Genomic DNA, 72,089 nt, shown 5'->3' on the forward strand with positions numbered 1-72,089 from the left:
AAAACCATCAGCGCCAAAACCCTCAGCGCCAATCTCCTCAGCTCCAAAATCCTCAGCACCACCACCAAAGCCTCAAGAGACACGTGTACAGAAGCAAGTCATGAAGCCTATGAACGCCAGCTCCAGTTCCTCACTCCCACCTGCAACCAGCTCGGAGACAAAGTCTTCACCACCTCCTACGAAGACTCGGGTGTCAGCTGAACGGGCAACTCTACCGAGCCCCAGCAAAATCATCACCGTCCCGTCTGCTTCAGAGGATAGTGATGAATATGATGATCAAACCCTGCAAGCCATCATCAGAAACAAGCAGGAAAGAGTAGCTCAAGCATCAGGCAGTGCCATTCCTCTGGCCATGGACCCCAAGGTTCTCCTTGACTACATCAACATCTGGTATGAGGACCCAAACACTCATCTTGATGATTTGAAACTTCCCCCTGGCATTAGCCACATGGTGGCCACTTTCATCAATGAAGCCAAGTGGAAAGAACAGCCGGCCAAGCAGGCCAAGGTAGCAAAGCTTAAAAAGGAGAAATTCCTCAAGCAGAATCTCCTCAGCTTGACGCCTGATGCACTGGTATCAACACAGGCAGAGCTGAAGAATTTGACTGACAAGTACTCCAAGTTGTCAGATCGTAAGAGCCTCAAGAGCAATTTCATCAAGCTGGCCACTAAAGCTATTGATGACTATAACAAGAAGGCTGCACCCCTAGCACCAACTTCTCAGCCCTTGATTGAGGAGCCAGCAGACGAATCTCCTCATGATGAGGAAACTCCTCAGGCTGAGGAAATCCACCAAGAAAGCCGTGCAGATGTACCGGCTATTGAATAAATCATCATGGAAGCCCCAGGTGATGAATCTGCTGCAGCTGATGAGACTGCCCCTGACCCAGCTGCTTCATCAAAGCAAGCTGATGACTCTGTTCCAGCTGGTTCCTCAATACCAGCTGAAGAATCTGTCGAGAGAACCCCTTCACCAAAAGCTTCAAAGGTGAAGAAGATGACTCCGTCCGCATCAGACGTGAAGAAAACCAGGGCTGCTGAGAAGGAAGCCAAAAAGAGAAAGGCCTCCTCAGCAGAAGAAGAAACAAAGGCCAAGCGCCTCAAAGCACTTGAAGAAACTGCTCCTCTGGACCCTGTGCCCCTAAATTTCGCTCCTTCTTATGAAATGGTCATCCTTGATGATCAAGCAAAAGGGGAAGATGAGGAAATGAAGGATGCTGCCGCTGAGGAACACACCGACGAAGAAATTTATATTGACGATAGTCCTCAGCCCTTCATTCCTCAGAAAGACACTGCTCAAGAATCAGCTGCACCATCTGAAGAAACTACCTCTACCACCAAACCAGCTGAGGAAGAAAAACCTGGAAATCCTCAAGCTGATGAAACTCAAGGCTCTGAGCAAAATCTTCACGATGAGGAACAGGCTGACCGAACTCCTCCAACTGAGCAAGATGAAACTATTCCTCAGCCTGATGCACAGCCAGAGCAAGCTCCTCAGCCTGACGCCCAGCCAGAACCATCTCCTCAGCATGAAGTACCAGCTGCTGAAATTCCTCACCCTGAGGAAAATGCTGAAGAAAATGCACCTGACCAAGACAATGCATTCGTCGTGCTCAACCCCGAGACTGCCATTGTTATCTCCCCTCCTGTTCCTCAGCAAAATCTTCAGCCAGTTCAGCGTCAGCCATTCTCCAAGTGTCCAAAGTTTCAGAAGGAGAATTTCTTTGAAGAACGCATGTACTTCATTGGAGAGAACCCCTATGAAAAGCATCAAATGAGGCATCTGAAGTTTTGTACTAGGACACAGATGAACTACTATGGCTCTGTGCTATGTGGATGAAACAAGATATTCCAGCACAGGCACATTCCTCACGTTGAACTTGAAGCTATACCGTGCCTAGAGCCAGTCGTCAATGTCCCCCATGATGCTGGTTTACTACCAATGTGCTCCGACATCTCTGACTCGAACAGCGAGCTAATTCTTCAGTTCTATGCCACTCTTCACATATCTGGCAACCCTGAAGACATTAACACTTGGGTGTTTGATTGGATGACACAAAACACTCACTACAAGGCTCCTGCTACTGAACTCCTCCGTGAACTGCCTGTACCAATTCCCTCAGATGAGGCTGTGAAGCTTTATGGTGAGCGTGAGCTGCCCAATGGGATGATGGAAGTCCTCATGAAGCCTTTGGTTGAAGGAAAACCTACGAGAACAACCTTCCTCATCCACGAGCTCAAGTATACACCTAGATCTGTCTACAGAATCCTCTGCAGTGTGCTCGCGCCGATCAAAGGCCATGATGATGAAGAAGATGTCGTAGGCCTCATGAAGAATATCCTCTTAAACATCATTCATGGTATTCCTATCAACATCCATGATTTCTTCTGGAGGACTTTGGCCAACAATGCTATGTGTCCTTTTGATCACAAGATATATGCCCCATGGATCATGAGGTTCATCAGGACAAGGACAGGTATCAACTTCCACGCTGATTTCCAAAACCATGTTGGCTACATGCCTCCTATCCGGGTCAACAAGAAGACTTTCGAGCCCATTGAAGGAAAAGGCAAATCAGTGATTGAAGAAGGCAGTAGGCCCCTTGATGGCCAGTTCAGAGAGCCAGAAGCTTATTCTTCATGGGATGATACTGAGACTCATTCGGCAAGCCCCGTTCCTCCTCGTGTGATGAATACAAGAGAGCTCCTCCTCAGTCTTCACCAGAAGGTGGATCGCAATCACAAGTGGGTCAAATGCCAGTTTGGCACCATTGTGAAAACCCTCACTGAAACACAGAACTCTGTGAAGCTTAACCATCACTATCTGCATGAGGTCTTTGATCGCACCTGGGCTACACTTGCACATCTGAAGACTCGGACTGAGCTTGAAGAAATGGACTTTGAGCGAGACTTTGACTGGTCGTGGCCTCCCAAGAAGAAGTTCAGGCCCATTCTAGTTCTAGACCGTGAAGACAGCTCCTTTTCTTCATTCCACATAGCTGAAACTGATGAAGAACAGCTCGACACAGCTACCGGTCCAAGGAAGAAGACTACTCCCAAGAAGCATCACGGCTCTTCCTCAACTGCCAAGAAGTGAAGTCTTCACAGGCGTTAGTCCTCAGTTTGTCCCTTTTTGTCACTTGATGACAAAGGGGGAGAAACTTGAGAGTTAGTCTTCAAACGGGATATTTTTGGGGCTTATGAACTATATTTAAGTTACAAACTCTTGGCTCTTCTGAAGTTTTTATGTAATGAGTTGTAACTTAAGCCCGATGGTACTCTGACGCTTTTGAACGTTTTTCTTCGCATGCTTATTCCTCACGTTTTAATGCACGCATGCTGGAATTCGTCCGATACCATTTGTCATCATGCATTTTCATTTTCTTCATATGATATGTTACATGTATGCATGATTTACAAGACTCAGGGGGAGATCTCCATGATATAAATCATCAATGTGCATTTGCTGTGAAAAGCAAAATCCTCACGATATGCACATCTTCAGGGGGAGTCTCTCTGAATCTTGATTTCAAATTCCTCAAATAAGTATTTACACTTCATATTTTTGATCCCTATTGAAGACTTAACATAATTGTCATCAACCACCAAAAAGGGGGAGATTGTAAGTGCATCTAGTGCCCCTTAGTGATTTTGGTGGTTTGAAGACATATAGGTTAAGTATCTAATGTGTTTATAAGTCTACACAGGATCTATAAGTCATTGAGGAGTTTTAGATATTTGAAGAATATCGACCCCTAAAAATATATATATCTTCGGTTGAAGAAATTGGCCTGAAGATGAAGAAATGAATCGCGAGGAATCTGCGATGAAATTGATATTCCTCATGACGATAGTGAAATTGAGGAATCCGGTGTGTCCTGAAGAAAATCACTCCGAAGAATTTGAAGCATGAAGATTTACTCTTTCTGTTTTATTTTCTTTGCATTTGAGTAGTAGGAACACCGTACTGTTAAAGGGGGTCGAAGTTACACTTTGGAATGAATTTCCTCATGATGCTCAACCCAAGCCTAATCCTATCAAAAGCCTCAAGTGAGGAATACGAGTGACATGAGGATTCTCACAGTTGAGGGTTCCGACCGTTTCGATAGCCACGCCAAGTCATTGGTATTATCCACTCCAACGGTCATATTATTTAAGGGCATTAGTGTCAAATCATGTCAGGATGCTCCGAGGCTATAAATAGCCACCCCCCACAACCATTAGCTGGTTGGCTGCTCCATTAGAAACTGACACTTGTCATAAGAGCAACCCAATTCCTCAGAGTCTTCGAGAGTAATTCATCAGTGAGGAAATACACCACACACTGAAACCACAAACCAAACCTAGTGATTGAGCATCACCGAAGAAGTTGTTCCTGTGTGGGACTGAAGCCTTTTACCTTTGAGGACTGTGCATCCTCTAGACGGTTAGGCGTCATGGTCTAGAGCTTTCCAGCAGTCAATTGTGGATCGTCGGGTGACCAAGTTTGTGAGGGTTTGGAAGTCTGTCCTGAAGACTTACCACGAGTGTTGGGCGAGGACTGTGTGTTCTTAGCCCAAGGAGAACACGGTAGGGACTGTGTGTCCCGGGACTGTGTGTCCTTTGGTTTCAATACCAAGCCGCTCCAAACCAGATGTACGACTATCACAGCAGTTGGAACTGGGTCATCAACGACTGTATTCACTGAGAAACGGGTTCTAATTCCTCAACTCATTACTTTCCTTGTATTATGTGTTGATGACTTTCACTGCTACTGTTTGAAGAATTTGCTGAAGACTTTCTCTGAATTTCCTCAACCCCAAATTCTTCACGTCAGTTAATCCTCATCTGTATTCTGCGTGCCTGCTCACAGTGCAATCTGTTTTCACATTCTTCACTCCGAAAAACTGCTGTTGTGAAACTTTGCACTTCTCATCCTTTACTGTTTCCGCTGTAAGTTAGTCATCAGTGAGGAATTTCCTCAAAAGGAATTTCCTCAGTGATGAAATTCTAAAAATCTCCTATTCACCCCCCCCCCTCTAGTCTATATAACGCACTTTCAGAGGGCACCAACCCGAAGGTCGATACTCGTGTGGTGGATCCGCCTCTTCTTCCCTTTCTTCTTGACCCTTCCTCTATGGTGGTGGATGGAGCAGCAATGGAGATGGAGCCTCCCTATCCCCCTCCCTTGATGGACTGCATCAAATGGCTCTAAACGAGGTTTATCCTATCCAGTCTCTTCTTTATGAGCCAAGGATCTCATGGGAACAATTGGGGATGAAATTGGTCAAGAATTCCGTTTGAAAGGGCAAAATTCGTAGTTGTCTCGAGGTCACACGACTAACCATACGACTAGTCACGCTCGTATGGTACGCCATCTTTCGATTTGTCCCTATGTGGTAAACCGTCCGCCATTTCTTCATACGGACTCGAAATTTGATGTTCTTGGGCTCGTTGGATTCGTATGACTGAAGTCGATCCATTCCTGGTTTTAGGTCTTGATTTCGAGCACTTTGGAAAAATCATTTTTTCTGACCTCAAGAATGGCTAAGTCTCACCCGTAGGTGAGTCCGTATTGAAACCATCTTTGATCCTTTCCTCATACTTAGTGCTAGGTTGCCCCAAAACATATGTAGACACAAGAAGACAAAGAAATGTAACAAAAACCAAATAAAACACTAAATGTTCAATGCTCACAAGGTAAAGTGTAAATACACATGCATAATGGACAAGTATTTGGTTCAATGCAACAAATGAGCTCTAAAAATGTTTAATATGTAGATCCATAAAAAACTTGTCCACAAGGAACCTAGTTGTAAGAGTGAATTGATCATTCTCCTTGTCAACAAAAGCATTGGGGCTCCTAGTTGGGTTCTAACACAGAGAAATAGATCTCGATTTTAGCCATTTCATATCTTGAAAGTTGAAGCTTGGTCATACCAACGCTGGCCATAGGTAACCTATCCCACAACACCTTGGAAGAGGTCATATAAAGGTAGGTACCCCTTTACCTTCATCGGAGAGACCCTTTCCAATAATGGTGCATGCAAAGGGGTTGAGTTGATCATACATGGGATCTTCTGGATTGAAGTTTTTGGGTCGACGTGCTTGAAACCATCGAGCATAATGTTCCAAAAATCCATAGCCTCTTCTAAGATGGTGTTGCATGTCATACTTCCAAAGTGAGGAGTGCTTCCCATTGAAAATGTGAGGGGCGCCTTGATAATGTTGTTTGGGTTCTATAAAAAGTGATTGAGAGTAGTTATATGCTTATGCTAGAAGGGTAAAATTCAGTTGTAAGGTAGGTGCATAAAGAACATTCGGGACTGTCCTTGATAGTGTATCATATGCCACAGAACTGTTCTAAACACTACTAGGAACATGTTTTGTCTTTCCTTATGCTATCTTAAGATCGATCAATTACCGAATATTTTCCATGTGCTTTTCCATAATTGCATTAACATCCATACTGTATAGGTAATCCTGTTTTGAGGTTAAATCTTTTGATTCAGGAAGTTATGTGGGATTGATGAGACGTTGTTCACCCTCTCGTGCTATCTCACTCTATGGCAGTTAAGCAACAAGGTAGAACATGAGGCTATGATACCAATTGAAAGGATCAAGGTGGACCCAAAGGGAGGTGAATAGGGTTAACTACAAATTTTACTATGATTATTTCCAAGTTTAAGCTATGTGGAATATAAAGTGTTAGCCTAAACTATGGTACAGTGAGATATACAATCTACGTGATGCTTGCAAGGTCAAGTGACCAAACTAAACCATTCGGAAATAAGCTAGGGTTAGAATAACTGGACACCATGGTGACGAAGATGTATCCCAATGCTCACTTCCCTTTAGGGAAGATAGTAATTGTTGGAGGGTGGGTGTTACCATGGAGGCAATTCACAACTACTATTGGTAGACATTGAGGCGGCCTCTAAACCTTCACAATCTTTTGGGGAAATCACAAACTTCATTCCTCACCGAGAACTCCTATCACACATGTCTCCAACCTACAAGAGTAAAAGGAACAATGGGTAAAACTTGAAACTTTCTTGAATCACAAATTTCCTTAGTCAAGAGGGAGTGAGGAGTGGATCTATGTTTGTATAAAATCTTTCTCAAGACTTTCAAGAACCCCTAAAGAAATTATCGATTTTGCGGGGGAGGGGGAGTCAATGCATTCGAAGTGGTTAACCCACTCACAAAGGAGGGAGTGGGTATTTTTAGTAGTGGAAGAACTAGTTCTTTCCTTGTAGAAATTACACGTCGAACAGTCTGACCTGTATTGTCCCACATAGCCCGGTTGTTGATTTTGAGAAACAATAAATGAGCCAAAGATAAGAATAGGGGGCAGACAGTCCGACCACTTGATGATCCCATGCCAAGGATGCCCGGACAATTTAACAACTTCCTAACTTCCCTGAAAGACGTTTTATAAGTTGGAGCGCTCAAGTCAGATAGTCAAACTCAATTTGCTTGGATAATTCTTTCTCCCGGACAAATCCAGACAATCCTGTGACTATCTGACTTTGCCCAAAAGCCTTCTATTGTCCTAAGAGCGTAAGACGAACAGTCCAACTGGAAATAGGCGACACAGTCCGACTAACTAACAAGGTGTATATTTTGGCCTATTTGGAATTGGGATTTGTTTAGAAGTTTTGGCATTCAACTTTAGAGAGGGTAGGCATGGTATGATCATCGTCACTTTGAGAAAATCCTATGCAACCATTTTGGTCCCCTCTTAGTAATGCAGATCCCTATAACTCAAGTCAGGAACAAATAAGAGAAAACTATGCTTCTATGTCTTGAGTCATTAGAATTGGGGTCGGGGGGCTCTATGATCCACAACACAACATATCCAGATGTACTAAAACCTATACATGTACTTAACAAACATAATAGTCCTGTATAAGTATGTGACATTAATACGAAAACATGATTAAAGTCATAGTTGCACTTCGAAAAAGATCATTGTCCATGGGGTTTTGACTAAGCTAGTTGTGCCCTAATGCATTTTGTGGTCCAAGTTGGCGATCTGCTTGAACCACTCTGATCACCCGTGTCACACCACACACCGAGGTAGATTCTCTTTGGTTGTGGGTCGACTCGTCGCGACATTCGTCTCACCAAGGTGCTCTGGGATGGATGGAGTGGGTTGGGCATCATATACATAGAAACAATTTTACAATGAAGATTCCCCACTCCAAGGCAAACCGTCTGGTGCACACTTCCATGGTACCAACCCGGGTTGGCACCCGAGGCCTCTTGGGCAGATTACCTCCTATTTCACTTTCGGCACCTCGTATAACTTCCAATCATCATTGGCCGATAAGGGAATCCACTTGGGCAGAGTACCCAGTCTGTTATTTTTGACATCCAAGATAACTTCTATACTCGGACTCTACTCTTCAAGGTGATTAGTGTGACAGCCCGAGACCGACACTCCAGAAGATTCCCCTTTTATTTTGTTGTCGCCGGGTTAATTATTGGTTGTAGCATTTATCATCGCATCATGCGCATCATCTGCATTGCATCGGCACTCCGTTGCCACCAGTTTTCAAAACCTGCATCCGTTATTAGTTGTCGGTTCTCTCCTTTTCATCGTTAACCGTTTTGAGCCCGATCACACTCGCACGCGCCCGCGGCATCATTAAAAATCTTGTTTTTAAAAGTGTGTATAGAACTTTCTTGTATTTGGTCGAAACTTGGCGTGCAGTCTTAATATAATGTAGATAGGCCGCTTGCCAAATTTCGTCGCAATCGGAGTCCGTTTGATGCCCGAACGGTCGATCGCAGCGTCACCGTTTTCGGTTTATCGTCGGACGTCTCGGTGTTTTAAAACTCTCTCGGCTGGTGCCCGTTTTCCCTCTCATCTCTGCCTAGCCCCTCTACACAACCCACCATATCCATCCTAGCCAAACCCACGACCGGAGCCATCCCATCGAGATCGAACGCTTCGAAAACGGGCAAAAAAAACCTAAACCTATCCCCCCAAATCAATCCCTCCCTATCTGGCCAGCTCCTCCCGAGCCTCAAAATCCACGCCGCACCACCTCCTCCCAACTCCAGCCACCGGGCCCGCCCGAGACGGGGTCAGGCCCGTGAAGCCCATCTGGCCAGCTCCTCTCGAGCCAGCAAGAGCCCCAGCTCGCCCCGCTCCTCCCGAGCCTTCCGAGCTCCTGTGCCGCCGAGAGGCCCTCGTGTCGCCACCTCCCATCGGTCGCTGGTTGCCACCTTTGGCGAGCTGCAGGAGCCCCCTAACGCCAGCGCCGTCCTGCCCCACCGCAATGCACCGCCAGAGCCGTTGGAGTGTGTCGCGCCCGAGGTCCGCCTAGAGGTGCCCCACTCTGGCCGCCATACCTCCCAGTCGGACCCTCGTCGGAGGAGCCGACCCGCTCCTTGCTGAATCCCGGCGCAAACCACTAATTGGCTATGTTACCGCTTGCTTAACCATTGGATAATGTCGCTAGCTGTTGGTGCAGTTGCTTCCATGTAAAAACATGGGTTCCTTATTATATCACCATATTATTGTTAATTAATTTAATGCACCTATATACTTGGTAAAAGGTGGAAGGCTCGGCTTTCTAGCCTGGTGTTTTGTTCCACCTTTGTCGCCTTAGTTTCGGCTACCGGTATTATGTTCCATAAATGAGCACTCCTAAAATGCTTGGGGTTGTTATGGGGACCCCCTACATTCTCGTTTTGGGATAAAGCTCGTCTGGCAAGGCCCAACATTGGTACTATATTTGCCCAACATAATAATTTTGTTAATACTAAAAACATACGGCGCCATGAACCCGAGGAGTAATTCAACATAATACAGGGAGGGCCAGTGTTGATGGTGCTGATCCTAAATAGAGTCGTGTGCGGGGCCAACCCGAGGCAACTCGGGTGATTTCTATCAGGCCACTATACGCTACGCTCATCCGATTGTGCCCTCAGAACGAGATACGCGGCTCCTATTGGGATTGTCGGCACGTCGGGCGGCCTTGATGGAGTTGTTTTACCTTTCTCGAGCGTCTCATGCGAGGGATTCCGAGGATGCTATGGGTTATCTCGAGGTTGAGGTTTTCCAATAGGAACCCGAGGAGATCACGGGTTTCCCTGATCAAGGTCATTCCGTCGCAGCTTGTGGTAGTTTGTGATGGACTAGTTGGCGCACCCCTACAGGGTTAAATCTTTCAGAAAGTCGTGCACGTGGTTATGTGGCAACCTGGAAACTTTGTTAACATCCGGTTCTAGATAACTTAAAGTAAACTTAATAAAAACTTGCCAAATGAGTGTGTAACCGTGACTCTCTCTTTTGTGAGATCCTTCTCCGATCGAGGACACGGTGGGGTTACGACTGACGTAAGTAGGTGTTCAGGATCATTCATTTGATCATCAGTAGTTCACTTCCGCTATGAGTAGATCTTCCCCCAATTTTATTCTTGTACTCATAAGTTAGCCACCTCAAATAAATGCTTTGTCGCTTGCTGTAGCCTCACCACTTAACCATACCTTACCCATTAAGCTTTGCTAGTCTTGATACCTTTGGAAATGAGATTGTTGAGTTCCTGTGGCTCACAGATTACTACAACATCAGTTGCAGGTACAGGTAAAGAGTTACTTTGACGTGAGCGCGCTGATTGTGCTATTTGGAGTTTCTTCTTCTTCTTTATCGATCTAGGATGGGTTCTAGACCGGCAGCCTGGGATAGCAAGGATGGATGTCGTTCTTTTGTCGTTTGTTTTCGCCCATAGTCGAACCCTCTATTCTTCAAGATGGTTGATTATTTTGTTGTATTAATGTGACTCTGATGTAGCTTGTGTCGAGTGTAAGACAATTCCTTAGACTCATCTTTTCAGTACATGTACTTGTAGTGATATCCATTCTTGCGAAACGACGAGATGCGTTTCTATCCCTGTCGAGGCCCTCACGCCAAAATAAGGATAGGACCCCATCTTGGGCGTTACAAGTTGGTATCAGAGCAGTACCGACCTAGGAGCCCCCATGATTGATCGAACTTGGCCGAGTCGAGTCTAGTAAAAACTGCTTTGAGTCTAGTTATATATCAGAGAGTATGATTCTTTTTTCTCCTCTTCTATGCTCTGGTGAGGAATCTTACGTGAGAATTTTAATTCTACTCCTCTTCTCACTCAATTTTTTTAGGATCATGCGGATATTTTTGGAATCTATATGATGTCGATGTGATGGAGTTCTGACTTGGTGCCTCATGTTGTGTTGATTTTATTCCGGGGAGTTGAGCTCCAGGGGATTCTTGAGCACATCGTTATCATTCATATTTCTTACTATCTCATGACGAAGGATGTTCGAAATTGCTTCAATACTAGTAGTAGCGAGACAACCCCGGCATCCCGAGTACTGGTGCAAAGAGTTCGGGGGTACTGCCATACTTAGTATCGTTGTGTTTTCAAGGATCTGAGATAGAGATTTTCTGAGATCTCTGGTTATGTGTTGACGGATGTGATACACTGGACGAGTAGTGTTTTTGCTAGGAGTTGAGTGATGGATTTACTCCTTGTATCCGTGGACCCGATTCCATGACCGGAAATTTCAGGAGTTCTTAGGTGGGAATTCAAGTAGTTACTTATAGGACAATCTTCCAACAGATGCATGATGTGAGGTTGGGGTTCAACATGTAGTGGATTCATTTGTTCACGGTCGTCTTACACTGGTTCGCGTTGTCTCTTAAAGAGTCCTTGTAGCTTGCTATGACTCGGGGACGCTTCGTATGTCGTGTGCACTGCCTTGCACATGATGGCTACTGTAGGATAGAGCCCGTGCGATCCTATCCACAAAAATACCGGATGGTATCTCTGTCATGAATTTGTTCCGGCTTGTGTTTAAGCCTCATCCTTGTTTTGTTGGAGTATGGTAATTCGAGTTGCTTCGGTGTCAAATGGTGATTTCATATCCTTTCCAAGAGGTGCTCTCATATTTTTATGGGAATGCTAATTCTTTTGCTCAATCAAGTTGTCTTATCAATTATTTTCAACCGGAGTCGTCATGTCACTTCTTTTTCATCCGGTGTGCTTCTCTCCAAGTCAATCTTATCCTTTTCAAGATTTACAAGATCTATCTCTCATTTCTTTCCGGAGTTCATCTCATCTGTGCCAAGTTGTCTTTGTTTTCCCCCACCCTCTCACCCTTTTCTTTAGTGATTCAATTATCATCCAAGTGCATTTCATTTCATTGTTGCTTTTGCTATCTTTTCCTTTTCTCTCTTATCCAGTGACGCTCTGTGAAAATTATCAGGATTTTTGAGCTCATCATTCTTAATTTTTTGCGTTCTTCTCCGGTGGATTCAATTCAAGCTTTCGTTGTTCATCATATCCATTCATTCGTTAAATGATTCATGTGTTGGAAATTCTTATCCAAGCCTCTCTTGTTATTCATTCATCTTTGTTCTATTCGGAGTGCTGACGATATCTCAGAAGTTTCTTGTTTTCAATCCTGTCAATTAATTCGACGTTCTCACCTCATCAAGAGTTTTTTGTACCTATGCAATCTCTATTTTCTAATCAATTGTTTCAATGGAGTTTTCTTTTGAGTGGGCCTATAACCCACAGGTTTTCCCAGGATCTTACCTGGCTCTTCTAATCTTTACCTCGAGATCTTTAATTCTTTTCAATTATGACGTACGTATGAATTTCATCAGTCATATTCCTTGACCGCTTCTAATTTATTTTCATCATTGGATCAACTTTTCATATTCTTATTCTATAGTGTCTTAGTTATTCTTGGTGGTGTTCTCCTCATCTTTTTCAGCTTGGAAGATCGAAGGAGTGTTTTTCTCAAATCTTGGTCCATTCTCTTGAAGATTCATCATTCAGCTTTGTGTTATCATCTTGAATTGTTTCCAATCATGAGTAATCCCTTTCTTGCTATCCGGTGCATTTCAGATTTGTTTTCATTATTGATCCTTCGAAGGCCATCATTTCAGAAGATTTCTTCGTTCTCAGCTTTCAGCTTGCATTCTCAAATTCTTCTCAAGTGTTGTCTCTTCGTTCATCTCTCATTTATTCGGGTGCCACATTCAAGTTTTCTGTTAGGTGGCTCATGATCTCTTCATTCTCAAGTATATTCATTCATTCATGGTTGTCTCGTTCATTTCAAATTCTTACCGGTGGTTCGTTTAAGAATTCTTTAATTGGTGCCTTGTCTATCTCTTTCTTCAATCCTTTTTTCAAGAAGAATAAGTGCTATGCTAAATCCGTTGCTTGTATTTAACTTGGCAAAGGATAAGCATAACATAATTCTTATTCTTGTTTCATAGTGATTTCAATTCTTCTTCCGGAGTGGCTCACGATATCAATTCTCTTCCAACTGCTCCATCTTTTCTTTTCCTTTATCATGACGTGGTGTTATAGCATTCTTGTTAGTGGAGGAGTCTCGAAGAGAAGTTGTTTCAAGAAAAAATATTTAAACCCACCAATTCCATTAATCATGAGATATTTTCAACCCATGATTTCTTCTTTGACCTATCTTGGTTTAGACTTCACCTAAAGCTTTTTCTAAGAATTGTTACTATTATGGTGATTATTGCTGACTAAGTACTCAATATATCCTCTTGGTGTAAGAAGTTTTCATATCTTGTTGCTCCCAATCAATCCTTGTACTGTTAGTGGTTGGTTGTCACCTCATTATCTTGGGATGGTTTTCATAAGTCCACTACAAGCTTGTTCTTTTCATTGTTGGTTTTCCAACAACTCCGTTCAATTCTTCTTGCAAGGATCTTGCCAAATTCAATTGTGGTATAAGTTTTCATTTTCTTCTCCATTCTCTTCTTCCTAATGATCTACTTTCTATTCTCTTGTTCCGGAGTTGTGGTGATGTTGCTCTCTTCAATCTATCATCTTGTTCTCTCAAGATCATGTTCTTTCCTTGTTTTTCAATTTAGTTAGTTTGTTGTGAATCTTCTCAAGATCTTTCCATTGTATCGAATTTTTGTCCTCACTTTCCTACCGAAGTGCTGCCGAAATTTTGTTTGTTTCTCATATCATTTTCCTCATCTCTTCCAACCTTCAAGATTCATTGGTTTCACTCGTTTGTCAAAAAAGCAACTAAGATTAACCGTTTGCTCTTTCTCTTACTATTCCCCTTTCATTCTTAGATCTCGGGGCGAGATCTCTTGTTAGTGTAGGAGAGTTGTGACAGCCCGAGACCGATGCTCCAGAAGATTCCCCTTTTATTCCGTTGTCACCGGGTTAATTATTGGTTGTCGCGTTCATCATCGCATCATCTGCATTGCATCGGCACTCCGTTGCCGCCAGTTTTGAAAACATGGATCCATTATTAGTTGTCGGTTCTCTCCATTTTTGTCGTTGACCGTTTTGAGCCCGACCACACTCGCACGCACCCACGACATCGTTAAAAATCTTGTTTTTAAAAGTGTCTATAAAACTTTCTCGGATTGGGTCGAAACTTGGCGTGCGGTCTTAATATAATGTAGGTAGGCCGCCTGCCAATTTTGTCGCAATCAGAGTCTGTTTTATTCCCGAATGGCCGACTGCAGCGGCACCGTTTTTGGTTTATCGTCGAACGTTTTGGTGTTTTCAAACTCTGTCGTCGGGTGCCAGTTTTCCCTCTCATCTCCGCCTAGACCCTCTACATAGCCCACCATATCCATCCTAGCCAACCCCGCGACCGGAGCCGTCCGATCGAGATCGAACGCTCCGTAGTCGGGCAAAAAAAAACCTAAACCTATCCCCCAAATCAATCCCTCCCTATTTAAGCCATCACCCCTTGCCAAAAACGAAACCCTAACCCCCAACCTCGAAATGCATGCCGCAGCTTTCCTCCCATCTCTAGCCGTCGGGCCCGCCCGAGCGCAAGTCAGGCCCGCGAAGCCCATCTGGCCAGCTCCTCTCGAGCCAGCTAGAGCCCCAGCTCACGCCGCTCCTCCCAAGCCTTCCGAGCTCCCGCGCCGCCGAGGGTCCCTCGCGACGCCGCCTCCCAAAGGCCCTGGTCGCCGCCGTCGGCGAGCTGCCGGAGCCCCCTTCCGCCAGTGTCGTGGGAATAAGCCTGGCAGTAGATGAGAAGGGTACGAAAGTAGAGGGCAGAGTCCTAGCTATGGCAAGGTTGTATGAGTTCAGGCCCCTCTGTGGTGGAGGTAATAGCCCTATGTCTCAGTGCTCTGGAGCTTTAGTGTCGAGTGGAATATAGGTGTTACAGAATGCGAACCTTGTGCGAGAGGGGAGGGGTGGCTTATATAGAGTGCGCTGCCCCTCATAAGTGTCCAGCCTTCAAGGGTGCAATAAGTGAGAATAAATGCATACATTACAAGTAACATATGCCATAAATGACAGTAACTACAGTAGTCTAACGTATACCTGTTGGCCTCCCTCGGGTGGCTTCTGGCCTTCGATGTTGACTGGCTTCTGGTCTTCACCGAGTGGAATCCAGTCGTCGAGTATAAGATAATCCTCCGAGTGGTTTCCTACCGAGTGGACAAGAGGTTGTCTTAATCCATTCGGTAGGTATCTTGTGATCTTCAAGCTAATAATGAGGTGCCCTTGGGTAGGACTTATAGGTCAGGCCTATGACCCTACCCTAGGGCTATAACCCCGTCATTAGCCCCCGAATGGATCGAGGTTCGAGTGGTGAAGGTGTAACTGTAAATCTTGATATAGCAGACTGAATTTGAATACCCTTCAAAGTTTGCTGAATTGGATGTCGATTGAAATCTTCATCATTCGCCTTGATCAATTCTGCTTGGAACAAAATGTCTGACTGAATTTGAGGATCCGAGTGAACCAGTGAATCGGCGCGTCTGACGGGATCTTCTGATGTGACCAGTCACCCTGTCAGCCCCGAATTTTCCAGGATTTGAAAACTTCGGTTGTCGTGCGCTACGCGGTGATGATGTCATCACCATCAAGTGGATCGCATCGCCTCAATTCCCGCGCCTCTATCTCCGCCACCTATCTCGCGGTGGCCAGCGAGGGGATAAGCTGAGGGGCCACTTGCCAGAGACCCAGTCGGTTGGTTATAAAAGCCTCCAGCGCTAGGGTTCAGAACGACATCGTCTCCTTCCTCTCCCATGATCTTCCTTCTCCTTAGCCACCAGCGCAACCCAGAGCCGCCAATCTTGCCGCCGCAGCTATGAAGAAAGGGCAAACTAGCAGGCGCAAGAAGGCGAAGAAGAAGGGCGGCACCTAGTCCAGGAAGCAGGCTGCGCCGCCGGGTTGGATCCAGGGGGATTTCCTCCGATCCACTATGCGGAAGGAGGACCTCCTCGATCTCGTCGAGCATGGTATGTTGGAGGACAAGTCGTAGAGGCTTCCTGGTGATGAGATCGAGCCCAAGCCGCGCGAGGGAGAGCGAGTCCTCCTCCTGACCCACGTCGAACGAGGTTTCTCCCTGCTGCATCATCCTTTCATTCGGGGGTTCTTAAACTTCTTTGGGGCGCAGTTGCATCACTTCCCTCCGAATACCATTGCCCACCTTTCTGCCTTTGTCACCTTATGCGAGTGTTTCTTGGGGTGTCCTCCCCATTGGGGACTTTTTAAATATATCTTCACTGTACGTTCTTAGTCGGTGAAGAAGGTCAATCCGACTGATGACAAGACCCATGTCATCCAGTTGTGTGGGGGCTTAGGACTTCAAAAGAGAGCCAAAAGTAGTTATCCTGCCATGACTTTTCCTGAGTCGGTTCGCAACTGGCAAGCCACTTCGTTTTATTGTAATGATGTCGCTTCCCCAAATATGTCGAGTGGACTCCCGCCCTTTACTTTAGAGCGACTGAGTGCTCCAAGGGCGTTGGTGTCGACGAAGGAGGAGAAATCTCAGGTACATCCTTTAGTCAAGGCACTGATTGGTCTGGTCCACAACGAAGTGACAGGGATGGATCTGTTAGAGACCTTCCTTGGAAGACGTATCCAGCCTCTCCAAGCTCGGGACCACACTATGTGGCATTATACTATCCCAGAGGACTCCACTCAGTATCATCCCGAGGAAGTGGATGAAGACACGGTAGCGAAGTGGATCCGCGGAATAGCCGGTCCTTGCGACAATCCGATGGGGGCGAAGAGAGTCCTGCCCTTCTTTGCTCAGAACCCGCCGACAAATAAGGTTAGCTCTACTCTATTGAATATCTTTGCATTACGACCTAGTGCTTGCGATTTCCTTGTCGACTGAACTTGTGAGTTGCATCTTGCAGGCATGGACGAATTTGCATTCTCCGATCCCCAACAGCAACACACTCGACATCAAGGAGGGGAGCATGGAGCATAGCACAGAGATCGAGGAATATGTCGAAGATAGTGAAGAGACCGAGGAGGAGGAATCGGAGGAAAGCAAGGAGGAAGACTCGTCCCCTTCTCGCCATGAGCCCCTGTCGAAGCTGGGTCACGATCCCACGGGCACTCCGAGCAAGCCTTTGGCGTCAAGTGGCAGGAGTGCCAAACGCGTCACGGGATCGTCTGACGAACCGGTGGAGCAGCCCGCAAAGGTGTCAAAGCCGAGCGGACCCAAACCTCGGAAGGCTCTGCCTAGAATGAGGATCGTCGTGCTAGTCGCCTGTGCGTAAGTACTGAATCTTTCCATCTCATCCAAGTGAACTTTTCTGGTTGGTGATGGCCGAGTGCAATTGCATTGACAGAGCCTCTACATATGTATCGCCATCGCGGGGGGGGGGGCGAAGACCCCATGGAGGTTGATACCGCAAACGCAGCCACTTCACAGCTAGGTATTACTGATTTTCCACTCTGTGTTACTCTTCCATGTGTTTGATTTTTTGGCTCTAACTTTTGGTGTTTCCGTCTGCCAGTCGTGCCGCCGATAGAGGTCATCCAACTGGATGACGATGATCAAAGGCAGCCTGCTGCTGAGGTGGAACCTATTGTATCTGAGGTGCATGTGTCGGAGATGCCTGTGGTGAGTGCTTTGTCTGTTAGCTCAGTTGTTGTCACCAAAACGCCTATTGGGTTATAGTCGGGCACTCCAATTGTTTCTACTGCAACCTCAGAGTTGTTGTCACCCACGACTATCTACACCACACGTCGTACCCTCGAAGACCAGACTCGTGCCGCCAAGGAGGCTATGATTCATGCGGAGCTGATGACACAACAAGCGAAAGGAGCCTATGACGCCATCGTCTTGGTGTATAACAACAACGTGGTGCTCCGAGAAAACGTTCGAGTAAGTGCGACAGTAAGTTTGTATTCCGACTCACACCTAGTGGGTGTTTTGTAGAAATGTCTTTGTGTTATCTTTGTTACACCGGGGTCACTCCAAGTGAACCCACTGGGTATAGTCCCCGAGACCACTGTCGAGTGCTTGCATTGGCAGGGGTCTGAATCAGTAGACATTCTTTTTAGTTGATTGCGGTCAGCCAGATCAGATCTGGTTGAGTGTTGAATCCAGTGGGGGCACGCTAAGTGCACCCACTGGGTGTAGTCCCCGAGACTATTATTAATCACTAGTGAATGATAATAGTCTTAAGCACTTGAATGTATAATCTTGTTGGCTCGTCAGGGTAGACCTGGTCGAGTGATAAACCAGTGGGGTCACGCCGAGTGAACCCACTAGGTGTAGTCCCCGAGACCGCTGTCGAGTGCTTGCATCGGCAGGGGTCTGATCAGAAACATACCTTGTTCTTCAATCAAATTAAGCCTTTATCACTCGGAAGTGATTTAATTTTGTCCGTATATCACTCAGAAGTGAGATATACGTCGACTGATTTTTGCCTTCTGATCATTTTAGAAAGCTTCTGAAGTAGGTTCTGCGTATGCTACCTTGACTGTAGAGAAGACTCAACTGGCCAAAAACCTGGAGGTGGCTACAAATGATGTAGCTGCTTTGAAGAAAACTTTGGAGGAGAAGGACAAGGCATTGGTGGAGGCCCACGCAACCAGTAAGAGCTTGCAGGTGGAGGTGGAGAAGATGCAGAAAGAGCGATACAAGTGGATGAACCAGTTGAAGGACATGAACAAGAGGGTGAATGCTCAAGAAAAATACGTGGGAGATTTTGCCGACAAGATGTTGGGGTTACTCACTGGTAAGTGTCTTGTCGAGTGAATGTTGTGATTGATTGTTTGCTATTGCGATGATGACCTTGAAATTTCTCCTTCACAGAGTTCTGTCAGGACTTGGGGAAGGAAACTGAGGAAGTCGAGCCCTCGCTTGACCCTATCAATACTCTACCCGGTGACGGTCCGGCTCTGGATCTGTTCCGTGTGAACTCCTGACTGCCGAAGGTGGAGAAGTATGTCACGCGACTGAGGGCGGCTGTGAGCAAGATCGACAAGGAGCTTTGGCCAGAGGATGATCTCCAGCATGACCTGGAGGCAATGATGACCCGTATGGAGCAGATTCCTTAGCGGGTTCAAGCGTGGAAGAAGTCTATCGCTTGGTGTGGGGCTGACGTGGCTCTGTCACTCGTCAGGGTCCATTATAAGGAGGCTCGGGAGGAGAAGCTGAAGGCGCTGCAGGTTGCGAACACAAAGAAGCTTCGTTTTGAAGACTTCATGGAGACCTTCATCGATAATGCAACGCACATCACCGACGTCATCGACCTCGACACCTTCATGGAACCGGCCAGTCCAGGTGAGCCGTGAGGAAGACGAACATTCGTGAGAAAAACTTTGATTTGCCTCGGTATGCCGAGTGGTCGTGTAAACACTTTAAACTTCGTTCACGTAGTTACTCGAGTGCTTTTGTCCTGCGTGGATAACCTTGATCTGCGTCGGGTACCATAAATTTGCTCGTTTCACTGAATTTGAGTTTATCTTTGTTCACTAAATTTCTTTTTGGGAATGCTCTGGGCATACGCAAAGTCTCCCACCCAAGCGAAGCTTGATTTGCAGTGGGGTTGGGGCTAGCTAAGCGAAGTCTGATTCACAGTTGGGCTGGGTTTCGTCACTTAGGCAAATCTGCTTCGCGGCTAAGCCTTCGAGTGAGATGATTATTCTTCACTCGGAGAAATTTTTAACTTAGGCGACTCTTGTTCGTAGCTAAGTCCCCGAATGAGAGGGTAGTGTTGGAAATATGCCCTAGAGGCAATGATAAAATAGTTATTACTATATTTCCTGTTTCAAAATAATCGTTTATTATCCATGCTATAATTGTATTGAATGAAATCATAGATACATGTGTGGATACATAGACAAAATAATGTCCCTAGCAAGCATCTAGTTGGCTAGCCAGTTGATCAAGGATGGTTAAGGTTTTCTGACCATACGCAAGTGTTGTCACTTGATAACTAGATAACATCATTAGGAGAATCATGTGATGGACTAGACCCAAACTATGAACGTAGCATGTGATCGTGTCATTTTATTGCTATTGTTTTCTGCGTGTCAAGTATTCATTCCTATGACCATGAGATCATATAACTCACTGACACCGGAGGAATACCTTGTGTGTATCAAACGTCACAACGTAACTGGGTGACTATAAAGGTGCTCTACAGGTATCTCCGAAGGTGTCCGTTGAGTTAGTATGGATCAAGACTCGGATTTGTCACTCCGTGTGACGAACAGGTATCTCAGGGCCCACTCGGTAATACAACATCACAAACAAGCCTTGCAAGCAATGTGACTCAAGTGTAGGTCACGGGATCTTGTGTTACGGAATGAGTAAAGAGACTTGCCTGTAACGAGATTGAAATAGGTATACGGATACCGACGATCGAATCTCGGGCAAGTAACATACCGAAGGACAAAGGGAATGACATACGGGATTATATGAATCATTGACATAGAGGTTCAACCGACAAGATCTTCGTAGAGTATGTAGGATCCAATATGGACATCCAGGTCCCGCTATTGGATATTGACCGAGGAGTGTCTCGGGTCATGTCTACATAGTTCTCGAACCCGCAGGGTTTGCACACTTAAGGTTCGATGATGTTTTAGTATAGTTGAGTTATATGTGTGGTTACCGAAGGTTGTTCGGAGTCCCGGATGAGATCACGGACCTCACGAGGGTTTCCGGAATGGTCCGGAAACAAAGATTGATATATATAGGATGGTTTCATTTCGTCACCGTAAAGTTTCGGGCATTACGGGTAGTGTACCGGGAGTGACGAATGGGTTCCGGGTGTTCACCAGGAGGGGCCCAGCCACCCGGAAGTGAGCCCAGTGACCCTAGGGTGGTGCTCCAGCCCTTAGTGGGCTGGTGAAGTCATCCCAATAGGGCCATGGTACCACAAGTGGAAAATACCAAAATAAAAGAAAAAAAACAAGGAAAGAGGGAGGTGGGAAGAAAGGAGGGGACTCCTTTCCCCAAACCGAATTGGGGTGGGAGTCCACCTCCTCCCACTTGGCCGGCGCCCTTGGAGCTCCCTTGATCCCCAAGGCTAGCCCCTCCCCTCCTCCTATTTATATTGGTGGTTTAGGGATTTTTGAGACACAACTTTTCCACGTGCACCTCAACCCTATACCACGTAGTTCTTCCTCTAGATCGGATTTCTACGGAGCTCGGGCGGAGCCCTGCAGGAGTAGATCATCACCACCACCGGAGCGTCGTCACGCTGCCGGAGAACTCATCTACTTCTCTGTCTCTCTTGCTGGATCAAGAAGGCCGATATCATCATCGAGTTGTACGAGTGCTGAACGCGGAGGTGATGTCCGATCGGTGCTACATCGGAACGGATTGTGGGACGGATCCTCGGACGACGGTGATTTGAATCACAAATTTGTACCACTACATCAACCGTGTTTCTTAACGCTTCATGCTTAGCAATCTACAAGGGTATGTAGATCTAATCTCCTCTCGTAGATGGACATCACCATGATAGGTCTTCGTGTGCGTAGGAATTTTTTTGTTTCCCATGCGACGTTCCCCAACAGTGGCATCATGAGCTAGGTTCATGCGTAAATGTTATCTCGTGTAGAACACACAAGGTTTTGTGGGTGTTGATGTTCGATTTGCTGACCTCCTTAGTCTTTTCTCGATTCGGCGGTATTGTTGGATTGAAGCGGCCCGGACCGACATTACTTGTACGCTTACGAGAGACTGGTTTCATCGACCAACATGCAACTCGTTGCATAAAGATGACTGGCGGGTGTCGGTTTCTTCAACTTTAGTTGAATTGGTTTTGACCGAGGCGGTCCTTGGAGAGAGCTTAAATAGCAATTTGCACATCTCCGTTGTGGTTTTTGCGTAAGTAAGATGCGATCATACTAGATACCCATAGCAACCACGTAAAACAAGCAACAATAAATTAGAGGATGTCTAACTTGTTTTTGCAGGGTATGCTTGTGATGTGATATGGCCAAAGACATGATGTGATATATTGGATGTATGAGATGATCATGTTGTAATAGTTAATATCGACTTGCACGTCGATGCTACGGCAATCGGCAGGAGCCATAGGGTTGTCCTTAAACTAACGTTTGTGTTTGTAGATGCGTTTACTATATTGCTAGGTCGTAGCTTTAGTAGTAATAGCATAGATATCACGACAACCTCGATGGCGGCACGATGACGGAGATCATGATGATGGAGATCATGGTGTGGCGTCGGTGACAAGAAGACAATGACAGTGCTTTGGTGATGGAGATCAAGAAGCACAAGATCATGGCCATATCATGTCACTTATGAATTGCATGTGATGTTAATCCTTTTATGCACATTATTTTGCTTAGAACAACGGTAGCATTATAAGGTGATCTATCACAAAAAATTTAAGATGAAATTGTGTTCTCCCCGACTATGCACCGTTGCGACAGTTCGTCGTTTCGAGACACCACGTGATGATCGGGTGTGATAGACTCAACGTTCACATACAACGGGTGCAAAACAGTTGCACACGTGGAACACTCGGGTTAAACTTGACGAGCCTAGCATGTGCAGACATGGCCTCGAAACACAAGATATCGAAAGGTCGACCATGAATCGTATAGTTGATATGATTAGCATAGAGATGCTTACCACTGAAGCTATACTCAACTCACCTGATGATCGGACTTGAGTTAGTGGATTTGGATCATGTACCACTCAAATGACTAGAGGGATGTACTTTTTGAGTGGGAGTTTATTAAGTAATTTTATTAGTTAAACTCTAAATATCTTGAACATAGTCTAAGTCCACTTTGCAATATTTTATGTTGTAGATCAATGGCTCACGCAGTAGCAACCCCGAATTTCAATACGTTCCTAGAGAAAGCTAAGTTGAAAGATGATGGAAGCAACTTTGTAGACTGGGCACGTGATCTTAGGCTCATCCTACAAGCTGGGAAAAAGAATTATGTCCTTGATGCTGCGCTAGGAGATGAACCACCCGCTACGTCTGACCAAGATGTTTTGAACGCTTGACAATCGCGTAAGGAGGACTACTCAGTAGTTCAATGTGCAGTCTTGTATGGCTTAGAACCGGGACTTCAACGTCGATTTGAGCGTCATGGAGCATATGAGATGTTCCAGGAGTTGAAGTTCATCTTTCAAAAGAACGCCCGGATCGAGAGGTATGATACCTCCGATAAATTCTATGCTTGCAAGATGGAGGAGAATTCGTTTGTCAGTGAACATGTGCTCAAAATGTCTGGGTACTCAAACCGTCTAGCTCAGCTGGGGATTGAACTCCCGCAAGAGGCTATCCCTGATAGAATTCTTCACACTGCCACCTAGCTATAAGAGCTTTGTGTTGAACAATAACATGCAAGGGATGAACAAGTCACCCGGCGAGTTATTTGCGATGCTGAAAGTCGCAGAGTAAGAACTCCGGAAAGAGCATCAAGTGTTGATGGTCAATAAGATCACTGGTTTCAAGAGAAACGGCAAAGGCAAGAAGGGTAACTCCAAGAAGAGCGGCAAGCCTGTTGCCAATCCGACGAAGAAACTCAAGGCTGGACCTAAGACGAAAACAGAGTGCTATTATTGCAAGAGCATGGGTCACTGGAAGCGCAACTGCCCCAAGTATTTGGCTGATAAGAAGGCGGCCAAAGAAAAATCAGCTATATTTTATATACATGTTATTGATGTGTACTTAACCAACTCTCGTAGTAGTGCCTGGGTATTTGATACCGGTTCTGTTGCTCATATTTGCAACTCGAAGCAGGAACTACGGAATAAACGAAGGCTGGCGAAGGATGAAGTGACGATGCACGTAGAAAATGGTTCCAAGGTCGATGCAATCGCCGTCGGCACAGTCTCACTTCAGTTACCATCAGGATTAGTTATGAACTTAAATAATTGTTATTTAGTGCCTGCGTTAATCATGAACGTTATATCTGGATCTTGTTTATTGCGAGACAGTTACTCATTTAAGTCAGAGAATAATGTTGTTCTATTTATATGAGTAATATATTTTATGGTCATGCACCCAATGTGAGAGGATTGTTCATATTAAATCTTGATTGTGATGATACACATATACATAACACTGAGATCAAAAGATGTAGAGTTGACAATGATAGCGCCATGTTTTTGTGGCACTGCCGCTTAGGTCATATTGGTGTAAAGCGCATGAAGAAACTCCATTCTGATGGGCTTTTGAGGTCACTTCATTTTGAGTCACTTGACACGTGCGAACCATGCCTCATGGGCAAGATGACTAAGACTCCGTTCTTTGGGACAATGGAGTGTGCAAGTGACTTATTGGAGATCATACATACCGATGAATGCAGTACGATAAGTGTGGAGGCGCGTGGTGGATATCGTTATTTTCTCACCTTCACTCACGATTTGAGTAGGTATGGATATATCTACTTGATGAAGCACAAGTCTAAAACGTTTGAGAAGTTCAAGCAATTTCAGAGTGAAGTTGAAAATCATCGTAACAAGAAGATCAAGTTCCTACATTCTGATCGTGGAGGTGAGTATCTGAGTTTCCAGTTTGGTGCTCACTTAAGACAATGTGGAATTGTTTCACAGTTGACACCGCCTGGAACACCACAGCGTAATGGTGTGTCCAAACATCGTAATCGTACTTTGTTAGAAATGGTGCGATCTATGATGTCTCTTACCGATTTGCCTTTATCGTTTTGGGGTTATGCATTAGAGACAGCTGCATTCACTTTAAATAGGGCACCATCAAAATCCGTTGAGACGACACCAGAGTAACTATAGTATGGCAAGAAGCTGAAGTTGTCGTTTCTTAAAGTTTGGGGATGTGATGCTTATGTCAAAAAGCTTCAGCCTGAAAAGCTAGAACCCAAAGCGGAAAAGTGTGTCTTCATAGGTTACCCAAAGGAGACAGTTGGGTACACCTTCTATCTCAAATCGGAGGGCAAAGTGATTGTTGCTAAGAACAGAGCTTTTCTTGAGAAGGAGTTTCTCTCGAAAGAATTGAGTGGGAGGAAGATAGAACTTGACGAGGTTGTCGAACCTCTAATCCCTCTAGATGGTGGCGCATGGCAAGGGCAAACCTCTGTCGAAGCGACACCGGTTGAGGAGGAAGTTAATGATGAAGATCATGAAACTTCGGATCAAGTTCCTATCGGACCTCGCAGGTCAACAAGAACATGTACTGCTCTGGAGTGGTATGGTAATCTTGTCTTATCAATTATGTTGTTACACAATAATGAACCTGCAAATTATGAAGAAGCAATGGTGGGCCCGGATTCCAACAAATGGCTAGAGGCCATGAAGTCCGAGATAGGATCTATGTATGAAAACAAAGTGTGGACTTTGGAAGTATTACCTGAAGGCCGTAAGGCTATTCAGAACAAATGGATCTTTAAGAAGAAGACAGACGCGGACGGTAATGTGACCGTTTATAAAGCTCAAGTTGTGTCAAAGGGTTTTTCACAAGTTCAAGGAGTTGACTACGATGAGACATTCTCACCGGTAGCGATGCTTAAGTCCGTCTGAATCATGTTAGCAATAGCTGCATTTTTCGATTATGAAATCTGGCAGATGGATGTCAAAACGGCGTTCCTTAACGGTTTTCTTAACGAAGAGTTGTATATGATGCAACCCGAAGGTTTTGTCAATTCAAAGAATGCTAACAAAGTGTGCAAGCTCTAGCGGTCCATTTATGGACTGGTGCAAGCATCTCGGAGTTGGAATTAGCTCTTTGATGAAGTGATCAAAGCTTTTGGGTTTATACAAGTTGTTGGAGAATCTTGTATTTACAAGAAAGTGAGTGGGAGCTCTGTGGCGTTTCTAATATTATATGTGGATGACATATTGCTGATTGGAAACAATGTAAAGTTTTGAGAGAGCATAAAAGATTACTTAAACAAGTGTTTCTCTATGAAGGACCTAGGAGAAGTTGCTTACATTCTAGGCATTAAGATCTATAGGGATAGATCGAGACACCTGATAGGACTTTCACAAAGCACATACCTTGATAAAGTTTTGAAGAAGTTCAAAATGGAACAGTCCAAGAAGGGGTTCTTGCCAGTATTACAAGGTATAAAATTGAGTAAGACTCATGTCTAGTAACTGCGGAAGATAGAGAAAAGATAAGTATCGACCCCTATGCTTAAGCCATAGGGTCTATCATGTATGCAATGCTATGCACTAGACTGGACGCCAGCCTGGCCATAAGTATGGCCGACATGTTTCAAAGTAATCCAGGAATGGATCACTGGACGGCGGTCAAGAATATTCTTAAGTACCTGAAAAGGACTAAGGAAATGTTTCTCGTTTATGGAGGTGACGAAGAGCTCGTCGTAAAGGGTTACGTTGACGCAAGCTTTGACACTGATCCGGATGACTCTAAGTCTCAAACCGGATACGTATTTATTCTTAATGGGGGTACGGTAAGCTGGTGCAGTTCCAAGCAAAGCGTCGTAGCAGATTCTACATGTGAAGCGGAGTACATGGCTGCCTGATACGTCTCCATCATATCTACTTTTCCAAACTCTTTTGCCCTTGTTTTGGACTCTAATTTGCATGATTTGAATGGAACTAACCTGGACTGACGTTGTTTTCAGCAGAATTGTCATGGTGTTGTTTTTGTGCAGAAATGAAAGTTCTCGGAACGTCCTGAAAATTTATGGAGAATATTTCTGGAAAAAATGAAAAATACCTGCGCAAAGATCCACCACAGGGGATGGGCCAGTGGGCCACAAGCCTTGTAGCCCCACCCCCCTGGTGGCGGCTACCAAGCTTGTGGGGCCCACGTGACTCTGCCGCCCCCAAACTCAGCTCTATAAATTCACTTTCGTCCCAGAAAAAATCAAGAGAGAAGATTTCGTTGCATTTGCGATACGGAGGCGCCGCCACATCATGTTCTTCATCTGGAGGGCACATCTGGAGTCCGTTTTGGGCTCCGGAGAGGGGAAATCGTCGCCATCGTCATCATCAACCTTCTTCCCTCTCCAATTCCATGAAGCTCTTCATTGTTCGTGAGTAATCTATTCGTAGGCTCGCTGGGCAGTGATGAGTAGGATGAGATCTATCATGTAATTGAGTTAGTTTTGACGGGGATTGATCCCTAGTATCCACTATGTTCTGAGATTGATGTTGCTACTACTTTGCCATGCTTAATGCTTGTCACTATGGCCCGAGTGCCATGATTTCAGATCTGAAATTATTATGTTCTGACCAATATATGTGTGTTTTAGATCCGATCTTGCAAGTTGTAGTTACCTACTATCTGTTATGATCCGGCAACCCCGGAGTGACAATAACCGGAACCACTCCCTGTGATGACCATAGTTTAAGGAGTTCATGTGTTCACCAAGTGCTAATGCGTTGTTTCGGTTCTTTATTAAAAGGAGAACCTTAATATCCCGTAGTTTCCTTTTGGACCCTGCTGCCACGGGAGGGATGTACAATAGATGTCATGCAAGTTCTTTTCCCTAAGCACGTATGACGACACGCGGAATGCATGCCTACATCACATTGACGAACGGGAGCTAGCCACATATCTCTCCGTGTTATAACTGTTGTATGATGAATATCATCCAAAAAAATCACCGACCCATTGCCTACGAGTTTGTCCCACTGCTGCTGTTACTTGTTTTGCTCTGCTGTTGTTACTACTGTTGATGCTGATGTTACTTGTTTTGCTCTGCTGCTGTTACTACTGTTGCTGTTGTTGTTACTTGCTTTGCTCTGCTGCTGTTACTACTGTTGCTACTTGCTACTGCTGTCACTACTGTTGTTTCTTGCCACTGTTGTTACTCGTTACACTGCTGCTACCTGCTACAATACTTTTTCTCGCGTTGTTGACGGGAAAGAATATTTCCCGTCCACGGTAAATTTCTGGCGCCATTGATACGACGGTTAGGAGTAGTCTACCTTGTCAACAGATCGTTTCTGGCACCGTTGTTATCATACTACTTTGCTGCTGATACTTTGCTTGTAGATACTAATCTTTCAGGTGTGGTTGAATCTGACACATTCAGCTGCTAATACTTGAGAGTATACTCTCACTTCCTGTCGGGCGAACCAACAAATTTGGGTTGAATACTCTACCCTCGAAAACTGTCGCGAACCCACACGCTCGTGGGCCATTGCCAGACAATTGCTAATTGTTGAGCAACTGGGAGTAGTTCTGGCTCTGTTGCCGCGGAGGCATCAAGTCAGGAACACGTCAACAACATTTCTCTAGTGTCGTTGTCGGGGACTACTAGCAGCATTTTTTCCGGCGCCGTTGCCGGGGAGGAGATTGCTATATTCTCTAAGTCACTTGGGATTTATATCTGCTGATCACTACGAAGAATCTGAAGGATCCAAAAACCAAAGTCTTGCCCTCAACTACGAGGGGAGGTAAGGAACTGCCATCTAGCTCTGCACTTGATTCACCTTCAGTTATGAGTAAGTTTGCGACATCACCTCCTGCTAGAAATCTTGATATGTCGCCTATGCTTGATGATGCTTATGATGCTACTGCTAGAGATGCTATCCCTGATACTGCTAGAAATGCTATGCATGATACTGCTACAGATGCTATGCCTGATACTGCTAGAGATGCTATGCTTGATACTGCTTTGCCTGATGATGCTATGCTTGATACTGCTAGAGATACTACTTTGCCTGATGTGCCACTAGGGGTATTCCTTGATGCTCATATTGCTAGAGTTAGTGCCAATGCTCATGATGCTTCTGAAACTGCCGATACTATTGAGATAGAACCTGCTTTTGCTCCTGCTAGATCTAGCTCTCCTAGATATGAATTGCCTGATATACCTGAGGGTTATGTTATGGAGGGAGAGATAGCTGAGGATTTTCCTGCGTGTAAGGATGCCTATGACGCTGAGAAATTACTTCTCAAGTGGAAGGAAAAATCTCTGAAAGCTAGGATGAAATACGACCCGAAGTTTGCCACTTCACCTATCTTTATCACCGATAAGGATTATGAATTCTCTGTAGACCCTGAGATAATCTCTCTAGTCGAATCTGATCCTTTCCACGGTTATGAGTCTGAGACGGTCGTAGCCCATCTTACCAAACTACACGATATAGCCACCCTTTTCACTAGTGAGGAGAAGATCCGCCACTACTATATCCTTAAGATGTTTCCTTTCTCTCTAAAGGATGACGCTAAAGCCTGGTTCACCTCTCTTGCTCCTGGATGTGTGAGTAGTCCCCAGGATATGGCCTATTACTTCTGTGAGAAATATTTCCCTGCCCATAAGAAGCAAGCTGCCTTCCAGGAAATGTACAACTTTGCTCAACTCAAAGAAGAGAGTCTCTCACAAGCTTGGGGGAGGCTCATCCAGCTACAGAATGCTTTGCCTGATCACCCTCTTAAGAAGAACGAGATACTTGATATCTTCTATAACGGACTTACCGATGCTTCAAGAGACCACCTAGATAGTTGTGCCGGTTGTGTTTTTAGGGAACGAACTATAGAACAAGCTGAGATTCTACTGAACAACATCTTGCTCAATGATAATGCTTGGACTATTCCCGAACCACCTCCTAAGCCGACTCCTAAGAAAAGAGGTATTCTATTCCTCAATCCCAAAGATATGCAAGAAGCCAAGAAATCTATGCAAGAGAAAGGCATTAGATCTGAAGATGTCAAAAATCTACCACCTATCGAAGAGACCCATGGTCTCGATAACCCGATACAGGTAGTAGAAGTAAATTCTATGCGTAGGTTTGATGAGAGAGATATTCCTTTTGATAAACCTGCTAGCCTATGCTTTGATGAATTTGACAACTTTGTTGCCAAACAACACAGTTTCAATGATTATGTTAGCAGACATTTCGAACAAAGTACTCGTATGCTTAGTCATTTAAGTGCTTGTGTAGACAAAAAATGTCAATGATCTGAAGCTTCTGAGTAAACATGCCTCTATGATTACTACTCAGGTAGAACGAGTACTTAAAGCTCAGAATGACTTGCTCAATGAATTAAATGAAAACTCTGTCAAAGTCATTACTAGAGGAGGCAAAATGACTCAGGAACCTTTGTATCCTAAAGGCCATCCTAAGAGAATTGATCAAGATTCTCAAGGAATTAATGTTGATACACCCAGTCACCCTAAGAAGAAGAAGGATGATATAAACCTACATGTCAGTTCACCAAACACTGTCACACCTGAAGAACCAAATGATATTTCTGCATCTGATGCAGAAACACAATCTGGTGATGAACGTGAACCTGGTGACAATATGGACAGTGATGTTCATAATGATGCTCAACCTAGCAATGATAAGGATGTGGAGATTGAACCTACGGTTAATCCTGATAACCCACAGCCTAAGAGATACGATAAGAATGACTTCGCTGCTAGGAAGCATGGTAAAGAAAGGGAGCCATGGGTTCAGAGACCTATGCCCTTTCCTCCTAAGCCATAAAAGAAAAAGCATGATGAGGATTTTGAGCACTTTGTTGAGATGATAAGACCCGTCTTTCTGCAGATGCGGTTAATTGATATGCTCAAAATGTCTCAGTATGCCAAGTACATGAAAGATATCGTGACTAATAAATGAAAGATACCAGATCTTGAGATCTCCACCATGCTTGCCAATTACACTTTCAAAGGTGGAACTCCTAAAAAACTTGGTGATCCCGGAGTGCCCACTATACCGTGCTCCATTAAAGGAAACTACGTAAGAACTGCCTTATGTGACCTTGGAGCTGGTGTTAGTGTTATGCCGCTCTCTCTTTATCGTAGACTTGAACTGGATAAGTTGACACCCACTGAAATCTCTCTGCAAATGGCCGAAAAATCAACTGCTTTCCCTATCGGCATTTTGCGAGGATGTGCTTGTTGTGGTTGCTAACACCACTATCTTAAGAGACTTTGTTATCTTGGATATTCCCGAGGATGATGCCATGGCCGTCATCCTCGAAAGATCCTTTTTAAACACTGCAGGGGCTGTTATAGATTGCAACAAAGGCTATGTCACTTTCCATGTCAACGGTAATGAGCATACAGTGCACTTTCTGAAGAAACGATATCAAGTACATTGCATCAATGCTATCGAAAAAACTTCATCGATTCTTATTGGGAGCTTTGAATGGCCTATTCCTCGTGTCAAGATGAAGTATGAGTTTCTTGTTGGGGAGATACATATTCCCATTGAGGTGACTTAGCGGCTATTAGACAATTCTCCGTTTCCTCTTGTGATTCGAAAAGGTTTTGTCATGAGGATTCGATCAACAACATTGACGGATTTCTTTCGATGGCCATGAAATGGATGAATCAAAGAGTCACATACCTCTGCTTTAAGCTTTCACTTTCTGTTGCTTAGAAGAAAAATGATAGATTTAGTCTAGTTTTTCTTGTTTTCTGTTTTAGCGTCCCGGAGAAAAATACCCCGAAAATAAAAGTTCTCCGATGGTCCTGAAAATCTAGTATGATTTTTTCTGGAATATTTGAAAAATACTGGGACTGAGAGCTGGCCTGGGGGCCACACCAGTGGGCCACAAGCCCTGTAGCCGCCGCCCCCCTGGTGGCGGCTACCAAGCTTGTGGGGCCCACAGGGACCCCCTCCACTCATTCCATCTCCCATCCTCTTCTTCTTCCTCCAGAAAAAATCGTTTCGTAGTTCGAACCCGTGTTCTTGCTCATTTGGCTATGATTTTCGATCTCCTTGCTCAAAGCACCATTCTCCGAACTATTTTGGGGAAATTACTCCTTGGTAAGTGACTCCTCCATTGCTACAATTAGTTTTTGCTCTAGTGCTTTATCCTTCGCGTATTCTTGCTACCTTGGTGACCCTGTTCTTGAGCTTGAAATGTTGATTTTAGCTGGTCCCAAGTAGTTTTAGCGTGTGATACGGTCTCTAGGCACTAGTAGGAGTAGTTGCTACGAGTTGGGTTAATCCTTACTCACTTTTCTTTCGATGTCTCTAAAAAATTCAGATTTTTTCAGAGCTAGAAAAGGAAAAATATGAGGAGGTTCTTGAGAGGCTCTTCAAGCCGTAACCCTAAGGAGGATGAGAAGAACCACCCCAAGTACGTGGTTCCTCGAGTCATAGAGGTTCGAGCGTGCGAGTGGCCAAGTGATGCATTTTTGCGCGCCGCCGGGCTTTATGAAGACTTCTATTACTTGGTGGAGAACACAGGTCTTACCGCGTTCGTTGAAGATAAGTGCTCGCAATACCTCCTCCTCACCAATATTTTCGTTCAAAGCTTCAACTTTTATCCGAGGAAGAATCCTCCCATGGTTGAGTTCATGTTATACGACATCCCCCAGTGCATGACACTACAGGATTTTTGCAATGTATGCAAATTACCTTATGTTGGGGATATTCATGGCCCTCGTCCACAGGACTTGGAGGATTTCATAGGTACTATTGCTGTTGGAGAGGAGAGAGGAGTGTCTCGTGCTAGAATTGCTAGCATATATTTTCCTGTGCTTCGGTACTTCTCATTATTTGTGGGAAAATGTTTGATTGGTCGTGGGGAGGCTGGATCACTTAGTTCTCCAGTCCTTGCGGTTTTGCGCGAAGGCCTTTATAACGATAAGACTTATAACCTTGGTGCTATAGTAGCTCAGCGGTTGAACACAAATCGTTCCAAGGGTGTTGTCTATGGAGGTATCTATGCTACCCGTCTTGCCAGACACTTTGAGATACCCGTTAGACTGGGAGAGGAAGGAGAGATGCTTCTTCCTGAGAAATATCTGGATTATGACAGCATGGTTCGCCATGATTTTCTGGATAGAGATGCTAGTAGACGGATGATTTATAACCTGGTATTTAGTCAGGGTACTCGAGAGACTATTACTTTGCCTGCTCCTTCTTTGTTCGATCTTCATGTAGGCAGGTACACTATTATGCCCTCGGACATCTACGCATATTGGGGCTTGGCCCAACCACAGGTACCCGTGCCCGAGCCGCCATTCGAGTACCAGATGCCAGTTTATCAGTGGGAGCCAGAGGAGCTCACATAGCAGTGGCATCCACAGTCCGCTCAGGAGTATCCCGGAGCTGGTTATTTCCCGCCATGGGAGTAGACCAAGCTAGGCCAAAAGCCTAAGCTTGGGGGAGTATGTGTTCTCACCGACTTTACATTCATGCTTATGCTTTCACTTTGTTAGCCGGTGTTTACACTTTGCCACTATATTATCCATGCTAGTTTATTTTTGTTTTCTTGTTTTCTTGTTTTGTGTCCTTTTGAGAAAACCCAAAAAGATTGTCCTTCTTTTGCTTGTTGGGAGTTCTCCCGTGTAAATAGTTTTCTTTTTCTTTGGGTCAAGGTAGAAGATATTGGTTACAATGTTTAGTGGCTCTTGCATGCATACCTGTTTAGCTTTCAAGGAGCCATATTACTTTGTCTTCTCCTTTGTGTTTGCCTGCAGATTCAGCTTAGTCCAATGCGCGAGCACTCTTATTATTGTTCACATCATTCGATCGTGCAAGTGAAAGGCAATAATGATGATATATGATGAAGTGACTGAGACTGGAAAGGCTGGTATGAACTCTATCTATTTTGTTTTTGTAAATATGACTAGCTTGTCGTCCCAGATTCAGCTTTGTTGTGAGAACCATGTTTGCAATGACAACTTAGAGATTATAGTTTCTGATGCCATGCTTATTTAGGTGAGAGCTTATAATGGTTTGTCATTGAATGCCAACATAGATTTTGAGATGACTATGATGTAGTATGATAGGATGGTATTCTCCTTTGAATGATTCAAGTGGATTGACTTGGCGCATGTTCATGCATGTAGTTGAAACAAAATCAACATAGCCTCTATGATGTTCGTATTCGTGGCGATTTATATAATGTTCATGCTTGCATTCAATGTTAGTCAAACTCATTGCATCTTGATGACTGTTGTCGATCTCTAGTTGGTCGATTCCTAGTCTTTTGCTAGCCTTCACTTGTACTAAGCGGAATACTGCTTGTGCATCCACTTTCATAAACCCAAAAGTTTTTGCATGAGAGTCCACCATATCTACCTATTTGCGGTATCTACATTCCATTCCAAGTAAATTTGCATGTGCCATTCTCTAAACCTTCAAGAAATAATCTGTTTTGCATGCCCGAACCGCTCATGTGTTGACAGAGGGCTATTGATATCTTCCATGTTACATGTGTTTATTCACTGTCATTCACGAGAAAGGGGCCAGTAATTGGAATGCCCAGTTCCACGCCTAAATCGAAAACATAACTGTAAAACAAGACTCCCCCCGGATTGATGTTAGTATGGACGGTACCCGAGGATTCGACTCGCCGTGGAGTGTGATTGATTGGTGGTGGGGGAGTTAAAACTTTACTTTTCTGTTTGGGAACCGCCTATAGCATGAGTAGCGTGGAAGATATTGAGAACTCTTGGTCATTGCGTTGACAATGAAAGCATGCCATCCAAAATTATTATCTCTGTTTTCAAAGCTTGAGCTCTGGCACCTCTGCAAATCAATGCTTCCCTCTGCGAAGGGCCTGTCTATTTATTTTCCTATTGAGTCATCCTCCTCTTGTATAAGCACCAATTAGAGAGCACCTCTGTCATTTTTATGCTTTGCTTTTGATTGATATTGAGTATGACTATGACTGGATCTTCGTTGCTATGAATTATAATGTTTAGTCAGCCCTTGATCTTTGAAAGTGCTCTGCATTTATGTTTTGCGGTCTCAGAAAGAGCTAGCGAGATACCACCTATTCATATTGCTTCATGCTTGTTTTGATTGAATTGTTGGTATCTGAAACTCAATATTATTTGCTCGCTAGCTGATTATGCCATTGATATTAGTTTACCGTGAGACCTTTGTGTCACTTGCTTATGTGGTTAACTTGTGATCTTGCTGAAATTCTGGTTATGAGTTAGACATAGTTGCAACAACAAGATCAAACAGAGTTTGTCAAAGTTTTTCTTTCTCTTTCAGTTTGTCAACTAAGTTGCTTGAGGACAAGCAAGGTTTTAAGTTTGGGGGATTTGATACGTCTCCATCGTATCTACTTTTCCAAACTCTTTTGCCCTTGTTTTGGACTCTAATTTGCATGATTTGAATGGAACTAACCTGGACTGACACTGTTTTCACCAGAATTGCCATGGTGTTGCTTTTGTGCAGAAATGAAAGTTCTCGGAACGTCCTGAAAATTTACGGAGAATATTTCTGGAAAATATGAAACATACTTGCGCAAAGATCCACCGGAGGGGATGGGCCAGTGGGCCACAAGCCCGGTAGCCCCCCCCCCTGGTGGCGGCTACCAAGCTTGTGGGGCCCACATGGATCTGCCGCCCCCAAACTCAGCTCTATAAATTCACTTTCGTCCCAGAAAAAATCAAGAGAGAATATTTCGTCACGTTTGCGATACGGAGGCGCCGCCACATCCCGTTCTTCATCTCGAAGGCAAATCTGGAGTCCGTTTTGGGCTCCGCAGAGGGGAAATTGTCGCCATCGTCATCACCAACCTTCTTCCCTCTCCAATTCCATAAAGTTCTTCATCGTTCGTGAGTAATCTATTCGTAGGCTCGCTGGGTGGTGATGAGTAGGATGAGATCTATCATGTAATCGAGTTAGTTTTGATGGGGATTGATCCCTAGTATTGATACGTCTCAACGTATCTATAATTTTTGATGGTTTCACGTTGTTATCTTGTTTTCTTTGGTTTTTTTATGTACCTTTTATATCTTTTTTGGGACTAACTTATTAATTCAGTGCCAGTTCCTGTTTTTTCCGTGTTTTTGACTCTTTTCAGATCTGATTTTGGAACGGAGTCCAAACGGAAGAAAAACCCCGAAATGATTTTTTCCCAATCGGAAGAAGATCAGAGGGCCTTTGGGCCAAGCCAGGTGGGCACCAGGGAGCCCACAAGCCCCCATTCCACCACCAGGGGGAGTCGGCGGTGGGTAGGCTTGTGGCCTCCCTGGCCGCCCCCTGACCTAGCTCTTTGGCCTATAAATTCCCAAATATTCTGCAAGAAATCAGGGGAGCCTTGAAAATACTTTTCCGTCGCCGCAAGCTTCCGTTTCCGCGAGATCTCATCTGGAGACCCTTCCCGGCGCCCAGCCGGAGGGGACTTTGGAGTTGGAGGGCTTCTTCTTCATCATCATCATCGTCCCTCCAATGACTCGTGAGTAGTTCACTTCAGACCTACGGGTCTGTAGTTAGTAGCTAGATGGCTTCTTCTCTCTCTTGGATCTTCAATACAAAGTTTTGCATGATCTTCATGGAGATCTATCCGATGTAATCTTCTTTGGCGGTGTGTTTGTCGAGATCCGATGAATTGTGGATTTGTGATCGGATTATCTATGATATATATATGAGTCTTTGCTGGTTTCTTATATGCATGATTTGATATCCTTGTAAGTCTCTCCGAGTCTTGGGTTTTGTTTGGCCAACTAGATCTATGATTCTTGCAATGGGAGAAGTGCTTGGTTTTGGGTTCTACCATGTGGAGACCTTTCCCAGTGACAGTAGGGGCAGCAAGGCACACATCAAGTAGTTTCCATCAAGGGTAAAAAGATGGGGTTTTTATCATTGGTTTGAGATTATCCCTCTACATCATGTCATCTTGCTTAAGGCGTTACTCTGTTCTTATGGACTTAATACACTAGATGCATGCTGGATAGCGGTTGACGTGTGGAGTAATAGTAGTAGATGCAGAAGGTATCGGTCTACTTGTTTTGGGCGTGATGCCTATAGATATAATCATTGCATAGATATCGTCACGACTTTGCGCGGTTCTATCAATTGCTCGACAGCAATTTGTTCACCCACCGTCTACTTGCTTTCATGAGAGAAGCCACTAGTAAACACTACGACCCCCGGGTCTATTCACATCCATCGTTTACACCTCTGCTTTTACTTTGCTTTGTTACTTTGTTGCTTTCATTTCTCACTTGACAAACAATCTATAAGGGATTGACAACCCCTTCATAGCGTTGGGAGCAAGCTTTTGTGTTTGTGCAGGATCTTGTGATACTCCTCCACCGGATTGATACCTTGGTTCTCAAACTGAGGGAAATACTTACCACCGCTGTGCTACATCACCCTTTCCGCTTCAAGGGAACACCAACGCAAGGCTCCAAGGCCACGGGTGAAATCCTTTGCATACTTGCCTAGGAAGTCCCTTAAGGCGTAGCCACGGCTGAAGGATTCCTTGTGTCGTCGACACACCTGTTCCTCGCGCCATTGGAAGGACTTTTGTGCATTAGCTCAGCTGACATCAGAAACATTTCTGGCGTCGTTGTCGGGGATCTTTTTGAGGTAGCAGAAGTATTTCTGGCACCGTTGCCAGGGAGAAGAAATCAAGATCTATCCAAGTAGGTCTCACAAACTCATCTCTTGCATTTACTTTTGTTGCCAGTTGCCTCTCGTTTTCCTCTCCCCCACTTCACATTTGTCGTTTTCATTTGCCTTTCTTCTTTTGCCTTTTTCGTTCGCCCTTTTCTCTCGCTTGCTTTCTGTTCTCTTGTGTGCCATGTGCCTTCAGTATGCTTGCATCTTCGCTTGCTGAAAATCTAGTGATATGGATCCTCATCCACTAGCTAGTCTCTTTAAGAGACCCACTATTGTTGAACGAATTGCTAGTGAGTTGAGGACACTTAATTATATTTATGGAGTTTTGCTTGAGAGGTGGGAATCTGAAAATTTTGTGGAAGAAAATTATGAAGTGATTCACGAGGGTTCCTTGGATGAAAAGCATGATTGCAATGGTTTCACTATAAATTCTATTAGTGATAATCACGCTAAAAATATGCAAAACCCTAAGCTTGGGGATGCTAGTTTTTCTTTGTCCACTACTTGTTGAAATAATCATGATTGGGGTGATGATCTTTCTTATGATCTTGAAAATTTGTTCAAACCTCATGATGAATATGATATTTGCAACAATACTGAAAGTGGGATTGGAGAAGTCATGACTCTAGTTGATGATAATCCCACTATTTTTGAAGAGCGTCAACTTTGCGTGCATGTGGATCATGAAAAGAATATCCTATGTGATAGTTACATTGTTGAATTCATTCATGATGCTACTGAAAATTACTATGAGAGAGGATCATATGCTTCTACTTATTGCAATAGTATCAAGCTTCCTCTCCATGTGTTGAAATTTTTGAAGCTATGCTTGTTTTGCCTTCCTATGCTAGTTGATTCTTGCTCCAACAAGTTGTTTGTTCACAAAATCCCTATGCATAGGAAGTGGGTTAAACTTAAATGTTCTAGCCATATGCTCCATGATGCTCTCGTTGTGTTTCAATCCTTACCTTTTATGTGAGCATCATTGAAATCAATGCCTAGCTAAGGGCGTTAAACAAAAGCGCTTGTTGGGAGACAACCCAACGAATCTATCTTTTTTCTTTATGTTTTGTGTTTTCCACACTTTCATAATTCTTTTATGATTGTGTTTTTTGTGTTTCTTTTTACGTTTGTGCCAAGCAAAACCGTTATGATTAGTCTTGGGGATGATCGTTTGGTCATGCTGGAAAAGACAGAAACTTTCTGCTCACGAAAAGAATTTTCATTTTTTTCTGTAAGAGCTTTTGAGTTGATTCGTTTTCCTGCAGATTTCTACGCAAATTCTTCAGATTATCGTAATTTTTCAGAATTTTTGAAGTACTAGAGGTATACGAAATATACAGATTGCTACAGACTGGTGTGTTGTTAACATATTCTGTTTTTTGTTGTGTTGGTTGCTTATTTTGATGAAACTATGGATAGTATCGGGGGGTATTAGACATGGAAGATTGAAAGTACAGTAACCCAACATCAGCACAAGTAGAATTTAAGTTTGCTACAGTACCTAAGGAAGTGGTGGTTTGCTTTCTTGTACTAATGATATCACGAGTTTCTGTTTAAGTTCCGTGTTGTGAAGTTTTCAAGTTTTGGGTGAAGTTCTTATGGACAAAGAGATAAAGAGTGGCAAGAGCTCAAGATTGGGGATGCCCAAGGCACCCCAAGAGATTCAAGGATTCCATAAAAGCCTAAGCTTGGGGATGCCCCGGGAAGGCATCCCCTCTCTCGTCTTCAATCCATCGGTAACGTTACTTGGGGCTATATTTTTATTCACCACATGATATGTGTTTTTGCTTGGAGCGTCTTGTATCGTAGGAGTCTTTTATTTTTTGTTGTGTCACAATCATCCTTGCTGCACACCTAGAGAGAGAGACATGCACACACCATGATTTTGTCGAGCTTCACTTATATCTTTTGGTAGACAATTCAGCTCACATGTGCTTCACTTGTATCTTTTGAGCTAGATACTTTTGCTCTATGTGCTTCACTTAGATCTTTTAGAGCACAGTGGTGCGTGGCTTGGTAGTTTATCTATGCTTTTAAAGTAGTCTCAAAAGGGGTATTTATCCAAAGGGATACGAAAACTTCCACCTTCATGTGCATTGAATAGTTAGAGAAGTTTGATTCATCTCAATTAGTTTTGAGTTGTGGTTATGGTAATATTGAAGTCATGCTAGTAAGGTGTTGTGGATCTAGAATTACTTGTGTTGAAGTTAGTGATTCCCGTAGCATGCATGTATGGTGAACCGCTATGTGATGAAATATGAGCATGATTAGTATATTGATTGTCATCCTTTGCGTGGCGGTCGGGATCGCGCGATGGTTTATACCTACCAACCCTTCCCCTAGGAGTATGCGTTGAATGATTTGTTCCGATTACTAATAAAACTTTTGCAACAAGTATATGAGTTCTTCATGACTAATGTTGAGTCCATGGTTTAGATGCACTTTCACCTTCCATCATCACTATCTTCTTAGTGTCGTGCAACTTTCGCCGGTGCACAAAACCCACCATTAGCCTCCCTCAAAACAGCCACCGTACCTACCTAGTATGGCTTTTTCAATTTATTCCGAGATATATTGCCATGCAACTACCACCATGACATGTGCCACCACGTCTACATTTCCATTGCATGATCGTAAGATAGCTAGCATGATGTTTCCATTGATGTTTATGCCATGCTAGATCATTGCCACGGTACACTACCGAAGGCATTCCATATAGAGTCATAGTTGCTCTAAGTTTTGAGTTGAAAGTGTGATGATCATCATTAGTGGAGCATTGTCCCACGTGAGGAAATAAAAGAGGCCAAAGAAGCCCACCAAAAAAAGAGGCCAAAGATCCCACCAAAAAAATGAGAGAAAAAGAGAGAAGGGACAATGCTACCACTTTTTCCACACTTGTGCATATTAAGCACCATGATCTTCATGATTGAGAGTCTCTCGTTTTTTCACCACCATATAGCTAGTGAATTTTCATTACATAACTTGGCTTGTATATTCCAATGATATGCTTCCTCAAAATTGTCGTAGGTCTTCGTGAGCAAGCAAGTTGGATGCACACCCACTAGTTTTCTTTAAGAGCTTTCACATACTCGTAGCTCTAGTGCATAATTTGTATGGCAATCCCTACTCATTCACATTGATATCTATTGATGAGCATTTCCACAGCTCATTGATATGCCTAGTTAATGTGACTATCTTCTACTTTTTGTCTTGCAAACTCCACCACATTCTACACCATCTATAGTGCTATAACCATGGCTCACGCTCATGTATTGCGTGTGAGTTGAAAAGGTTTGAGAAAGTAAAGGTGTGAAACAATTACTTGGCCAATACCGGGGTTGTGCATGATTTAAATTCGTTGTGCAATGATGATAGAGCATAGCCAGACTATATGCTTTTGTAGGGATAACTTTCTTTTGGCCTTGTTATTTTGAAAGTTCATGATTACCTTGCTAGTTCGCTTGAATTATTACTGTTTCCACGTCAATAGCAAACTATTGTTTTGAATCTAATGGATCTGAACATTCACGTCACATAAGAGGAATTACAAAGGACAAATATGCTAGGTAGCATGAAAGCATCAAAAATTCATTCTTTATCACTTCCCTACTCGGGGACGAGCAGGAGTTAAGCTTGGGGATGCTTGATACGTCTCAAACGTATCTATAATTTTTTATAGTTTCACGTTGTTATCTTGTCTTCTTTGGTTGTTTTATGTACCTTTTATATCTTTTTTGGGACTAACTTATTAATTCTGTGCCAAGTGCCAGTTCCTGTTTTTTCCGTGTTTTTGACTCTTTTCAGATCTGATTTTTGAACGGAGTCCAAACGGAAGAAAAACCCCAAAATTATTTTTTCCCGAATGGAAGAAGATCAGGGGGCCTTTGGGCCAAGCCAGGTGGGCTCCAGGGAGCCCACAAGCCCCCACTCCGCCACCAGGAGAAGCGGCGGTGGGCAGGCTTGTGGCCTCCTTGGCCGCCCCCTGACCTAGATCTTTGGCCTATAAAATCCCAAATATCCCGCAAAAAATCAGGGGAGCCTCCAAAATACTTTTCCGCTGCCGCAAGCTTCCGTTTCCGCGAGATCTGGAGACCCTTCCTGGCGCCCTGTCGGAGGGGACTTTGGAGTTGGAGGGCTTCTTCATCATCATCATCGTCCCTCCAATGACTCGTGAGTAGTTCACTTCAGACCTACGGGTCCGTAGTTAGTAGCTAGATGGCTTCTTCTCTCTCTTGGATCTTCAATACAAAGGTCTGCATGATCTTCATGGAGATCTATCCGATGTAATCTTCTTTGGCGGTGTGTTTGTCGAGATCCGATGAATTGTGGATTTTTGATCAGATTATCTATGATATATATTTGAGTCTTTGCTGATTTCTTATATGCATGATTTGATATCCTTGTAAGTCTCTCCGAGTCTTGGGTTTTGTTTGGCCAACTAGATCTATGATTCTTGCAATGGGAGAAGTGCTTGGTTTGGGGTTCTACCATATGGTGACCATTCCCAGTGACAGTAGGGGCAGCAAGGCACTCATCAAGTAGTTGCCGTCAAGGGTAAAAAGATGGGGTTTTTATCATTGGTTTGAGATTATCCCTCTACATCATGTCATCTTGCTTAAGGCGTTACTCTGTTCTTATGGACTTAATACACTAGATGCATGCTGGATAGCGGTCGACGTGTGGAGTAATAGTAGTAGATGCAGAAAGTATCGGTCTACTTGTTTTGGACGTGATGCCTATAGATATAATCATTGCATAGATATCGTCACGACTTTGCGCGGTTCTATCAATTGCTCGACAGTAATTTGTTCACCCACCGTCTACTTGCTTTCATGAGAGAAGCCACTAGTAAACACTACGGCCCCCAGGTCTATTCACATCCATCGTTTACACCTCCGCTTTTACTTTGCTTTGTTACTTTGTTGCTTTCAGTTCTCACTTGGCAAACAATCTATAAGGGATTGACAACCCCTTCATAGCGTTGGGAGCAAGCTTTTGTGTTTATGCAGGTGCTACTGCAACAAAAGACCTTCCAACGGCGCCAGAAATAGGAGTGTAGCTTGATACTCCCCGGCAACGGCGCCAGAAATACATCTGCTACCTCAAAAAGATCCCCGGCAAAGGTGCCGGAAATACTTCTGATTGTTTTGCTGTGTATCCCTTGCAACGGCGCCAGGATGTAGTTGTGTCGACGGCACCAGGAATCCTTCAGCTACGGCTACACCTTAAGGGACTTCCTACGCAAGTATGCAAAGGATTTCCCCCGTGGCCTTGGAGCCTTGCGTTGGTGTTCCCTCGAAGCGGAAAGGGTGATGTAGCACAGCGATGGTAAGTATTTCCCTCAGTTTGAGAACCAAGGTATCAATCCGGCGGAAGAGTATCTCAAGATCCTGCAGAAACACAAAAGCTTGCACCCAACGCTGTGAAGGTGTTGTCAATCCCTTATAGATTGTTTGCCAAGTGAGAACTCAAAGCAACAAAGTAACAAAGCAAAGTAAAAGCAGAGATGTAAACGATGGATGTGAATAGACCCGGGGGGCGTAGTGTTTACTAGTGGCTTCTCTCAAGAAAGCAAGTAGACGGTGGGTGAACAAATTACTGTCGAGCAATTGATAGAACTATGCAGAGTCGTGACGATATCTATGCAATGATTATTTCTATAGGCATCACGTCCGAAAAAAGTAGACCGATACTTTCTGCATCTACTACTATTACTCCACACTTCGACCACTATCCAGCATGCATCTAGTGTATTAAGTCCATAAGAACAGAGTAACGCCTTAAGGACGATGACATGATGTAGAGGGATAATCTCAAACCAATGATAAAAACCCCATCTTTTTACCCTTGATGGCAACTGCTTGATATGTGCCTTGCTGCCCCTACTGTCACTGAGAAAGGTCACCACATGGCAGAACCCAAAACCAAGCACTTCTCCCATTGCAAGAACCGTAGATCTAGTTGGCCAAACAAAACCCAAGACTCGGAGAGACTTACAAGGATATCAAATCATGCATATAAGAAATCAGCAAAGACTCAAATATATATCATAGATAATGTGATCACAAGTCCACAATTCATCGGATCTAGACAAACACACCGCCAAAGAAGATTACATCGGATAGATCTCCATGAAGATCATGGAGAACTTTGTATTGAAGATCCAAGAGAGAGAAGAAGCCATCTAGCTACTAACTAAGGACCCGTAGGTCTAAAGTGAACTACTCACGAGTCATTGGAGGGGCAATGATGATGATGAAGAAGCCCTCCACCTCAAAAGTCCCCTCCGGCAGGGTGCCGGGAAGGGTCTCCAGATGAGATCTCACGGAAACGGAAGCTTGCGGCGGCGGAAAAGTATTTTTGAGGCTCCCCTGAATTTTTGCGGAATATTTGGGGATATATAAGCGCAAGATCTAGGTCAGGGGGCGGCCAGGGTGGCCACAAGCTTGCCCACCGCCGCCTCCCCCCTGGTGGCGTGGTGGGAGCTTATGGGCTCCCTGGGGCCCACCTGGCTTGGCCCAAAGGCTCCATGGTCTTCTTTCGTTTGGGAAAAATCATTTGGGGTTTTTTATTCCGTTTGGACTCCGTTCCAAAATTAGATCTGAAAAGAGTCAAAAACACGGAAAAAACAGGAACTCGCACTTGGAAGTGAATTAGTAAGTTAGTCCCAAAAAGATATAAAAAGGTACATAAAACATACAAAGAAGGCAAGATAACAGCGTGAAACCATCAAAAATTATAGATACGTGTGAGACGTATCAAGCATCCCCAAGCTTAACTCCTGCTCGTCCTCGAGTAGGGAAGTGATAAGAATGAATTTTTGATGCTTTCATGCTACCTAGCATAGGTGTCCTTTGTAATTCCTCTTATGTGACGTGAATGTTCAGATCCATTAGATTCAAAACAATAGTTTGCTATTGACGTGGAAACAATAATAATTCAAGCAAACTAGCAAAGTAATCATGAACTTTCAAAATAACAAGCCCAAAAGAAAGTTATCCCTACAAAAGCATATAGGCTGGCTATGCTCTATCATTATTGCACAACGAATTTAAATCATGCACAACCCCGGTATTGGCCAAGTAATTGTTTCACACCTTTACTTTCTCAAACACTTTCAACTCTCACGCAATACATGAGCGTGAGCCATGGTTATAGCACTATAGATGGTGTGGAATGTGGTGGAGGTTGCAAGACAAAAAAGGAGAATATAGTCGCATTAAGTAGGCATATCAATGAGCTGTGGAGATGCTCATCAATAGATATCAATGTGAATGAGTAGGGATTGCCATACAAATGATGCACTAGAGCTACAAGTATGTGAAAGCTCTTAAAGAAAACTAGTGGGTGTGCATCCAACTTGCTTGCTCACGAAGACCTAAGGCAATTTTGAGGAAGCCTATCATTGGAATATACAAGCCAAGTTATATAATGAGAATTTCCCACTAGCTATATGGTGGTGACAAAACGAGAGACTCTCAATCATGAAGATCATGGTGCTCAAAATGCACAAGTGTGGAAAAAGTGGTAGCATTGTCCCTTCTCTCTTTTTCTCTCATTTTTTATTATTATTATTTTGGTGGGATCTTTGGCCTCTCTTTTTTTGGGCTTCTTTGGCCTCTTTTATTTCCTCACATGGGACAATGCTCCAATAATGATGATCATCACACTTTCAACTCAAAACTTAGAGCAACTATGACTCTATATGGAATGCCTTCGGTAGTGTACCGTGGCAATGATCTAGCATGGCATAAACATCAATGGAAACATCATGCTAGCTATCTTACGATCGTGCAAAGGGAATGTAGACGTGGTGGCACATATCATGGTGGTAGTTGCATGGCAATATATCTTGGAATGACTTTGAAAAAGCCATAGTAGGTAGGTATGGTGGCTGTTTTGATGGAGACTAATGGTAGGTTTGGTGCACCGGCGAAAGTTGCACAACACTAAGAAGATAGTGATGGTGGAAGGTGAAAGTGCATCTAAACCATGGACTCAACATTAGTCATGAAGAACTCTTATACTTGTTGCAAAAGTTTTATTAGTAATCGAAACAAAGCATTCAACGCATACTCCTAGGGGAAGGGTTGGTAGGTATAAACCATCGCGCGATCCCAACCGCCACGCAAAGGATGACAATCAGTATACTAATCATGCTCAAATTTCATCAGATAGCGGTTCACCATACGTGCATGCTACGGAATCACTAACTTCAACACAAGTATTTCTAGATCCACAACACCTTACTAGCATGACTTCAATATTACCATAACCACAACTCAAAACTTATTGAGATGAATCAAACTTCTCTAACTATTCAATGCACATGAAGGTGGAAGTTTTCGTATCCCTTTGGATAACTACCCCTTTTGAGACTACTTTCAAAGCATAGATAAACTACCAAGCCACGCACCGCTGTGCTCTAAAAGATATAAGTGAAGCACATAGAGCAAAAGTATCAAGCTCAAAAGATATAAGTGAAGCACATGTGAGCTGAATTGTCTACCAAAAGATAAAAGTGAAGCTCGACAAAATCACGGTGTGTGCATGTCTCTCTCTCTAGGTGTGAAGAAAGGATGATTGTGTCACAACAAAAATAAAAGACTCCTACGATACAAGACGCTCCAAGCAAAAACACATAACATGTGGCGAATAAAAATATAGCCCCAAGTAACGTTACCAATGGATTGAAGACGAGAGAGGGGATGCCTTCCCTAGGCATACCCAAGCTTAGGCTTTTACGGCATCCTTGAATCTCTTGGGGTTCCTTGGGCATCCCCAAGCTTGAGATCTTGCCACTCTTTATCTTTTTGTCCATAAGAACTTCACCCAAAACTCGAAAACTTCACAACACGAAACTTAAACAGAAACTCGTGATAACATTAGTACAAGAAAGCAAACCACCACTTCCTTAGGTACTGTAGCAAACTAAAATTATACTTGTGCTGATGTTGGGTTACTGTACTTTCAATCTTCCATGGCTAATACCCCCCGATACTATCCATAGTTTCATCAAAATAAGCAACCAACACAACAAAAACAGAATGTGTTAACAGCAGACCAATATGTAGCAATCTGTATGTTTCGTATACCTCTGGTACTTACAAAATTCTGAAACATTACTACAGTCTGAAGAATTTGCGTAGCAATCAGCAGCAAAAAGAATCAACTCAAAATCTCTTACAGACAAAAAATGAAAATTCTTTTCATGAGCACAAAGTTTCTGTCTTTTCCAGCATGACCAAACGATCATCCCCAAGACTAATCATAACGGTTTTGCTTGGCACAAACGCAAAAAGAAACACAAAAAACACAATCATAACAGAATTATGAAAGTGTGGAAAAAACAAAACAGAAAGAAAAATGATAGATTCGTTGGGTTGCCTCCCAACAAGCGCTTTTGTTTAACGCCCTTAGCTAGGCATTCAATGATGCTCTCACAAAAGACAAGAATTGAAGCACACGAGAGCATCCTAAAGCATGTGAAAATCACATCTAAGTCTAATATACTTCCTATGCATAGGCATTTTATAGGAAAACACATTTTCAAGACAACCAATAGTTGCCATATGCAAGGAAGAAGAAAGAGACAATAGCAATCTCAACATAACGAGAGGTATTTTGGTAACATGAAAGTTTCTACCACAATATTTTCCTCTCTCATAGCAATTACATGTGGGATCATATTCAAATTAAACAATATAGCTATCCCATAGGATATTCTTTTCATGATCCACATGCATGCAAAGTTGACGCTCTTCAAAAATAGTGGGATTATCATCTAAAGTCATGACTTCTCCAAACCCACTTTCAATATTATTGAAAATATCATATTCATCATGAGGTTTAAACAAATTTTCAAGATCATAAGAAATATCATCACCCCAATCATGATTATTGCAACAAGTAGTGGATAAAGCAAAACTAGCATCCCCAAGCTTAGGGTTTTGCATAATTTTAGCATGATTGTTACTAATAGGATTTATAGTGAAACCATTGCAATCATGATTTTCATTCAAGGAGCCCTCGTGAATCACTTCATGAATTTCTTCCCCGCCGGATTGATACCTTGGTTCTCAAACTGAGGGAAATACTTACCACCGCTGTGCTACATCACCCTTTCCACTTCAAGGGAACACCAACGCAAGGCTCCAAGGCCACGGGGGAAATCCTTTGCATACTTTCCTAGGAAGTCCCTTAAGGCATAGCCGCAGCTGAAGGATTCCTGGTGCCGTCGACACACCTGTTTCTGGCGCCATTGGAAGGACTTTTGTGCATTATCTCAGCTGACATCAGAAGCATTTCTGGCGCCATTGCCGGGAATCTTTTTGAGGTAGCAAGTATCCACTATGTTCTGAGATTGATGTTGCTACTACTTTGCCATGCTTAATGCTTGTCACTAGGGCCCGAGTGCCATGATTTCAGATCTAAAATTATTATGTCGTCACCAATATATGTGTGTTTTAGATACGATCTTGCAAGTTGTAGTTACCTACTAAGTGTTATGATCCGGCAACCCCGGAGTGACAATAACCGGAACCACTCCCGGTGATGACCATAGTTTGAGGAGTTCATGTGTTCACCAAGTGCTAATGCATTGTTCCAGTTCTTTATTAAAAGGAGAACCTTAATATCTCGTAGTTTCCTTTTGGATCCCGCTTCCACGGGAGGGATGGACAATAGATGTCATGCAAGTTCTTTTCCCTAAGCACGTATGACGACACACGGAATGCATGCCTACATCACATTTACAAACGGGAGCTAGCCACATATCTCTCCGTGTTATAACTGTTGCATGATGAATATCATCCAAACAAATCAACGACCCATTGCCTACGAGTTTGTCCCGCTACAGTTGTTACTTGTTTTTCTCTGCTGCTGTTACTACTGTTGCTGCTGTTGTTACTTGTTTTTCTCTGCTGCTGTTACTACTGTTGCTGCTGCTGTTACTACTGTTGCTGCTGCTGTTACTTGCTTTGCTCTGCTGCTGTTAATACTGTTGCTACTTGCTACTGCTGTCACTACTGCTGTTTCTTGCCACTGATGTAAGTCGTTACACTGCTGCTACCTGCTACAATACTTCTTCTCGTGCTGTTGACGGGAAGAAATATTTCCCGTCCATGGTCAACTTCTGGCGCCATTGATACGACAGTTAGGAATAGTCTGCCTTGTCAACAGATCATTTCTGGCACCGTTGTTATCATACTACTTTGCTGCTGATACTTTGCTTGGAGATACTAATCTTTCAGGTGTGGTTGAATCTAACACATTCAGCTGCTAATACTTGAGAGTATACTCTCACTTCCTGTCGGGCGAACCAACAAATTTGGGTTGAATACTCTACCCTTGAAAACTGCCGCGAACCCACGCGCTGGTGGGCCATTGCAAGACAATTGCTAATTGTTGAGCAACTAGGAGCAGTTCTGGCTCTGTTGCTGCGGAGGCATCAAGTCAGGAACACGTCAACAACATTTCTCTAGTGTCGTTGCCGGGGACTGCTAGCACTGCCTCGGAGGCAGCTAAGGAGGGTGTCCGGATGAAGCAGTTCATGATGGATCTTGGAGTTGTGCCGAGCGCACTAAATCCAATAACTCTGTTCTGTGACAACACTTGTGCCATTGCTTTAGCAAAGGATCCAAGGTTTCACAAGAAGACCAGACACATCAAACGATGCTTCAACCTCATCCGCGACTACGTCGAAGGAGAGGACGTAAATATTTGCAAAGTGCACACGGATCTGAGTGTAGCAGATCCCGTGACTAAACCTCTTCCACGGGCAAAACATGATCAACACCAGAACTGTATGGGTGTTAGATTCATTACAATGTAAATCACATAGCGATGTGAGGACTAGATTATTGACTCTAGTGCAAGTGGGAGACTGTTGGAAATATGCCCTAGAGGCAATGATAAAATAGTTATTATTATATTTCCTGTTTCAAGATAATTGTTTATTATCCATGCTATAATTGTACTAAATGAAAGCACAGATACATGTGTGGATATATAGACAAAACAATGTCCCTAGCAAGCCTCTAGTTGGCTAGCTAGTTGATCAAGGATGGTTAAGGTTTTCTGACCATACGCAAGTGTTGTCACTTGATAACTAGATCACATCATTAGGAGAATCATGTGATGGACTAGACCCAAACTATGAACGTAGCATGTGATCGTGTCATTTTATTGCTATTGTTTTCTGCGTGTCAAGTATTCATTCCTATGACCATGAGATCATATAACTCACTGACACCGGAGGAATACCTTGTGTGTATCAAACGTCACAACGTAACTGGGTGACTATAAAGGTGCTCTACAGGTATCTCCGAAGGTGTCCGTTGAGTTAGTATGGATCAAGACTCGGATTTGTCACTCCGTGTGACGGAGAGGTATCTCGGGGCCCACTTAGTAATACAACATCACAAACAAGCCTTGCAAGCAATGTGACTCAAGCGTAGGTCACGGGATCTTGTGTTACGGAACGAGTAAAGAGACTTGCCGGTAACGAGATTGAAATAGGTATATGGATACCGCCGATCGAATCTCGGGCAAGTAACATATCGAAGGACAAAGGGAATGACATACGGGATTATATGAATCCTTGGCATAGAGGTTCAACCGATAAGATCTTCGTAGAGTATGTAGGATCCAATATGGACATCCAAGTCCCGCTATTGGATATTGACCGAGGAGTGTCTCGGGTCATGTCTACATAGTTCTCGAACCCGCATGGTCTGCACACTTAAGGTTCAATGATGTTTTAGTATAGTTGAGTTATATGTGTGGTTACCGAAGGTTGTTCGGAGTCCCGGATGAGATCACAAACCTCGCGAGGGTTTTCGGAGTGATCCAGAAACGAAGATTGATATATAGGATGGTTTCATTTGGTCACCGGAAAGTTTTGGGTATTACTGGTAGTGTATTAGGAGTGACGAATGGGTTCCGGGTGTTCATCGGGAGGGGCCCACCCACCCGGGAGTGAGCCTAGTGACCCTAGGGTGGTGCACCAGCCCTTAGTGGGCTGGTGAGGTCATCCCAATAGGGCCATGGTGCCACAAGTCGAAAATACCAAAATAAAAGAAAAAACAAGGAAAGAGGGAGGTGGGAAGGAAGGAGGGGACTCCTTTCCCCAAACCGAATTGGGGTGGGAGTCCACCTCCTCCCACTCGGCCGGCGCCCTTGGGGCTCCCTTGAGCCCCAAGGCTAGCCCCTCCCCTCCTCCTATTTATATTGCTGGTTTAGGCTTTTTGAGACGCAACTTTGCCACGTGCAACTCAAACCTATACCACGTAGTTCTTCCTCTAGATCGGATTTCTACGGAGCTCGGGCGGAGCCTTACAGGAGTAGATCATCGCCACCACCGGAGCATCGTCACGCTGCTGGAGAACTCATCTACTTCTCCATATCTCTTACTGGATCAAGAAGGCCGAGTTCATCGTCGAGTTGTACGTGTCCTGAACGTGGAGGTGATGTTCGTTCGGCACTAGACCGGAACGGATCGTGGGACGACGGTGATTTGAATCACGAAGCTGTACCACTACATCAGCCGCGTTTCTTAACGCTTCCCGCTTAGCGATCTACAAGGGTATGTAGATCTAATCTCCTCTCGTAGATGGACATCACCATGATAGGTCTTCGTGTGCGTAGGAATTTTTTTTGTTTCCCATGCGACGTTCCCCAACAGGTAGCTCTTCACTCGGAGAATTTTTAAAACATAGGCAAATCTGGTTCACGGTTAAGTCCCAGTGAGAGGGTAGCTCTTCACTCGGAGAAGTTTTTTAACTTAGGCGAATCTGGTTCGCTGCTAAGCCCCGAGTGAGAGGGTCGCTCTTCACTCGGAGAAGTTTTTTTACCTTAGGCGAATCTGGTTCGCGGCTAAGCCCCCGAGTGAGAGGATAGCTCTTCACTCGGAGAAGTTTTTTTTAACTTATGCAAATCTGGTTCGCGGCTAAGCCCCCGAGTGAGAGGGTAGCTCTTCACTCGGAGAAGTTTTTTTAACTTATGTGAATCTTATTCGCGGCTAAGCCCTCGAGTGAGAGGGTAGCTCTTCACTGAGAGAAGTTTTTTAACTTAGGCGAATCTGGTTCGCGGCTAAGCCCCCGAGTGAGAGGGTGGCTCTTCACTAGGAGAAGTTTTCTAGACCGGAGTCAATAGATATATTGCAGTAATCAAAACTTCTGGCAAGTATATTTCTTTAGGGAATCTTATTCGTTACATCAAAATAGTCGCTAATCAAGCATAAAAACGCTTAAGTAAATCTCTGTTCCACGCTCGCGGCTCGTCGATCCTTTTCTCGAGATTGTAGAGTCGGTAGGCTCCATTGTTCAGCACCTTGGAGACGATGAAGGGCCCTCCCCAGGCGGGAGCTAACTTGTGTGGTTTTTGCTGATGCACTCAGAGCACCAAATCACCTGCTTGGAACGTTCGACTCGTGACGTGTCTTGAATGGAACCGCCATAAGTATTATTGGTAGATCGTCGACCGAACGAGGGCCATCTCGCGCTCCTCCTCCAAAAGATCGACTCCGTCCTGTTGGGCTTGTTCAGCTTTAGCTTCTGAGAAGAGTTCAACTCGAGGAGAATTGTGGAGCAAATCACTCAGATGGACAGCTTCTGCTCCGTATACGAGAAAGAAGGGAGACCGCCCAGTCGGCCTGTTCAGGGTCGTTCTGAGACCCCAGAGCACAGAAGGCAACTTGGTGACCCAAGCGCCTGCAGCATGTCCAATTTCTCGCATGAGACGAGACTTTAATCCTTGAAGTATGAGTCCATTCGCCCGTTCAGCCCAGCCATTGGTTTGGGGGTGCGCAATGGATGCGTAATTGTGGGGACCCCGACTTACGAGTCGAGATCGCCGTGCTCAGTGATCCCAGAGATCAATGCTCACCGAACACAGATACCGAATAAAAGAGTCTTACATCCATACATACCGTTTGATACAGTAAATGACCACCTCGGTCGAGCCTTACATATATAGGGCCTTAAAGGCCTACACCCCAAACTGGACCAATAACGGAATTATTGGTTGAAAGCGTGAACCCATGCCATCAGCCTTAACCTATAGGCATTCTGACTGGGAAGCGTCCTAGCTCGCAAGAACGTCATCGAGTTAATCTTCATCATATCCTGTTCTTTCACACATGGTCAATGAAATAACCAGTGGCAAGCCAATGAGTACTTTGAATGTACTCGCAAACAGCCCATGATATGAACAATAAAAGCGAAGGATAACAATATCATGCATCTTTGGTGTAAGTCATCTAGGTGGAATGATCATGAATATGCATCAAGTTAAAGAATTACTTTTGAAGAACAGGTTACAGATATCAATATATCTGTCGAGGGCTGAACCATCCGGGTTCACCCTATATGCCAAGTCACCGAACTTGGTCATATAATTACTTTCATAGCCACACCTTTTTCAACACCACACACACTCACACTTGGTTTATGCAGAAATAACTGGACGTAGTTTAAGCAGGATTACCCAACTGTCCTTGACCGTGGACACGGCTATTCGAATAGTTTACACTCTGCAGAAGTAGTACGCTGGACCCATGAGATCCGGGAAACTTCTGTGTCATCCACGACTCGCGGTATATCACATACCCGAGGTAAGTACCCGATCAGTGCCTTTCCCCTGACGATACTAGACAAAGAGGTCCACTCGATTGGTACCCAGCCCACATGTTGTACGTCTTACAAGCACCAACTCTAGACAGTACCAACCATGCAGGGACCAACGGTGTGACTAGAACTCATAAAAATGGAATAGCCGTCCTACCTGGCATGACCCCATCACGAGAGTGACCACACATCACTCCCGCCACTAGTAATGTGGCTCTTTGCTAGCACTGACCAGAGTAATTAACATAGCCCCATCCCACGAGGGGTAACGTGGTCGTACGGGTAAGGTTGGGACGGTCGACACATCATAAATCTAATCCCATTTCCGAAACCATACTCACACAAATACTGGGTGCATCACTTCACCGAAATTGACCACCTAACTCATCATCACCCTCGGGCATTAGTGGCACCCGACGGGGTTTTCATAAACTCTTGCTTTATGTCAACAACATGCTCATGATAATGCTACTTCTATCTTTACTTGTCAACATGGTATTAGAAGGACCCTCAAGGGGTAGGTTCAAGCTCAATGCATGTGCTCCGGGGGAGCCTTTGATAAAATCATATCAAATGATCACCGACACTTATAATCATATGCAACGGGAATACTTGATATTTCAACATGCAAAGTAACATATGCTCAGTCATGGTCAAAGGGCTGCTTGCCTTGCTTTTGTAAGTCCTCGGGGTCTTCGAGGTCTTCTGCTCCAACTGTGAATACTCCGTCTACCCGTCAACTATCGTCGGAAACAACCACGGTAAGCCACACAACAAGCAGAAATAAAAGTGTCCTATAAATAGAAGTTTTATTTTTCTTGGACCTCTCTGGTCATAAGGAAAATACCTGAAGCTTTCCATAGGAGATATGAATCATGAAGGATTTTTGAATGGATGGAAAGAGGAATAGGTGATTATTGAAGAAGCCTACATAAATCATTCTCTTAAAAATGAGTGGAGGCACTCAATAAACAGAGCATGAATTTAGAAATATTTAGGAAGTAGTGTCACTGGATTTTGCGTTGAGAAGAATATTCTAGGAGTTTCATAATATGGAATAAATAACAATATGAGGCTATTTATTTATAGCAACAGAAGTAAGTCACACAAAAATGTTGACCAAGGTTCTAAAAATAGGGAATAATTTAAGAGGGCTCTGGAAATTTGAATCACTCCATTTGGAGTTGGTTTGGATCCTCTAGGAATTCGCAAAGGTGGTTTAAAATATCTAAAGGGGCATTTAGATATTAATATCACAAGAAGGTATTTTGGAAAAAGGTGCAATGCTCAAATCTGGATAGAACACGATTTTAGAAACCTGCAGAATTTTGAATCATCAAGTTTGGAGTTAGAATGGATTTGATATTGCTTTTTGAAATATCTGATATAATAAAAAGGAAAGGAGAACCTTCAAGGGCTTATAACGCGCTCGGCGCGTTAGATAGACGAAGGCCGGCCCAGCTGCTCCACCACGCGGCAGATCGGCCACGTCGAAGGCCTAAACCCAACTTTACGCCTCTACCACAAAGAGGCGCTGCGTGGAATACGCTTGTGGAGCTGGAACACGTAGCCTGCGCGGTGCGCTTCCACTTAAAGGGCGCGGGCCCGACCGGTGAGCGGTTGACGAGGGGCCCCGCTCGTCAGCTTCGTCATCATCTCCCGCTGGCGCTGATAGAGGGGGAAGGCAGGTCAGGGCCGAGAGCCGGCGCCGATTCCGGTGGCCCAGGCTGCTCCTGACGATGCTCCGGCCACCACGACACTCGGGGGAAGGTGTCGCGTCGTCCTGGGGGGCTTTTCTTGCAGGCGAAGCGAGGGCGAGCAGGGGCTCTGGTCGCAGCGGCCGGCCGACGGCGGCTCAGGCGGCAGCCCCCTGTGAAGGGAAAGAGGAGGAGAGGAAAGAGTCCAGGGAAGACCCCGGAGTTCTGTGTGACTGAGGAAGGCTAAGGGAGAGGGGGAGCATCCCAGGGTGCTTGGTTTCAGCGAAGGCCAAAGATCTGCCCACGACCATGGCGATAGGGGAGAGCTTGGGGAAGAGGAGACTCAAGGATAAAAGTGGAAGAGGTCAAAGAAGCCAATTTAGTGAGTGCACACAAGGTGTTTGATCTGTGGTTAGGCTACCAGATGGATTCCAATGGCTATGAAATTTAACAGGATCAAAAAATAGATGAAAATAAGCTTGCACACCAAATTTGGGATTTGCTGGAGAAGTTTTCCAATGTAGACCTGGAAAACCCCTAAAATGGGCATAAATGGCTTTCTGCTTACAACCCTATTCAAATCAATTCCCACAAATCCAATATTTGGTGTAGGGTCATTATTTGAGCATTAAGGCATGCACAAAAAGTTTGAGGTTAATTGGAGAAACTTTATAATGTAAAGTTTACCAAAGTCATAAATCAACAAAGAGGGTTTTGAGGGTCTTAGGACAAGTTCTTCTATTCTCCTTGATGTACCACTTGGTGTGGATGCATTATTGGAATATTAGAACATGTCCACCAAATTTGAGCACAATTGGAGGCACTTCACAATGTAGAGTTGCTCAAATTAGAATCTGGACAGATAGGGTTTTTGAATAATTAGGGGAGTCAAACCAACTTGGATTGAGATGGAACTTGGCGATATCATCAATAATATCATAGATGACATGCAAGAAGTTTACTGGAATTTATTGAGAATATTTCTTATAGAAATATTTCAAAATCTTGAAATAGGCAGGAATGGTTTTGGAGGGGTTTGCCCAATATTTCGAACATGACCATGTGTTGAAACTCATATGTATGGAATAAATATATCCACTGAGTTTCCCTAAATTTTCTTAAATTTTTGAAGGCAATAAAAATAACTTTCCTTCATATGAGACCATTTATGGCCTCACAGAAAGGTATTTAAATAAAATAATAAAATAACTTTTAAAATAATAATATTGTGGTTTTTGGAAGACATTTTGATAGTAGGTTTTAAATAAAATGTTTTGTGCAAAAATAAGTTCCCCGATTAAGGACTTGTAGTGCAAACCTCACCTAAGGGGTCAGAGAGTTCAATTCAAAGAAATGCCTTTTTGGTGAAAATAATATTTGGTAAAAATAGATATTTGTCCTAAACTAATGGCGTGATCATTAGGTAGGAGAACATGGGATGAGGAGGTGAGTTGGGGGATGGCAAGAATCATTGGGGATCAACACAAGCATACCAACAAGCAGACAACCAATAGTCTATTCATGCATCACAAGCATTCACAAAAAAAACTTGGTCCTAATTTTTGAAATAAGTTAATTAGTCAGGAAAGCCAAACACAGGGTGTTACAGATCTTACCCCCTTAAGAAATCTCGTCCCCGAGATTTCTAGGCTAGGGGTTGGAGAGATACAAAATCTTGATTCTGAGGTAGTCTTCATGTCCCCATGTTGTTGTGGTGGTCTTGAGGTGCTTGGTGATACCACTTCGAATGTTTCGCACGTCCTTGCCTGATCGTGGGTCGGGTCTGGCAATAAGTTATGCTTGACCGGGGTCAAGGGCTTGGTGAGTTAAGTTTGTGCAAGGTTCTGGCTTGCAAGTGTATTCCAAAGTCAGAATACGTGGCAAGATGGTGTGTGTGGGTTCTGGTCCTGGGGCTTCGCATGCCGGTCAGTGACATCTAGATGTCTCGTGTTAGAACGCACTGCCAAAGTCTTCGTGTAGTTTCCTACTCACGGGGAAGTCTTTGACTCCTTTACGGCAGGCAAACTATGGCTGCAAATGGTCTTCATCCTTGAGGGCGTTGCAGTGGTCTTCGAAGGCTTCTCGTCATAGGGTCCGGGTTGGGTCTTACCCATGAGTCTAAGCTCGGTGGTTCAGAGTCCAGGACAGGTCCTGTCATCTCGGAGGGTTGCGAGAGTTCCTGGATGAGCTGGCTACCCAATAGTATAGAACAGTCATCCACTCCCAAGGTGTGCGGCTCGGCGAGCGGGTGAATCACCTTTGGCAGGTCTTCACCACGACTCAACTAATATTCTCTTCCTGGGTTTGAACCAAGGGGAGGTTGTCTGATTCTTTCGCTTGCCCAAAGACTTCATCATCTTGAATTGTCGAGGTTTCTTGACGTCGTTGATGTAGTCGATGCGCGGTCGGTGGTTGACTTCTATTGCTTCTTCGTCACTGTCGTGGCCTCCTCGCCACGGCGGTTCTTCGTCTTGACTTGAGTAGGATAGACTTCCGTTGTATTGGGGTTTCTTCGAGAAGCCCGCCTTCTCAAGATAACACTGTACCCTCGAGAGGCATAACAATCGGCGTTCCCGGGGCTCGTCCAAATAGGACTAAGGTGTTCTTCCTCTTACTGGGTGAGTAAGTGTGTCATCAGTGAGGATGACCACGTACTTTCCCCAAACAAGACATAAGCAAAGTGCTCAAGAGTCAGGTGAGGAGAACGAGGACTTGCTATGGGGGATCGCTGGCCGAGGGGGGGTATGGTCCACATGACCTGGACCTTCTTGCCCATGTTCGTCACGTACACGATGGGCAAAGCTTTTAGGTTCTCATGGAACTAGGATGTGGGCGAACAGTTATCATCTTATCTCTAAGTACATTCCTTGGATGCCAATAGTTCGACCCGTAACTCGGGACGACATCACCTTATCTCATCAAGGATACCATCCCACACGGTCAACTCCACACTGCTCATGCTAGTAGACTCCAGGGTTGAGGGAAGAACTAACCCAAATGCTACAAGTATGGTGTAACCCCAAATGCACATGCATTACTATGCAAGAACCTCGGGGAGGTATATAAGCTGCTAGGGTTGCACTGGGATGCTACAAATCCAATGTCCAGCTAGATCATACAATGAACAGGGTACTGCATTACTATATTAAGGAAACACATAGTATACCAATCCAATATCTTGTTTCCTTTCTATGAATCCGATCAAGTGATCCATCAATCCGATCAATCATTACTGGACCTATCACTCCTACAAATCCAACATTGATGGGGTTCTACATAATCTCTTAGAGTCCTCATAATTCACATATTACTGCAAGAGTTACGTCATAGTATCCACCAACTTCCATAATCATGGCCAGCTAATCTCCAAGGCCAAACCACATAGGTTGTAAACCAATCTGGCAACTCCAAGTACACGCACTCTATATCCACCGAGAAACATGGTATCATGATCGAGATTATCGGGCTAAATCCAATTTACTCCGAACCATGTGGTATTTGTCATCCTCAATACTCTATTAAGATTACTTATTTAAATCCAAGACTCAAATCCAATAAGAATTCTACTTGATACCCCAAGTCGTTATGGTAAAGGCATCAAATCATGCCAACTACTTGCTAAAGTCATGTATACCACAAGGAATATTGTTGATCGCGTTTATGATCGTCCTACTAAATCCAATCTTACTCCAAGGACATGTATGTTATGCTACTATATCAACTTGTTCCACCAAGTTCACCTACCTTTATAAGTGTCTCATGGTCCACCAAAATAGTCTGGCTATATCCTCAAGACAACTATCATCATCACAACAACCTTTAGTCTAATACTCTATATCCAAAAACGGTCCTACTTATGGCATCAGGGTTGTGGTGCTACCTTAAGATTGAAGGATACTGGTTCGCTGCGATAACTCGTTCCATTAAGAACCCGGTGCTAGGCGGGGTTCATTGGGGACCTACACGTGTTCTCGCAAGTCCGTGTACTAGACACGTGACCAGAAAATTTGAGCTAGAAAGGCTTGTGGAGGTTAGTATGGTCTAGTGTGGTTTTCCAATCTTGAGGGAAAAGCACACTCCTACGGGTTGCGTGTGGTTAAGCATAGCACAGTCAGTGTCTTCAGTGTCAGCCATCCTTCGAAGTGGATCCTTGGTGCATCTTGCATTGACGTCTTCAATTGTTGGCAGGGGTGAGAGAGAGAGAGCACAGAGGGGAGTGTGTAAGGGTCTTAGTGCAATCAAACAAGCATTGGAAAGTCAACTCAAACAAGTGCCAAAAATCATTTTGAACATCAAAATAAGACGAGTGATATAACCGCATGCTTGTTGCCTAATCATAAGTGCGGCTTATCTCAAAGCACAACAACAAAAATAAGCAACACACAACATGGTCCATCCGAACCATTTCACGGACTCAACTTCGCATAGGGAATTCACGACTCATCCTATCCTAGGTTCTGGGACTTGACAGTCGTGCTTGCTTCGTGCCTTGGAGAAGAGTCTGCCAAGTCTTCTGGACCTTCTCATGGTGTTTCCACGCCTCTTGTTGTCGCTTGCCGAAGCAATTCACTTGAGTTGTAAAGAACTCTTGTTGTCTTCTCGTCTGGGGAGTTGCTGATGAAGGTGGTTCTTCATGTCTGCCATTGACAGGATCTCCTTGTCTTCACGATCTTGTCATTGTCTTCTTGTCTTCGAGGCTTCGAAAGTCTCAAGTGGAGATTTTCATGCATTGATATTTGCAAGACATGATAGAGTTGTGATCTGTCAATCATACTAATTGCGAGATCGACACCTAGAGCGGGGAATGAAAAGAACCGTTTTCCTTCTCACTAAGGTGAGGCGGACCAAATGGCGAGGTTCTCATCCACCGGTGGTGGTCAACACAATCCTTATCATTGACAGGGTCGCTCTATTAGTGATGCAGATCATGGTTTGCATATATTATGTCCAGATTATCGTAGGTGAAAGTGGCATCACTCTGGAACAGTGCCCAAGGTGTCACCGTCTTCTAAACCTCGATGTCCTTGTTCCTCATGGAGGTACTTTTGTTGGTGTCGTCTGGTCGCAGAGTTGTCTTCTCTGTCCTTCAGCACACATGTTTGCCTGAAAGGTTACTTCTTTATAGGCTGCTCACGAGGATTTCAATTTATCCCATGGTCTAAGGCCATAAGGTACTAGTGACCATCTGCAAGTTTTGAAAAAGTAGACGAGGAGTGTCAAGAAAATAAGGGTGGAAGGCTAAAGTATAACCTTCACCTTCCTTGAAGATTTAGGAGAGTCGAGAAAATATATAGGTTTTGCAAGTATTTTGAAGGATCTGGAAAGCAGTTTTATCCTAAACTAACGTCCGTGCTAACTAAGGGCTTCCTACAGTCAGGATGGCTCTGATACCAGCTCTGTGGGGACCCCGACGTACGAGTCAAGATCGCCGTGCTCAGTGATCCCAGAGATCAATGCTCACCGAACACAGATACCGAATAAAAGAGTCTTACATCCATACATACCGTTTGATACAGTAAATGACCACCTCGATCGAGCCTTACATATATAGGGCCTTAAAGGCCTACACTCCAAACTAGACCAATAGCGGAATTATTGGTTGAAAGCGTGAACCCATTCCATCATCCTTAACCTACAGGCATTCTGACTGGGAAGCATCCTAGCTCGCAAGAACGTCACCGAGTTAATCTTCACCATATCCTGTTCTTTCACACCTGGTCAATGAAATAACCAGTGGCAAGCCAATGAGTACTTTAAATGTACTCGCAAACAGCCCATGATATGAACAATGAAAGCGAAGGATAACAATATCATGCATCTTTGGTGTAAGTCATCTAGGTGGAATGATCATGAATATGCATCAAGTTAAAGAATTACTTTTGAAGAATAGGTTACAGATATCAATATATCTGTCGAGGGTTGAACCATCCAGGTTCACCCTATATGCCAAGTCACCGAACTTGGTCATATAATTACTTTCATAGCCACACATTTTTCAACACCACACACACTCACACTTCGTTTATGCGGAAATAACTGGACATAGTTTAAGCAGGATTACCCAACTGTCCTTGACCGTGGACAAGGCTATTCGAATAGTTTACACTCTGCAGAGGTAGTACGCTGGACCCACGAGATCCGGGAAACTTCCATGTCATCCACGACTCGTGGTATATCACATACTCGAGGTAGGTACCCGATCAGTGCCTTTCCCCTGACGATACTAGACAAAGAGGTCCACTCGATTGGTACCCAGCCCACATGTTGTACGTCTTACGAGCACCAACTCTCGACAGTACCAACCATGCGGGGACCAACGGTGTGACTGGAACTCACAAAAATGGCATAGTCGTCCTACCTAGCACGACCCCATCACGAGAGTGACCACACATCACTCCCGCCACTAGTAATGTGGCTCTTTGCTAGCACCGACCAGAGTAATTAACATAGCCCCGTCCCACGAGGGGTAACGTCGTCGTACTCGTAGGGTTGGGACGGTCGACACATCATAAATCTAATCCCATTTCCGAAACCATACTCACACAAATACTGGGTGCATCACTTCACCGAAAGTGACCACCTAACTCATCATCACCCTCGGGCATTAGTGGCACTCGACGGGGTTTTCATAAACTCTTGCTTTATGTCAACAACATGCTCATGGTAATGCTACTTCTATCTTTACTTGTCAACATGGTATTAGCAGGACCCTCGAGGGGTAGGGTCAAGCTCAATGCATGTGCTCCGGGGGAGCCTTCGGTAAAATCATATCAAATGATTACCGACACTTATAATCATATGCGACGGGAATACTTGCTATTTTAACATGCAAAGTAACATATGCTCAGTCATGGTCAAAGGGCTGCTTGCCTTGCTCTCGTAAGTCCTTGGGGTCTTCTAGGTCTTCCGCTCCAACTCCGAATACTCCGTCTACTCGTCAACTATCGTCGGAAACAACCACGGTAAGCCACACAGCAAGCAGAAATAAAAGTGTCCTATAAATAGAAGTTTTATTTTTCTTGGACCTCTCTGGTCATAAGAAAAATACCTGAAGCTTTCCATAGGAGATTTGAATCGTGAAGGATTTTTGAATGGATGGAAAGAGGAATAGGTGATTATTGAAGAAGCCTACAGAAATCATTCTCTTAAAAATGAGTGGAGGCACTCAATAAACAGAGCATGAATTTAGAAATATTTAGGAAGTAGTGTCACTGGATTTGGAGTTGAGAAGAATACTCTAGGAGTTTTCTAATATGGAATAAATAGCAATAGGAGGCCATTTATTTATAGCAACAGAAGTAAGTCACTTAAAAATGTTGACCAAGGTTCTAAAAATAGGGAATGATTTAAGAGGGCTCTGGAAATTTGAATCACTCCATTTGGAGTTGGTTTGGATCCTCTAGGAATTTGCAAAGGTGGATTAAAATATCTAAAGGAGCATTTAGATATTAATATTATAGGAAGGTATTTTGGAAAAAGGTGCAATGCTCAAATCTTGATAGAACAGGATTTTAGAAACGTGCAGAATTTTGAATCATCAAGTTTGGAGATAGAATGGATTTGATATTGCTTTTTGAAATATCTGATATAATAAAAAGGAAAGGAGAACCTTCAGGGGCTTATTACGCGCTCAGCGTGTTAGATAGACAATGGGTCGGCCGAGCTGCTCCAGCACGCGGCAGACCAGCCACGTCGAAGGCATAAACCCAGCTTTACGCCTCTACCACGGAGAGGCGCTGCCTGGAATACGCTTGCGGAGCTAGAACATGTAGCCTGCACGGTGCGCTTGCACTTAAAGGGGCGGGCCCGATCGGTGAGCGGCTGACGAGGGTCCCCGCCCGCCAGCTTCGTCATCATCCTCCCGCTCGGGCTGATAGAGGGGGAAGGCAGGTCAGGGCCGAGAGCCGGCGCCGATTCCGGTGGCCCAGGTTGCTGCTGGCGCTGCTCCGGCCACCAGGGCACTCGGGGGAAGGTGCTGCGTCGGCCTGGGGGGGCTTTTCTTGCACGCGAAGCAAGGGTGAGTAGGGGCTCTGGTCGCCGCGGCCGGCCGACGGCGGCTCAAGCGGCAGCCCCCTGCAAAGGGAAAGAGGAGGAGAGGAAAGAGTCCAGGGAAGACCCCGGGGTTCTAGGTGACTGAGGAAGGCTCAAGGGAGAGGGGCAGCGTCTCGGGGTGCTCGGTTTTGGCGAAGGCCGAAGATCTACCCACGACCATGGGGATAGGGGGGAGCTTGGGGAAGAGGAGACTCAAGGATAAAAGTGGAAGAGATCAAAGAAGCCAATTTAGTGAGTGCACACAAGGTGTTTGATCTGTGGTTAGGCTACCAGATGGATTCCAATGGCTATGAAATTTAACAGGATCAAAAAATAGATGAAAATAAGCTTGCACACCAAATTTGGGATTTTCTGGAGAAGTTTTCCAATGTAGACCTGGAAAACCCCTAAAATGGGCAGAAATGGCATTATGCTTACAACCCTATCCAAATCAATTCCCACAAATCTAATATTTGGTGTAGGGGCATTATTTGAGCATTAAGGCATGCACAAAAAGTTTGAGGTTAATTGGAGAAACTTTATAATGTAAAGTTTACAAAGTTAGAAATTAACAGAGAGGGTTTTGAGGGTCTTAGGACAAGTTCTTCTATTCTCCTTGATGTACCACTTGGTGTGGATGCATTATTGGAATATTAGAACATGTCCACCAAATTTGAGCACAATTGGAGACACTTCACAATGTAGAGTTGCTCAAATTTAAATCTGGACAGATAGGGTTTTAGAATAATTAGGGGAGTCAAATCAACTTGTATTGAGATGAAACTTGGCAAGATCATCAATAATATCATAGATGACATGCTAGAAGTTTACTGGAATTTATCGAGAATAGTTCTTATAGAAATATTTCAAAATCTTGAAGTAGGCAGGAATGGTTCTGGAGGGGTTTGCACAATATTTCGAACATGACCATGTGTTGAAACTCATATATATGGAATAAATATATCCACTGAGTTTCCCTAAATTTTCTTAAATATTTTGAAGGCAATAAAAATAAGTTTCCTTCATATGAGACCATTTATGGCCTCACAGAAAGGTATTTATATAAAATAATAAAATAATTTTTAAAATAATAATATTGTGGTTTTTGGAAGACATTTTGATAATAGGTTTTAAATAAAATATTTGGTGCAAAAATAAGTCCCCCAATTGAGGACTTGTAGTGCAAACCTCACCTGAGGGGTCAGAGAGTTCAATTCAAAGAAATGCCCTTTTGGTGAAAATAATATTTGGTAAAAATAGATATTTGTCCTAAACACATGGCATGATCATTAGGCAGGAGAACATGGGATGAGAAGGTGAGCTGGAGGATGGTAAGAATCATTGGGGATCAACACAAGCATACGAGCAAGCAGGCAACCAATAGTCAATTCACGCATCACAAGCATTCACAAAAAATTTAATTGGTCCTAATTTTTGAAATAAGTTAATTAGTCAGGAAAGCCAAACACAGGGTGTCACAGTAATCCACTCGGGTTCCTTGGTTGGACCAAAAACTCTTGAATTCATCCTAGTCAAAGTTCGATCCATTGTCCGTGATGATGTTGTGCGGAACTCCAAATCTGGAAGTGATTTCTCTCATGAACTTGATTGCAGTACGTGGATCTAGCTTTTTGATTGGCTTGGCCTCTATCCACTTGGTGAATTTGTCGATGCAGCCAGCAAATGAGTGAATACACCCTGCCCTGTTTGGAAGGGTCCGACCATGTCCAAGCCCCACACAACAAATGGCCATATGAGGAGGGTTGTATTCAGAGCACACGATGGCTTGTGCGATTTGTTGGAGTAAAAACTGGCAGCCTTCGCAGTGGTCCACAATTTCTTTGGCCATTTCACTCACTTGCGCCACAAGAATCCAGCTTGGAATGCTTTGGTGACGATTACCCTGGAGGACGCATGATGACCACAGGTTCCCGAGTAGATTTCCTCCAAAATCAGTCGGCCTTCCTCAAGGGAAATGCACCGCTGAGCTACGCGAGTCACACTTTCCTTATAGAGTTGATCTCCCATGACCGTGATGGGCTTCGACCTGCGAACGATCTGTCTAGCTTCGACTTCATCTTTCGGTAGCTGTGGCCTCAGGATGTATGTGATATATGGTATTGTCCACTCAGACGTGACCACTCAAATCTCCATGATCAGATCGACAATTGTTGGGATTTCAACTTCAGTCGGATCAGATGTACTTGCAGGCTGAGGAGGTTCTTCAATGAATGGATCTTCCTGGACTGAAGTAGCATGTATGTGTTCTAAACAAACATCAGTAGGCACAATTTTTCAAGTGGATCCGATTTTTGCCAACTCATCAACAACTTGATTATTCAATCGAGGAACATGATGAAGTTCTAAACCTACAAATCTTTTCTCAAGCTTTCTTACTGTGTTGCAGTATCCAGTCATGGTAGGGTTTATCACATCCCATTCTTTCATCACTTGATTAACCACTAGATCCGAGTCACCGTATACCATCAAGCGTCGGACGCCGAGCGAGATGGCCATATGCAACCCGTAGAGGAGAGCTTCATACTCCGCCTCGTTTTTTAGAAGAATCAAAGTGAATCTGCAATATGTAACTGAGCTTATCGCCCCTCGGGGATATAAAAACTTCGCCTGCGCCAGAACCATTCAACACCTTTGAGTCTTCAAAGAACATAATCCAGTGTGCCGAGTGGATCATAGGTGGTTGTTGTTGTTCTACCCATTCGGCCATGAAATCCGTCAGAGCTTGAGATTTGATGGCTTTCTTGTCTTCGAACTTTATGTCGCAATATAGTAGCTCCATTGACCATTTCGCCACTCGGCCTGATGTATCCCGATTGTGAAGGATTTCTAACAATGGGGCATCGCTGACAACAGACACCGAGTGATCTTAAAAATAATGAGCCACCTTCTTTGCAGTCATGTAAATCCCATAGAGAAGCTTCTGATAGTGGGGATATCTCTTCTTGGAAGGAGTCAATACCTCAGAAACATAATACACTGGGCGCTGAATCTTATAGGCCTTGCCTTCCACCTCTCGCTCGACCGTTAGGACTGTGCTGACAACTTGATTTGTAGCCGCGATGTATAAGAGGAGTGGCTCTTTGCTGTACGGAGCAGCAAGAACCGACTGGGTGGATAGCAGAGTCTTTAACTCGACAAATGCAACTTTTGCTAATCGCTCGCATCCCGCAGTCGAGTTGACAATCTGATCTAGGGGGAGCGAGAAGTGATCTTTTAGGCAGACCCGATTGATATGCTTGAAGTCGATGCACATTCGGAGTGACTTTTCCTTCTTAGGCACCATGACGACATTCACGAGCCACTCGGAGTGGTAAACCTCGCGAATGAACTTGGCCTCTAGGATCTTAGCCACTTCTTCATCGATTGCTTTTCTCTTCTGCGTGGCGGACCGACGCAGATGTTCCTTGATAGGCCGAGCCTTGTGGTCGACTCTCAGTCGGTGCTTAGCCAGTTCCCTGGGCACACCAGGCATCTCATCGGGCTTCCATGCAAAGATGTCCCAGTTCTCATGGATGAACTGGATGAGCTCGGTTTACTATTTAGGATCAAGAGTTGTTGAGATGTTGGTCAGGGCAGCGGTGGGATCCGTCGGGTGGATGTTGACTTTCTTGAGTTCCCCTGTCGACCGGAATGCAGACTCAGAGGCTGGCTTCTTCGAGCGCATCAGTTCAGCTGGGTCTGCTGTCTTCCGGTACTCATCAAGCCCCACCATTGCCAGCTGCTCGTCGGTGATCTTGGAGCCCTGCTGCAAACACTCTTCTGCCCTGTGCTGATTGCTGGTGATGGTGATGACTCCCTTTGGCCCTGGCATCTTCATCTTCAGGTATACGTAACATGGTCGGGCCATGAAACATACATAAGCTGGACGACCAAGTATGGCGTGGTAGGCACTCTGGAAGTCTACCACCTGGAACGTGAATTTCTCTTTGCGGAAGTTCTTGTCAGAGCCGAAAACGACGTCTAACGCGATCTGGCCGAGTGACTTGGCCTTCTTCCCTGGGATCACTCCGTGGAACTGCGTACTGCTCTCGCTGAGTTTGGACATCAGAATGCCCATCCCTTTGAGAGTGTCGGCGTACATGATATTCAAGCCACTCCCTGCGTCCATCAGCACCTTGCGGAGCCGAACTCCTTCAACCACTAGATCGACAACAAGAGCATGGCGTCCCGGGGTGGGTATATGGGTTGGGTGATCCGACTGGTCGAAGGTGATGGCAATCTGCGACCACTTGAGATATGTTGGGGCGGAAGGAGGTGCCATGTTGACTTCTCGGTTGACCACCTTCAGTCGACTCTTGCTTTCGACGTCAGCAAAGATCATCAGAGTGGCATGGACTTTTGGGAAAGGGACTTTTTTCTCGTCGACCTCCTTCTCTGGCTCTTTCTCACTCGACTGATCCTCTCCGAATTTCTGGATCAATAGCCGGCACTATCGAGTGGTATGCTTAGGCACTATAGTGTTGCCTTCTTCATCTATTTTCGTGTGGATTGCACACGGCTGATCAAGGACATATGGTCCCGACTGCTTTTTGAATTTCTTGGGGGGGGGGGATTGACCCTTGGCCTTTCCCTTGAACTTTCCTGCCCCCAGAGTGGCTGCTTCTACCGGCGGTATGCGCTCCACCTTCTGCTTCTGTTTTCGGTTGGAATTGGCATCTCCATCGACTGCTTTGCCTTTGTCGCTGCGGAGGCGGTCTTCTTCTTCTCCATTGGCATAGCGGGTTGCTATCTCCATCATCTTGCTCATGGACATGTCACATTTCCGACCGAACTTCAAGTACAACTCTCGGTACCTGATGCCTGCTTTGAAAGCGCAGACTGCCTAATGCTCGGTGACATTCTCCACCGTGTGGTGGAGAGTGGTCCAGCACTGGATAAAGTCGCACAAAGACTCACTCGGCTTCTGGATACAATGTTGTAGCTCGGTGAGACCAGTAGGGCACTTGCAGGTGCCCTCGAAGGTCTTGATGAACACTCGGTCCAAGTCTGCCCAGCAGTATATGCTTGAAGGAGCTAGTTGATTCAGCCAAGCACGGGACGAACCATCCAGCATCAGGGGCAAGTGCTTCATTGTGACATTGTCGTTACCGCCGCCGATCTGAACTGCCACTCGGTAATCATCTAACCATGTTTCCGGCTTGGATTCCCCGGTGAACTTGCTTATTCTGGCCGCCAACCTGAAGTTGGGGGCAATATCAGCGGAGCGGATTGCTCGGCTGAAACACTCGAGGCCAGAGATGACAGAGCCACTTCCACTCGGACGATCTCCGTCGTAAGCATCACGATGGGCTCGACCTCTATCAACTCTCTTCTAAGCGAGATAGTCCCTTATATCACGCCTTTGGTCGCGTTCATCGCCCACCGATCGCCTTTCGTCGTAGTGCCGGGGCACGTACGAACCACTCCGCGGAGGAGAGCGTGAACGATGGAGATCATCGCGATTGAACCGAGGGGGAAGCGGATTCTGCCCTAGCCTCTGTATCGATCTTCTCGATGATCTCCTCCTCTGCGATGTTGGGGAGAACCTGGGCTGTAAACCGACCAAATTGTGTCTGCTTGGACGGAATTGTTGTACATTCTGTTGTGAGACTAAGAAACAGCGGAATTTTGCTGCTGCGTCGCCTGCAACAGTGCGCGGATCTGCTCCAAACCTCTGCCCGCTTCTGAATTCTTCGGCTGGATGGAGTCTGCAATCCTTGCGGCTGCAGCCAAGTTGAGGACGGGCGTGCGGAATACCTCAATGTTGTTCTGATGAGAAGGCCGACCGGACGTCGGAGGGCGTTCATGAGGACGTGCGCCCAAAGTCTCTATGGCTTCCCGCTTGCCCCGACTTGTACTTGGCGGGCTCTCGTGTGAGCCGGCCATGAAGATCTCCGCCACGGGGCTGCATCTCTCGCACTCGGAAGAAGAGCCAGACGGATCTGACACCGAGTGGGAGGCAGCACATGGAGGTGTAGCAGGCTCGATGGCCGCCACCTACGGTGAAGACGCCTGACGAGCGAGCGCATGGCGCACCCAGCACTGGAGCCGCGAGCGACCGGATTGCTTGTTGCGACGCGCGATGGGGAGCGCAGTCGACGGCTGGCGGAGAAGAACCCCGCAGGAACTAGCACGGAAGAATGTCGCTCCGCGAACTAGAAGTGCCTCGACGTCGAGAGGCGCCTCCCGAAGCCATGCCGAATCGTCGACGACGAAAACGAGTGTGCCGAAGACGATCTCGTGGCCCAAGCACAAATCGCCGCCGGAAGACATGGTGAAGGAGAAAAACGCAAACTTGGCGGAAGTCGCCTAGACGCCTGCCCCACGGTGGGAGCAAACTGTCGTGGGAATAAGTCTGACACTAGATGAGTAGGGTACAGAAGTAGAGGGTAGAGTCCTAGCTACGACAAGGTTGTATGAGTTCACTGTTGGGGAACGTCGCATGGGAAACAAAAAATTTCCTACGCGCACGAAGACCTATCATGGTGATGTCCATCTACGAGAGGGGATGAGTGATCTACGTACCCTTGTAGACCGTACAGCAGAAGCGTTAGTGAACGCGGTTGATATTGTGGAACGTCCTCACGTCCCTCGATCCGCCCCGCGAACAATCCCGCGATCAGTCCCACGATCTAGTACCGAACGGACGGCACCTCGCGTTCAGCACACGTACAGCTCGACGATGATCTCGGCCTTCTTGATCCAGCAAGAGAGACGGAGAGGTAGAAGAGTTCTCCGGCAGCGTGACGGCGCTCCGGAGGATGGTGATGACCTTGTCTCAGCAGGGCTTCGCCCGAGCTCCGCAGAAACGCGATCTAGAGGATAAACCGTGGAGGTATGTGGTCGGGCTGCCGTGGAAAAGTCGTCTCAAATCAGCCCTAAAACCTCTGTATATATAGGTGGGAGGGAGGGGACCTTGCCTTGGGGCTCAAGGAGCCCCAAGGGGGTCGGCCGAGTCCAAGGGGGAAGGCTCCCCCCCCAAACCGAGTTGGACTTGGTTTGGTGCGCGGGAGTCCTTCCTTCCCTTCCCACCTCCTCATTTTTTTCTTTTCTCTTTGATTTTCTTTCCTAGGCGCATAGGGCCCTTTTGGGCTGTCCCACCAGCCCACTAAGGGCTGGTGCGCCACCCTCATGGCCTATGGGCTTCCCCGGGGTGGGTTGCCCCCCCCCCCCCGGTGAACTCCCGGAACCCATTCGTCATTCCCGGTAACTCCGAAAACCTTCCGGTAACCAAATGAGGTCATCCTATATATCAATCTTCGTTTCCGGACCATTCCGGAAACCCTCGTGACATCCGTGATCTCATCCGGGGCTCCTAACAACATTCGGTAACCAACCATATAACTCAAATACGCATAAAACAACGTCGAACCTTAAGTGTGCAGACCCTGCGGGTTCGAGAACTATGTAGACATGACCTGAGAGACTCCTCGGTCAATATCCAACAGCGGGACCTGGATGCCCATATTGGATCCTACATATTCTACGAAGATCTTTTATCGTTTGAACCTCAGTGCCAAGGATTCATATAATCCCGTATGTCATTCCCTTTGTCCTTCGGTATGTTACTTGCCCGAGATTCAATCGTCAGTATCCGTATACCTATTTCAATCTCGTTTACCGGCAAGTCTCTTTACTCGTTCCGTAATACAAGATCCGGCAACTTACACTAAGTTACGTTGCTTGCAAGGCTTGTATGTGATGTTGTATTACCGAGTGGGCCCCGAGATACCTCTCCGTCACACGGAGTGACAAATCCCAGTCTTGATCCATACTAACTCAACTAACACCTTCGGAGATACCTGTAGAGCATCTTTATAGTCACCCAATTACGTTGCGACGTTTGATACACACAAAGCATTCCTCCGGTGTCAGTGAGTTATATGATCTCATGGTCATAGGAATAAATACTTGACACGCAGAAAACAGTAGCAACAAAATGACACGATCAACATGCTACGTCTATTAGTTTGGGTCTAGTCCATCACGTGATTCTCCTAATGACGTGATCCAGTTATCAAGCAACAACACCTTGTTCATAATCAGAAGACACTAACTATCTTTGATCAACTGGCTAGCCAACTAGAGGCTTGCTAGGGACAGTGTTTTGTCGATGTATCCACACATGTAAATGAGTCTTCATTCAATGCAATTATAGCATGGATAATAACGATCATCTTGATACATGAATTATAATAATAACTATATTTATTATTGCCTCTACGGCATAATTCCAACAGTCTCCCACTTGCACTAGAGTCAATAATCTAGCCCTCACATCATCATGCGAATTACATTGTAATAAATCTAACACCCATACAGTTCTGGTGTTGATCATGCTTTGGCCGTGGAAGAGGTTTAGTCAGCAGGTCTGCTACATTCAGATCCGTGTGCACTTTGCATATATTTACATCCTCTCCCTCGACGTAGTCGCGGATGAGGTTGAAGCGTCGTTTGATGTGTCTGGTCTTCTTGTGAAACCGTGGTTCCTTTGCTAAGGCAATGGCACCCGTGTTGTCATAGAACAAGGTTATTGGATTCAGTGCGCTTGGCACCACTCCAAGATCCGTCATGAACTGCTTCATCCAGACACCCTCCTTAGCCGCCTCCGAGGCAGCCATGTACTCCGCTTCACATGTAGAATCTTCTACGACGCTTTGCTTGGAACTGCACCAGCTTACTGCACCCCCATTAAGAATAAATATGTATCCGGTTTGCGACTTAGAGTCGTCCGGATCTATGTCAAAGCTTGCATCGACGTAACCTTTTATGGCGAGCTCTTCGTCACCTCCATACACGAGAAACATCTCCTTAGTCCTTTTCAGGTACTTCAGGATATTCTTGACCGCTATCCAGTGATCCACTCCTGGATTACTCTGGAACCTACCTGCCATGCTTATGGCCAGGCTAACATCCGGTCTAGTGCACATCATTGCATACATGATAGAACCTATGGCTGAAGCATAGGGGACGGAGCGCATATGCTCTCTATCTTCATCAGTTGCTGGGCACTAAGTCTTACTCAATCTCGTACCTTGTAAAACTGGCAAGAACCCTTTCTTGGACTGTTCCATTTTGAACCTCTTCAAAACTTTATCAAGGTATGTGCTTTGTGAAAGTCCTATCAGGCGTTTTGATCTATCCCTATAGATCTTAATGCCTAGAATGTAAGCAGCTTCTCCTAGGTCCTTCATAGAGAAACTTTTATTCAAGTAATCCTTTATGCTCTCTAAAAACTCCACGTTGTTTCCAA

Source organism: Hordeum vulgare, chromosome 1H (assembly GCF_904849725.1).
Source record: "Hordeum vulgare subsp. vulgare chromosome 1H, MorexV3_pseudomolecules_assembly, whole genome shotgun sequence".
NCBI lineage: Eukaryota > Viridiplantae > Streptophyta > Magnoliopsida > Poales > Poaceae > Hordeum > Hordeum vulgare.